The 57879-nt window shown below is 60.2% G+C and overlaps 6 protein-coding genes across 13 annotated transcripts; 4 read left to right on the top strand and 2 right to left on the bottom strand.

The window, feature by feature from the left end:
- Nucleotides 1–2916: 2916 nt before the first annotated feature.
- On the top strand, nucleotides 2917–3814 carry CCDC85B (coiled-coil domain containing 85B; the record flags this gene model as incomplete). 2 transcript variants are annotated; one of them, XM_084244379.1, is made up of 2 exons in its annotated part: nucleotides 2998–3055; nucleotides 3211–3814. In XM_084244379.1, the coding sequence occupies 2 exons, from the start codon at nucleotides 2998–3000 to the stop codon at nucleotides 3600–3602; spliced, it is 450 nt and encodes a 149-aa protein (XP_084100505.1). In that variant the 3' UTR covers nucleotides 3603–3814. The 2 variants fall into 2 exon arrangements, with proteins under 2 accessions (XP_084100504.1, XP_084100505.1); XM_084244378.1 differs by having other exon boundaries at nucleotides 2917–3814.
- Nucleotides 3815–5072: 1258 nt separating this feature from the next.
- Nucleotides 5073–9679, bottom strand: FOSL1 (FOS like 1, AP-1 transcription factor subunit; the record flags this gene model as incomplete). Of its 5 annotated transcripts, XM_084236040.1 has the most annotated exons (4): nucleotides 5073–5483; nucleotides 5888–5995; nucleotides 7569–7766; nucleotides 9590–9679. In XM_084236040.1, the coding sequence occupies 4 exons, from the start codon at nucleotides 9677–9679 to the stop codon at nucleotides 5073–5075; spliced, it is 807 nt and encodes a 268-aa protein (XP_084092166.1). The 5 variants fall into 5 exon arrangements, with proteins under 5 accessions (XP_084092166.1, XP_084092167.1, XP_084092168.1 ...); XM_084236041.1 differs by lacking the exon at nucleotides 5888–5995; XM_084236042.1 differs by lacking the exon at nucleotides 7569–7766.
- A 12782-nt stretch (nucleotides 9680–22461) lies between these two features.
- LOC311181119 (UPF0696 protein C11orf68 homolog) lies at nucleotides 22462–24434 on the bottom strand (the record flags this gene model as incomplete). Of its 2 annotated transcripts, none has more annotated exons than XM_084249362.1 (2): nucleotides 22462–23734; nucleotides 24319–24434. In XM_084249362.1, 2 exons carry the CDS (start codon nucleotides 24432–24434, stop codon nucleotides 22978–22980), a joined length of 873 nt encoding a protein of 290 aa, XP_084105488.1. The 2 variants fall into 2 exon arrangements, with proteins under 2 accessions (XP_084105488.1, XP_084105489.1); XM_084249363.1 differs by having other exon boundaries at nucleotides 23343–23748.
- Nucleotides 24435–24846: 412 nt separating this feature from the next.
- On the top strand, nucleotides 24847–26798 carry DRAP1 (DR1 associated protein 1; the record flags this gene model as incomplete). Of its 2 annotated transcripts, none has more annotated exons than XM_084229415.1 (7): nucleotides 24847–24888; nucleotides 25120–25192; nucleotides 25291–25384; nucleotides 25660–25779; nucleotides 25901–25994; nucleotides 26166–26254; nucleotides 26574–26798. In XM_084229415.1, 7 exons carry the CDS (start codon nucleotides 24847–24849, stop codon nucleotides 26677–26679), a joined length of 618 nt encoding a protein of 205 aa, XP_084085541.1. In that variant the 3' UTR covers nucleotides 26680–26798. The 2 variants fall into 2 exon arrangements, with proteins under 2 accessions (XP_084085541.1, XP_084085540.1); XM_084229414.1 differs by having other exon boundaries at nucleotides 25880–25994.
- An 11208-nt stretch (nucleotides 26799–38006) lies between these two features.
- On the top strand, nucleotides 38007–43956 carry TSGA10IP (testis specific 10 interacting protein; the record flags this gene model as incomplete). The annotated part of the gene is made up of 7 exons (XM_084252355.1): nucleotides 38007–38135; nucleotides 39160–39293; nucleotides 39394–40085; nucleotides 40248–40395; nucleotides 41695–41865; nucleotides 43073–43172; nucleotides 43828–43956. 7 exons carry the CDS (start codon nucleotides 38007–38009, stop codon nucleotides 43954–43956), a joined length of 1503 nt encoding a protein of 500 aa, XP_084108481.1.
- Nucleotides 43957–45714: 1758 nt separating this feature from the next.
- SART1 (spliceosome associated factor 1, recruiter of U4/U6.U5 tri-snRNP) lies at nucleotides 45715–56326 on the top strand (the record flags this gene model as incomplete). The annotated part of the gene is made up of 20 exons (XM_084237041.1): nucleotides 45715–46027; nucleotides 47679–47736; nucleotides 48090–48145; nucleotides 48608–48734; nucleotides 48835–48940; nucleotides 49575–49652; nucleotides 49732–49831; nucleotides 49913–50055; nucleotides 50171–50377; nucleotides 51024–51148; nucleotides 51234–51370; nucleotides 51456–51595; nucleotides 53999–54172; nucleotides 54296–54406; nucleotides 54612–54699; nucleotides 55152–55242; nucleotides 55339–55474; nucleotides 55889–55978; nucleotides 56051–56172; nucleotides 56286–56326. The coding sequence occupies 20 exons, from the start codon at nucleotides 45715–45717 to the stop codon at nucleotides 56302–56304; spliced, it is 2421 nt and encodes an 806-aa protein (XP_084093167.1). The 3' UTR covers nucleotides 56305–56326.
- Between the last annotated feature and the right edge of the window lie 1553 nt (nucleotides 56327–57879).

Below are 57879 nucleotides of genomic sequence, written 5' to 3'. Positions count from 1 at the left end.
CTGTTCTACATGGGTTCTGCCATCCGCCGCATCAACACAAAACATAGGAGACTTTAAGGGGAAGGGACTTTAATAAAACTAGGAAACAATACAGGAAAGGCAAAGAGTCTAGTTTCTAAATGAAGCACCCAAAGTGACCCGTCCCCTCGTGGGTAAAACTCCATCCATATGGGATCGGCCCAGAACAAGGCCCCAAAGCCTGCCACAAGTCTAAAGCATCTTCCAGTGGGGACCCACAGAAAAGGGTCAGAAACAACCAGACAAGCCCGGAAGGAAAAGAGCAAAATCAACATCAAGATAAAAGCTGCCATGGTCACCTCCCCACGGGTCTCACCCACATCTGTGTCACCCAGTCTGTTAGGGGGAAATAGGCCTTTTGCCTTTTCCCCCTAACAAGTCCACGACCAAAAGACAAGCACAGTTTCTTCACATGTCTCTAGGCTCCATGCGCCTCCTCCAGGTCTCCTGGCTCCATCCTGCTTCCTCCCTCAGTTTCTTCTTCAGCTTCTCCTCTTCCTGCTCAGCTCCATCCTCCCTTGGGTGGGGCAGGGAACCTCCCCCTTTCCTGGGGACCACCCTGTTACAACTCTGCCCTTTTCTCTCTGACTGGACCAGTGTTCTGAGTGCGGCGGTTTCACCGCGTTCTGCCTAAATCTTTTCTCTGAAGAAAGTGCCCAGCTTGGGGCCTCCCTGGTGGCGAAAGGGGTTAAGACGCAACCAACGAAGCTGTCCGCAGCCTCTGCAGCACGAGTTTGATCCCTGGCCAGGGAGCAGCCACTGGGCGCAGCAGACCTCTCCTGCCTCCCCGCTGCTCCCCTCGGCAGTGGATTTCAGTCAGTCTGCCTGTTCTGTTCCCCGCCCTGTCTGGTGAATCCTCTCACCCATTCCCCCACGCCTCTGGCCTGTAGCCCAGTTCTTGTATGCATAAATAAATCTTAAAAAAAAAAAGTGCCCAGCTCCCCAGGGCCCTTGCAGATGGCATCAGGCCATCCTGCAGATGGCACCTCTCTGGGTTTTAAAATCTGCTCCCGTGGTGTTCCCCACTCCCCATCTCCTCACTCCCCCTACCCCGCCAGGAACTAATGACTTCTCTTAGGCAGGTCAGAGCTGGGCCTGGAGGTCTGCATTCAAAGGCTGCCCATCTGGGAGCCTTTTCTTCCCAATCTGTTTTCATTCCCGAGTTCTTAGCTCGGTGACAGCCTCTGACATTCACCCGGTTATCACAGCTGAAACCCAGCCTTTCTCCCAGACTCCTCTCTGCCCACATTCAATTTTGTGGATTTACCTCATGAATTTAAGATTTATTTTATTTATTTATGCATACAAGAGCTGGGGTGCAGGCCAGAGGTGGGGGGGGAGGTGAGAGACAGAGTGGGGAGCAGAGCTGGCGGATCTGCTGAGATACATTGCTGAGGGGAGCAGCATGGGAGTCAGGAGAGGTCTGCTGCGCCATGCGGGCAGCTCCTTGGCCTGGAATCAAACTCAGTGCCCCAGTGGCTGCTGACTGCTGAAACTTAACCCCTTGTGCACCAGGGAGGCCCTCTCATGAATATTTCTAATACCTGTTTTGTCCTTCCCCCTCCCATCGCAAGCCCCAGCCCAGTCTTCCTGCAGCGCTCTCCTTGCCCATTGACACAGTGTTCTCACCCACCTCGGGGCTGTTTCCCCAGCCTGTGGTCCATCCCACACTGAGGAGCCTGAATAATCTCTTTTTAATGTCTATTTTAAAATGCTACTTTTGGGGCCTCCCCTGGTGGCACAGCGGTTGAGCGCTGGGTTGCAAAGCTGCCCGCAGCCTCAGCAGCACCGGTTCAACCCCCGGCCACTGGAGGAGGGTCCCACATGGCGCGCAGACCTCTCCTGCCGCCCGCTGCTCCCCTCAGCAGTGTACTTTGTACTTCGTCAGACTGCTTGCTTTGCTTTCCACTCTGGCTCTGGTGAATTCTCTCACCCTCCCGCGCTTCTGACTGTACCCAGTGCTTGTATAAATAAATAAATAAATCTTTAAAAAATAAATAAAAAAATAAACAGGTATCTCTCCCAGTCTTTAAAAAAAATTAAATAAAATAAAATGCTACTTTCTTGCTTTAAATCCTTACTGGCCTGTGAAAACGCTCTCCAGCCAAGTACTGAAAGCCCGTGAGACTCTGGCTTCCGACGACGTCGCGGCCGCCCGCCCTCCTACCACCGTCCCGCACACCCGCCTCCAGAAACACCGAGCGCTTCTCCCGCTGTTCCGAAAGCGGCTGGGCTCTCGGCGGCGAGACGCCTCACCGTGTGGGTCCCACTCCCCGGAGCAGCTCTTTGTACCTGGCAAAGTCTGCATCTCTCAAGGCCCCTCTGGGTCTCGCCTCTTTTGGTAAAACTTTGGGGGGGCGCCCTCATCCAGGTGGCCCTCCCCCAAATGCTTCTAAGCTTCCCTAACGAAATCCGCGCGATTGCGACCTCTGCAAGGACACGGTTAAGATCTTAAGTTTATGTCTGCGAGGGTCTTGCACATAATAAAGGTTTCCTGAACCGGTGAACTCGCTGTCTGCTCCTTCGACGTTTGGATTCGGGATCCGGGGCGCTGGGAGCCGGGGAACTCCGCGCCCTGGGGAGCCGGGGGTAGACCCCGGAGTCTGGGATCGCGGAAGCAGCCGTCACTCCGAGCGCAGGAAGTCGCCACCTGGGAGCGCCGCGCGCGCCCCGTCTAGAGCCGGCCGGGGCCGACCCGCGGAGCGTCCAGCGCGCGGGGCCGGGGCCGGGATCCGCGCCCCGCGCGCCCCGCGGCGCCGGCGCCCAGGCCCCGCCCCGGCCCGGCGGCCCCTCCGGATTGGCCGCCCTCGCCGCGTCACGAGGCCCGCCCCGCCCCCGCCCCGCTCGGGCGGCCGCCGCAGCCCCCGCGCGCCCGCCCAGCGCCCGCGGAGCCGGAGCCCGAGCCCCAGCAGCGCCGGGCTCGCCTGGGGGCTCCCGGCCGCGGCGGCGGCAGGCGATGCCCCAGAGGCCTGGGCCGCCATGGAGGCCGAGGCGGGCGGCCTGGAGGAGCTGACGGACGAGGAGATGGCGGCGCTGGGCAAGGAGGAGCTGGTGCGGCGCCTGCGGCGCGAGGAGGCGGCGCGCCTGGCGGCCCTGGTGCAGCGCGGCCGCCTCATGCAGGAGGTGAACCGGCAGCTGCAGGGCCACCTGGGCGAGATCCGCGAGCTCAAGCAGCTCAACCGGCGCCTGCAGGCCGAGAACCGCGAGCTGCGCGACCTCTGCTGCTTCCTGGACTCCGAGCGCCAGCGCGGGCGCCGCGCCGCGCGCCAGTGGCAGCTCTTCGGGACCCAGGCGTCCCGGGCGGTGCGCGAGGACCTGGGCGGCTGCTGGCAGAAGCTGGCCGAGCTGGAGGGCCGCCAGGAGGAGCTGCTGCGGGAGAACCTGGCGCTCAAGGAGCTGTGCCTGGCGCTGGGCGAGGAGTGGGGCCCCCGCGGCGGCCCCGGCGGCCCTGGGGGCTCCGGCGCGGGCCCGGCCCCCGAGCTCGCCCTGCCCCCGTGCGGGCCGCGCGACCTGGGCGACGGGAGCTCCAGCACCGGCAGCGTGGGCAGTCCGGATCAGCTGCCCCTGGCCTGCTCCCCGGATGACTGAGGACGCAGCTTCCCTCGCGCCGGCGCACGCCCGGATTGCTCCCCAAACGCCGGGATTCGGGGGACCTGTGGACGTGGACGCCGCCCCGGCCGCGCACCAGGAACTGCTGGCGTGGACTTAGACACCCTGGCACTGAGGGGTGGCCCTCTCCCTCGCTGGGGGGGCAGCAGGGGAACTGGAGTGGAGGGACTTACGGGGGGCTGGGTGGAGGCTAATAAACTGGGAAGGAAGCAGAGCCGGTGGCCTGGGCAGCGTCTGTTGGGGACTCGCCGGGGTTGGGCGGCAGAGGAGAGGTGGGGAGCGTTGAGAACGGGACTCCATGCCCACCCAGAGGGACGGCGGAACCACGGTGGCCATTATCTCAAGCCTGGGGGTAGGCACTGACTCCCCCACTCAGGCCCCAGGACCGGGCGCGATCTGGCCCCTGAGTGGCTCCGGCTCCCTTCCCGGCTCCGGCTCCCTTCCCGGCTCCTTCCTGTGCAAGACAATGGGGCAGGAAGCAGGTGTTGGGGGCCTCGAACCCACTTGGCCGCCTCCCTTGGGACTGGAAAGGCCTAACAGCGCCCTCCTGTGGCGCGCGCAGGAGCACCCCGCACCCCACTACCACCACCGGGAAAAGACTAATAATCTTTGCTTGCACCCCACAGCACCTCTTCCTCCTCTCAGTCCTGGAGATGAGGCAGAGCAGGTGTCGCCTCATTTGCCAGCCAAAACAGTCCAGGTCCAGAAATATCAATTTTTTTTTTTTGGTCCAAAATGTGTCCAAGATCATCAGTGAGTCCGTGGAGCTGAGCTCAGCCTAGGGCTTCTGTCTCCAAATGGTCTCCCTTTAGTCTCCAGGTCTGCGGAGGCTAGGACAGAGTTTCAGGCCTTTTATTCCATATTAGCAGGTTTGTATAAAAATACTCTCTTTAGGAAAATAAATAGCAGCTGTCCTCGCTGTGGAGGCTTGGATTCCTGGGGGCTAAAGGCTTCTCAGAGCTGGGGGCTGCAGCCAGCTCATCACAGAATGCCCTGGTTCAGTCACCTGTGCTGCTGGCAGTGGGCTGGGCGAATTAGTGTTCTAGGCTAGTAGAGAATCGCCTTCTGTCGGGGTGAGGCTGGGGGGTCACACTGGAAGAGGGTGATGAGGACTATAGGAGGGGCTGGCAGGGGGTAGGGCCCCAGAGGACCCTTAAGGAGCTACAAAGTCCTTTGGGGCTGCCAGGAGTTCTCTTGCACAATTTTTTTTTTTTGTCTCTGATTTAGTGCTAACTGTGCTAGAGAGGCCAGCTCTAGAGAAACAGCTGGCAGCTTTGGTGGCCCCACACTGGCTTCATCAGGAAGCTGAAGATGCTCGGGTCTCATCTGGAAGGATGGAGCAAGACCTGTTGGGGTTGGGAGTGGGATATGGTCCAGCCAGCTGGACCCAAGGGCCTGGAGGTATTGGCCAGGGTGGCACACTCGGGGATGGGGGCTGGGGTACCTCATAAAGCGAGGAGGGTAGGGGAGCCCAGAGGGTCAGAGGACGGGTCCCCACTGCTGCTGCTACTCCTGCGATGGGCTGAGGCGCAGGGTTCAGGGGTGCTGGGGTAGGTGAAGACCAGGCTGGGGGTGAAGGGAGTCAGAGAGGGTGTGGTCATGAGCGTGGGTGTGTGCAGGGCTTCAGGTTCAAGCACAGACCCCGGGGAAAGGGAGATACAAGGCACAGGGCGGGAGGGGGGTGGCGGGCTGCTGGGGCCACTGGTGCCGCTGGCGTCATTCTCCTTGACCCCTTCCGGGATCTTGCAGATGGGGCGATGGGCTTCCAGCACCAGCTCCAGGCGTTCCTTCTGCTTCTGCAGTTCCTCAATCTCCCTCTGCAGCCCGGATTTCTCGCCCTCCAGTTTGTCAGTCTCCTGCAGAGGGTCAGGAGAGGAGTCTTGGAGATGAAGGCCAACACCGCCTGCCTCCCGCGGTGATGGTGATTTGCGGGGAGGAGGGGTTGGATTGGAGTGTCTCCAGAAAGTCTGGCCTACAACTCCCATGAGCCCGTGGGAGAAAATGGGCATGATTCCCATCAGGCTCGGGGGCATCTTGGACCAGATTGGCAGTTGAAGCTTCAGTGCTGCTCTGCTCCAAGCAACACAGTCTGCACTAACTTCCAATCGCTTTGTCAGGTCCTTTCTCAGAATGCCTGGGGGAGCTGGAGGAGGGCACTTAATCTACCCCCGGCGCCCCCCCCCCCCCATCCAGTGGCTTCAAAGCCTCTGGGGTTTGGTGGCCAGGAGTCCGGGCACCCTCGGCACAGGCCGGTGCTCACCGCCTGCAGGAAGTCAGTCAGTTCCTTCCTTCTGTTCCTGCACTTGGCCGCGGCCAGCTTGTTCCGCTCGCGCCTTACTCGACGGCGCTCCTCCTCCTCGGGGCTGATCTGGGGGGTAGAAGGAGCAGCAAGGTTGCCCACTTGCCTCCCGTGCTGGCCTCGTGGAGGGCCCTGGAGGAAGGCGCGGTGGGGCCCTGCACTGACTTGGTCAGCTTGAATAGGTCCAGTTTCCTCCTCGAATGCAACTTTTGGTGCCTGATTCCTGTCTGGGAATGCCGTCCACAAACCTCAACCACTCTCGCTTCCCAGGACTCAACTAAGATGTCCCCGCTTTGGGAAGCCTCTCTCCATTCCCAGAAACTCCAAGGGGCCTTCCCCCCAGACCCCTGGACCAGGTTGCGCTTTTTCCGAGGACCCTCATTTTTTCCCATCTCTTGATAACCAAGGGGCTGTCAGCGCTAGGAGGGGCGAATGAGTGCTGCTAGGGACTTCTTAATGAGCAGGAACCTCCTACCTGCCAGCTGAGTGCTTGACAGAGATTCTCCATCCAGCTTTCTGAGTTAGGAGCTGAAGTGCAGGGAGTATGTATAACTTACTTATGGCCCCAGAGTGGGCAAGAAATCTGTGCCGTCTATTAAACACTGAGTGACAGCCAGCTGATGGGACCGCCCCCCAAAAGGCTCCCATTCACAGCTCACAGTCCCAGTCTACGAGGACCCAGGAGCAGAAGGCCACCCTCAAGACGGGGCTGAAGGAAGGCAGTCCAGGAGTCTGCTTCTGGGGCTCACACACAGTCCCCTTCTCTAGCTGGGCCAAAGGCCAGCCAATCTGTTTCTGGAAAAGCTGCCCATAGCCTGTCACCCATTGTCCCTGGAGGTACCCTGTATCTCGCTGCCAGAGTAAGTTCTCTAGAGGCACAAATCTCACCCTGCTATGGTCTCCTATACCAAGACATCCCAGGGAGAGGGAAGAGGAGTCACCCCTTAAAGGCCCCCTCTCTCTCTATTTATTTTGGGAAGGACTTGATTGGCTGTGGGAGGCAGGAAGAGATGTCCAGCTCACTCTGCTTCGAGTCATCTGTTAACTCCTGGTGAGAGTATGTGGCTTGGAAGTTAGGGTCTGGCTTGAGAATTGGACACACCTGTCTCATTACTCACTACTTGTGTGATCTTGGGCAAGTGACCTTTTGTCTCTGTGCCTTCGTTTCCTTCACTGTCAAATGGAGAAAACCACGGTACAAGCCCCCAGAGTGTCTTTTTTTTTTTTTTTTGGTGAGGATTATATTAGAGAAACTGAGACCAGACAGTAGTTGAAGGGAACCCGCTGTTCTGTCCCCAGCTGCACAGAGTATAAGCTCCCCCTCCCCAATCCACAGCGGGAGGTGGTGATCTGCAGGCCAATCCTTTCCACACGTATACCTCACACTTTCTCACCTCCACCTCGATTCATGCTCCTGCCATGCCCTCCCCCTGGAATGTCCTTTCCTTCATCTCTATTCAAGCCCTCCCTGCCCTTTGAGGCTAGTATGCTTTACTTCCAGGAAGCTTTCCCTGATTCAGAAGTGACCTCTGCCTTCTGGGGTGCCTGATGGGTCTCCCCTGGGGCGCTTATCACTTTCTAGTAGCCCTGCCTCCCCCTCCCAAGCCTCCTTTTGGGCAAGAGCTCACCCTCTGCTCCTCACCTGTTCACAAGGCCTCCGACGCACCCCTGGAGGAGGCCCCAGGGCCCGGATAACTCCCGGTCGGGGCTGTGGGGAGCTGTACTGGGGGTAGGCCAGAGGCCTGGGATAGCTGCTGGGTCCCAGGAAGTGAGGCTGCACCATCCATTGCAGCTCCTGGTTGCCACTCACGGCGTTGATGCTTGGGACGAGGTGGAACTTCTGAGGGATAAAAAAGGGAGAGTCAGGGATGAGGTCTGTGTGGATTGAGGGTCTTCAGGTGGACAAAAGCCTCACTGCCATCCACACTTTGGCTGCTGGTTCTAAGCGGACAGGGAGAGCACAGTTGGGCGGAGAGACCATCTTGGTTACAATCCCTTCTCCTGAGCTGTGTGACTTTGGGCAGGCCACATAACCTCTCTGTGCTTCCATTTTCCCAGCAGAGCTACTACTTAGAAATCGTGAATTTTAGGCACTGTCCCAACCACTTTATAAACACTGACTCATGTGATTTGCACAACAGCGGCTTCATTTTCAGACAGGAAAACAATTGTCCACAGACACACAGCCAGTTTGTGGGAAGGGGGTTTGGGGCCCCACGGCCAGGCTCTTGGCTGCTCCTGCACCCTGGCTGAGTGCCTTCTCCACGGAGAGACACAGCTCCTGCCTTCCAGGGTTCCAGGGTGGCTGTGAGAATCAGGTGAAAGAATTTGAGAGGCAGGAGCCCCCGGCGCAGGGGGTGTGTCCAGCAGAGGCCGGGGCCACCGCTGCAGGTTCAGGCTGAGCCAGTTCTGATATTGGCCACTTACTGGCTGTGACTCTGGGAAGGTTATTTAACCTCAACGGGCCCTCATTTCCTCATTTTTAACACAGTCCTAGGTAGGACTACAGCATTTCGTTGCTGCTGAGAAGCACCCTTCAAGTCGTCGGGAAATCAGGTTTAATTGGCAATATTTCAGGACTTCAGCGGCGCTGCGAATGGGGGGCTTTTTCATCAGCTGAAGCTTAGATGCTGCAAACACGGTGAACAAGGTGGAAATGGCCTCCGGGTGCCTGGCCTCACTGTCTGAGCTCCAGGCATTGCGCGCCAAGGTATTCTTTCAGCAAGACGCCCAAGGTGGGTGCTGGGAAGGGGGCTCGGCGCGGAGGACAAAGGGTTCAAGCCCCGGGGCCGGCAAGCCCAGGCGAGTCCGGACAACGGTGTCCCCGGGCCTGGCTGCGGGGGCCCGGTGGCCCAGTGACCCCAGTTCCGGGCAGGGGCCCTGCCCGGGGCATCTCCCGTCGCGGGGTAGCCGGACCCGGGCCCCGGGGCCAGGAAGGGAGGGGCGCGGGTGAGTCAGCCGCCGTGACTCGGCCGCCGTGACTCGGCGGAACGGACGCGGCTCCTTCCCTCCCCGGCGACACGTGCTCCAGCCCCTCGACAGGAAATGGGCACCTGCAGCCTCCGGGGTCCCCCGGGCGGCCGGCGGCGCCGCGGGGTGCGGGATCGCGCGCCCCAGTTCGGTGCTGCGCGCGCGTCCCCGCACCTCGCGGTCGTCTTTGACCCCGCTCAGCGCGGGGGCCAGGACCGTCCCCGGGACCCCTGGGGTCCGGCGCCGAGCCGGGGAGGGGCCGGGCCTGCTGCCGCGCAGAGGGCGGAGGACCCGGCTCCGGCCGCGCGTCCCGCCTCCCTGCGCTGCGGGGCCGCCGGCCCCGACCCAGGCCCCGGCCCCGGTGCGCCCAGCGCCGCCGCCCCTGCCAGGGCGGGACCAACCCGGCGCCCGGGGTCCCCTTCTGGCGCAGACGGACAAGACCTGTCTGGGGGGCAGGGGGGAGAAAGCAGGGAACAGAGACGCCGCAGACCGCGACGGCGCGGACGCGAGAGGGGAGCGCGAGGTGCTCGGATCTCGGGGGCGCCGCAGCGCGCGTCCCCCTGCCCGTTGGGGGTCGGGGGCGCCCCTGGACGGCGGGGCTGTGGCCGCGGCCCCCGAGCCCCGTCCCAGCCCCGAGCGTGCGGTGCGGAGCGCGCGTCCCGGGCGCCGCCCCCGGGCCCGTCGGTGTCTCACCTGCTGGCCGGCCGCGGGGGGCTGCGCGGGGCCGCCGTACGCGCCGCCCGCCCCGGAGCTCGGCCCGGGTTCCCCGAAGTCTCGGAACATGCCCTGAGCTGGCTGCTCGTGGGGTCCGCGTCGGCGGCCTGGGTTCTGACTCACCCGCTCCCCGCCGAGTCTTTCTTTTTATGAATGAAACCTCGGGCTGAACCACTCTGACGGGGAGCGGGGGGCGGGCACCTCGGGCTCCACCTCTCCGGCCGCGCCGCCTTCACCAGCTCACCCCGAACTTTTCGACCCCTCCTCCTGTCGAGACGCCTCTCCGTGGGGAAAGGGGGGGACTTGGCGTCCCCCAGCCGCCCCGGCGGGCCGGCCCCCTCTGACGCAGCTGCCCATACATGGTGCAATGGCCCCGGCGCGCCCGGGCGCAGCGGAGGATTCCCCGCGGGTTCCCGCCCCGCCCGCCCCGCGCCGCCCCGCCCCGCGCGCCAGGTGAGCCCGCCGCCCGCCCGCGCCCCGCTTCTGCATCGCCAACGGGGGACGAAATGCTCGCAGTGCTAGTGCCACGCGTGGGAGATGGACGTGAGGAATGTGAAAGGGTCTGGGAACCGTGCGGGGTGATGAATGTGACGACGACGACCATGACGGTTTTTAGGGGCGATTATTTCGTGCCAGGAGCCGTGCGAAGAACATCATCCCAGGCTTGACGGCCGTGGCGGGGGGCCCGTCCGCTGCCGTCCACGGACGCTAAAACGTGAACAAATGACAAACCAGGGTCACAAAAATAATGGCATGTTTTAAATGCTGACAGCGAGCAAGGTAATGCTTTGAACTACCCACAAAACAATGCAATATAATTGTGCCACTCACAGGATAATTTCAGGAGCTAGAGCAAGTCTTGGTTCTGAGTCCCTGTAAGCAGCAAGAGGCAGAAGGGCACGCAGCTCTCCTGTCCTTTGACGAAGCCTTCCTCTTTAAATACCGTGAGGACCCTTCCCAGGCCGTGAGGTCACCAGCCTGGCCTGGAGACAGGTCTGTGTCAACGGCCTGTGTAAATGTGACACCATGGCCAAACATCCACAGCCAAAGGCCACACCCTGGGGGAGGCACCGTCTTCATCCTCATTTTACAGGTGGGGAAACTGAGGCCCAGAGAGGTTGAAATGAATAGCGTGACATCGCTACCCCAGTGGCTGAAGCTTGCTGCCGGGTCAGGGCCAGGCGAGATTTCTTTCTCAAAACCTTCAGGGATACCTTAACACACGGGCAAAGGGCAAAACGTCAGTGAGAGGACCACCAGCGCGCGTCTGCTCCCCCTCTTCTGCAGATGAGGGAACTGAAGCCAGAGAGAGGCTGCATTGCCAGCAAGAGCTGCATGAGCTCCCTGCTTTCCTTGGATACCATTTGAGGAACTCGGTTTAGTCCTCAGGACAGGAAGGTTCAGGGAGGCGGGGCCTGGGCTGCCTTCTTTGGGGACAGAGGCCAGGCAGGGCTCTGTGGGAACACTCAGGACTGAGGGTCAGGAGACCAGCTGGGCCCTGGGTTTCCAGCCCCAGAGCTACCACTGGGTCTCTGTGACCCTGGACAAGTCACCGTCCTTCTGGGTCCCGGTCCCTATGGGAATAATTGGGCCTCCTGCTGACCTCATGGGGCTATTATAGGATCAAATGAGATCACAAATGTGAAAGTGCTTTGTAAGCTGTAAAGTGCTGTGCGCTTAGAAGGTGGTGACCAGCCCGGTGCCTCTCCCTCACCGTTGCTCCACTCCATGCTTGTGCGTCTCTGAAACTGAAAAAGAAACCATAGTAGTTTACTAAGCTGAGAAATAAAGGGGTGTGTGTGTGTGTGTGTGTGAGAGAGAGAGAGAGAGAGAGGAGAGAGAGAGAGAGAGAGAGAGAGAGGAGGAAGGGAGAGAGAGAGGGAGGGGGAGAGAGAGAGAGATTGCGCGAGGCAGTGGTTGATGTGGCCATGGAAAACTGCTGCAGCCAGCCCACCCCAGGTTCTGGGTTTGAATTCCTGTGGGGTTGCTCACCAGCTCTGGGACCCAGGGAGCCTCACGGTCTCTCGGAGCCCGTTTCCGGCTGTGATGTGGAGACACGCTAGTAAGGACATGTCAGGTAGTTGGAGAACAGAACTAAAACAATGTCCATCTTCAGTGCTGCACGGAGCTAGCTTGTGACAAATGGCAAAAAGAAAGATGCAGGGGGCCTCCCCGGTGGCGCAAGGGGTTAAGCACCGCACTATGAAGCTGTCCGCAGCCTCTGTAGCATGAGTTGGATCCCCCCGGCCAGGGAGCTACCCACATGGCGCAGCAGACCTCTCCTGTCTTGCCCGCTGCTCCCCTCAGCAGTGTATTTCCGTCAGTCTGCCTGTTCTGTTCCCCACTCTGTCGCTGGTGAGTCCTCTCATCCCCCGGATCTCTGGATCTCTGGCCTGTACCCCAGCTCTTGTGTGCATAAATAAATAAATCTAAAAAAAATGCATGTTAATGAAAAGCCCTGAAGGTGGGGACCCTTGGGACTCTGATCACATGCAGAGACCCCTCCCCTTAAGATGTGTGCACACACGCATGCACACGCACTGATACCTGAACTCCTTGGCTGAGCTCAGGCTGGACAGGTCAGGGTGGCACAGGTGGCCAGGTGGTGGCCCATGCAAGACCTGACACAAGTCAGTCATAGCCTTATTCCAGGAACATCACCGTGCCCCCCCCCCCCCGCCCACTGAGCAGCTCCACATAGCAGCTGAACACGGGCTCAGGTCTCAGTCTCTGTGTGTGTGTGTGTGTGTGTGTGATGACTTGACCCTGAAAGTCCCTTCCTGCTCTAACTGTCGGTGGAACCACAAGGAGGTCCTTTCAGAGGCAGCACATTCCAAGCTCCTCTGTCACTAACTCCCGCCTAGTGGCTGCAGAAACATTCCTGGCCCCTGACCTCACCAGCTCCCAGGGAGGCCAGGAGACAACCCCATGGGGCCCAGTAGACGTGGGAGCCTGAGGGCAGGGGAGGTCTGAGAGACCCTGGCACTCTCCCTTGGCACCTGTGTGAGCCTGGTGCTGTCACTCTCCCTCTCTGAGCCCCAGAGAATCCCCCCTCCCTTTTGGGGCTGCAGTGAGGTTAAAAGGCTGAATGAGTGTGCTTCACATCCAGTAGAAATTATGTGCCCCCAGAACTTTGGAGGTACTGTTTATGTTTTTCAGTTTCCATTCACTTTTTCAGTGGGGGTCTGTTTTTGCAATTGAAATGAAATATGCAAGACATGCAATTAGCCTTTTCAAGCGTATCCTTCAATGGAAACTTGTGCATTCACAAGGTTGTGCAACTGTTATAGGGCAGCCCCGATACGATACGAAACGGGGTGCCTGACTGGGGGTCCTCACCCGCCCGCTTAAAAGGACTTACTAATACTCCACTGCAGGCACACGCGAAAGGTTAATAAAAGGTTTATTTACAAGGGAAGGGGTAATGAGGAAATGTACAGCTCAGGGAGAAAAGTGGGAGACAAAGTTTTAAATGCGTCCTACCCGATCCGCCGATCTGGAATCCCAAATGGCGCTCTGAGAGCTGGCCGAGGGCCAGGAGCCATGAAGCCAGGAGGAGAGCGACAGCCAGACCCCCAAGGCCCACGTGTTTGGTTTTTATACCCAACCTGGCTGCCCAACTCCACCCTCGGGTCCCAGCCACCCTCCCTTTGGTGGTGATGGGATTTGTCTTTCCCAATGTCCTGATGGCTTTAGTCTGGAGTTGGGGTGGGGTCCACAAAGCCTGTATGGGATTAGCTCAGGACGTCCTTTCCCCCTAACACAACCACTACCTCTCTGGTTTCAAAAAAAATTTTTTTTAAAGATTTATTTATTTATTTATACAAGCACTGGGTACAGTCAGAAGTGTGGGGGCCTCCCCGGGGGCGCAGCGGTTGAGCGCTGGGTTGCGAAGCTGCCCGCAGCCTCTGCAGCGCCGGTTCGATCCCCGGCTGCTCCCCGGCCACCAGGCGAGGGTCCCACATGGCGCGCAGACCTCTCCTGCCGCCCGCTGCTCCCTTCAGCAGTGGACTTCGGTCCTTCTGCCTGCTTTGCTCCCCGCTCTGGTGAATTCTCTCACCCTCCCGCGCTTCTTTTTTTTTTTTTTTTTTTAGCTCTTTTTTTTTAATAGAGGCATGTTTTATTTATTTATTTGTTTGTTTGTTTGTTTTGTTTATACATGCACTGGGTACAGTCAGAAGTGCGGGAGGGTGAGAGAATTCACCAGAGCCAGAGCGGGGAGCAGAGCAGGCAGAAGGACCGAAGTACACTGCTGAGGGGAGCAGCGGGCGGCAGGAGAGGTCTGCGCGCCATGTGGGACCCTCCTCCGGTGGCCGGGGAGTAGCCGGGGATCGAACCGGCGCTGCAGAGGCCGCAGGCAGCTTTGCAACCCAGTGCTTAACCGCTGCGCCACCGGGGAGGCCATCAAAAATTTTTTAATATAATATTGTGGTGTTGTTTTTTTAAAAAAAGATTTTAGTTATTTATACAAGAACTGGGGTACAGGAGGCTTGGGAGGGGTGAGAGAAAGGGGAGAAAGGAGAGGTCTGCTGCACCATGTGGGTTAACTCCCTGGCCGGGGATCGAACTCAGGCCTCAGTGGCTGGCCATCAGTGCTGAGACTTTAATCCCTGGGCCACCAGGGAGGCCCATGATTTGCAGACAAAACGTCTCCCATCCTGTAGGCTATCTTTTCTCATCCTCATGATGTCCTGGCATGCACAAAGATTTTTAAAATTGTTATCAAGTCCAGTTTGTCTATTCTTCTTTTGTTGGTTGTGCTTCCAGTGTCAGAGCTAAGAATTTTTGCCAAGTTGGAGGTTAGAAAGTTTCCTTGTGCCCCTCCCAGGCACTAACCCACTGTCTGGACTTCTGCTGCCATAGCTTCACTCTAGCCTGTTCCTGGAGTTCATATGGATGGAAATACACAGCATTTACCCTTTTGGTCTGGCTCTTTTATTTAACATGTCCGGGGATTTGCCTGTTCGCGAAACAGTGCCTTGGTCTCGGTAGCACAGATATAGCCATCGCAGGAGCCTCCCTGGTGCCACGAGGGGTTAAGATGCAACCTATGACGCTGTCTGCCTCTGCAGCACGAGTTCGATCCCTGGCCAGGGAGCAACCCACATGACGCAGCAGACCTCTCCTGACACACCCGCTGCTCCCCTCAGCAGTGTATTTCAGTCAATCTGCCTGTTCCGCTCCCCATTCTGTCTCTGGTGAATCCTCTCACCCACCCTCCGCCTCCGCCCCCGCCCCCGCACCTCTGGCCTGTACCCCAGCTCTTGTATGCATAAATACATCTTAAAAAAAAAAAAAAAGAGCCATTGCAGGAATGTTCCACAGTTGCCCTCTCCAGTCTCCTGCTGAGGCTAGTGGGGGGGGGGGCTCTTGGAGTTTGGGGCTATTGGGAATAAGACGGTTTGCTGTGAGTGTTCTTGGTCTGTCCTTTGGTGACTGAGCACAGTCCTGTTGCTTGAGTGTGTGCCTGGGGGTGGCCGGGTCCCAGGGAACATGGAACAACCTAAGCATGGAAGCTTAGGTTTGACTCCCTCCAACAGTTTTCAAAGCGGTTCTTCTGTTTTGCATCCCACCGGCACTGGTGGGAGTTCTGGCTGCCCAGTATTGCAGGTGACATTTAGTTGACTTCAACAAACTTTCCTTTCCCTGGTCCTGACCCCACCCTCTCTCTCCTGGACGCTCTGTGCAGCCGGCGCTCAGCTCCCACCTCTCCATTTCCCACCCAGCAGCTTGAGGGATTTTGAAAATCCTGACGCTGAATTGCCCCGTAAGCGAACCTGAGAAGTGGGCATGGGTGGGGGCGGGACGCTCACACCCGTGATCATTGCACATTGAATGGGGGGCTTGGTGGAGGACCTGGAGCCCCTCACTTGGCAAAGTGACTCTCACCGTACAGCCCCCAGTGGAGGCCAAGCCCTCTTCCTCAGGAGGACTTTCATGACTCCCCCCTTGGCTTCGAAGCCTTCAAGCAATAGCGCCCCACAGCATTGGCAGGTGCTGCTTTTATTTTTTTTAGCCTGGTGTAGATGTAGATGTAATAAATGTGTGTGATGATTTAAAACACAATTTTTATTTTTACTTTACCTTATATTTTTACTTTGCATTTCTTTTTTGACAAGGTAATGTAGAGCAACCCCGATACAAAACGGGGTGCCTGACTGTGGGTCCTCACCCGCGCGCTTAAAAGGACTTATCCATGCTCTACCGCAGGCACACGCGAGAGGTTCATAAAAGGTTTATTTACAAGGGAAGGGGAAAGGAGGAAATGTACAGCTCTGGGAGAAAAGTGGGAGACAAAGTTTTAAATGCGTCCTACCCGATCCGTGGATCAGGAATCCCAAAATGGCGCTCTCAGAGTTCGCCGCCAGCCAGGAGCGGTGAAGCCAGGAGGCGAGCGATCGCGAGCCAGAGAGAGACCAAGGCCCACGTGTTTGGTTTTTATATCCAACCTGGCTGCCCAACTCCACCCTCAGGTCCCAGCCACCCTCCCTTTGGTGGTGACTGACGGGATTTGTCTTTCCCAAAGTCTTGATGGCTTTAGTCTGGAGTGGGGGTGGGGTCCACAAAGCCTGTATGGGATTATCTCAGGACATCCTCTCCCCCTAACAGTAACACCCTTCCACAGTCCCAAATCCAGGAGCTTCCCAAGGGGATACAAGGAAAAACTCCCCCTCTCTTAGAACCAGTTTCTTGAAGAATTTTTTCTTACTGGAGAAGGTAGCCAGCGCCACATCCTGCTATGTTGCTCTTTTGGTTTTCTGGTGTCTTGAGAATCCTCCCAGCGAGTCTATAGAGATCTGCCTCATTGTATAAGCCTGGTCCGTGGAGACCTATTTGCGATTCTGTGGCATGCACCCTGCTGAAAGCGCCGCTGGCAGTGCCACCTGCTCGTGCGGGACCAAGATGCAGCAAACTACCCCCCCACCCCGTCCTCGTGGGTCTGTCCCGTCTCCCCAGGAAACCCCTTCTCTCTTGCAGAGGTCCATCTTGTCTCGTCTCCAGTCCCACAGTGCCCTGAGTCACACCGGTGTCTGGCTTCTGGCTTGTATGTCCGTGAGGCTCACCCCTGTGTGCGGTGGCCACAGTTCCCCGTGGCGTTGGACGACCCCAGGGCCCCATGGCCCCAGCTCCTCTCCGTTCTCTGAATTTAGGGAGTCACCAGTTGAATGGGTCCCCCTGTTTGGGAGGCTGGGCTGACAGACTTGGTCCCTGCCCCCCAGGCACTTACAGCCCAGAGAAGTCAGCCCAGATGGGGGAGGTGCAGGGGACAGGGGCTCCAGCAGTTCTCAGGAAGGTGTCGTTCCCCCTGGGGCAAGGGTGGGCCAGGAGCAACTTGCTGGCAGGGGAGTATAAGGTCAGGGAGGAGGGGCTGAGCACAGCTCCAGCCAGGGCCCTAATGCCAGGCAGAGGAGCTTGACTTTGGCGGGGGTGGGGGGTGGGGGGGAGAGGGGGACAAGAGGAACCCCCGCCCAGGAAAGTAACTGTGCTCAGTTTGTTATAGGGCAGGGAGAGGGGCAGCCCAAGCCCCGCAAACCTGCCCATTCTAAATGGGTTCTGCCATCCGCCGCATCAACACAAAACATAGGAGACTTTAATGGGAAGGATCTTTAATAAAACTAGGAAACAATACAGGTAAGGCAAAGAGTCCAGTTTCTAAATGAAGCATCCAGAGTTACCCGTCCCCTCGTGGGTAAAACTCCATCCATATGGGATCGGCCCAGAGCAAGGCCCCAAAGCCTGCCACAAGTCTAAAGCACCTTCCAGTGGGGACCCACAGCAAAGGGTCAGAAACAATCAGACAAGCCCAGAAGGAAAAGAGCAAAATCAACATCAAGATAAAAGCTGCCATTGTCACCTCCCCACGGGTCTCACTCACATCTGTGTCACCCCATCCACGACCAAAAGACAAGCGCAGTTTCTTCACATGTCTCTAGGCCCCATGCGCCTCCTCCAGGTCTCCTGGCTCCATCCTGCTTCTTTCCTCAGTCTCTTCTGCAGCTTCTCCTCTCCCTGCTCAGCTCCACCCTCCCTTGGGTGGGGCAGGGAACCTCCCCCTTTCCTGGGGACCACCCTGTTGCAAGTTTACAGAGGCTGAAGCCTGGGCAGGAGGGGGCTGAAGTCCCCCATGGGAAGTTCTAGTTGTCCTGGGCCCAGGGGATGGTTTTCTCCTATGGAGGGTATGGTGGTGCTGCCGGGTCAGCACCGCTGGCCCCCTAAATTTCTTGGAGCAGCTTCTGCTTCCTGCAGACCCAGGACCAGGGTAGTTGGGGCTTGTTACCCAGTTCTTGGGCTCTTCCCATCCCCCCAGACCTGAGGCTTCCGTCTACCCCCCCAGCCCCAACCCCCATCTTCTGGGTGCTGCTCCCGTGGGGGGAGGGGCAGGAGGGGGAGGAAACGCTGGTCCTGGGATTAAAGGCTGGCGGGCCTGGGCTGGACCAATAAATTGCCCCACCCTCCCTGGGAGGACCTCCAGGCACCGGTGTAAACTGAGTCATGGGGGGGCGAGGGGGTGAGTCATGCAGCCTGTGAGTGGGAGCCAGATGGGACACAGCTTGCCAGCGTGGGGCCCCTGGCCACACCCCACGGAGCTAAGACTCTCAGCTGCCCTCCAACACCTGAGGCTTCCGCCCTGGTTAGGGGGTGCAGGGCCCCCGGGGCTCCCCGAGGGCAGGAGCGGGACACTCAGATGCTCACATGTGTGCGTGCGTGTGCGTGTATGTGTGTATATGTGTGGTGTCTCAAGGGGGGAGTTGGCAGGCAGGGAAAGGATCTCTGACTGGGGGGAAAGGATTGGGTCTTGGAGTGGAGGCCAAGCCCTCCAGAGGAAGGTCTTGGCAGGAAGGCTCCGCTGCCCTCTCCTGGCCCCTGTGGGGCTCAGCCGACTCCCGGACAGGGAACAGCCTGTCCCTTTACGCCAGAGAGGAGGAGGAGCTGGGCGACTTGTGTGTATCTTCCAGGGTAGAAGTGGAACTTGAGGGCGAAAGATCCCCCGCCACCAAGGCCATTGGTTCGGACTTCACCCCTGGTCTCCAGGGGCCAGAGCTGCCCAGGGACAGGCCACTGGGGGAGATCTCTGGCCGTGGCCGGGGTACTTAACCTCTGTGCTGCTGCTCCCTTCTCCTGAGCACCCTGAGGACCCAGCGGAGAACACACATACCCTCCTTGATCCGAGGGTCCCCGGGATCCCCCTTGGCCTGGAAATAATTCATGCAGATTTTCTGAGAGCGAGAAAGAGAGGCCACACTCACCCACCTTTTACTGCAGCATGTTGTCATGTGTTATATTTCACTGTAAGGTTTTGTTGCAAATTTCTTACTGTGCCTGATTTATACACTCGCCTTGATCACAGGCACGTGTGAACAGGGAGCAGCACATGCAGGGCCCCATTCTCTCTGCTCAGCCCTGGGAGTCCAGGAGCTTATCCCCGCACTCCAGGGGGGACGCCAGGGACGCCAGGCCCGCCCAGCGCAGAGCAGGGATGCGGGCCTCTGTCGTTGCCATCTGAGCCTCAGTTTGCTCAGGTAGAAACTGGGTGAGGGAGGAAGCCGGAGATGCCCCTTGTCTGGCCTTCACTTTGGCTCCAGTCTCTGGTTTTATTCCCCAGGAAACTGCCCCTTCTGACTCTGTCCAGCCTGGGGGTTTGCATGCACCCCCACCCCCACCTCATCCCGGAGGCCAGTAATCCAGAAAAGATGGTTTGGTGGATTTCTGGGTCCGGTGCCCTTAGGTTACCTCTCAGCATTTGGGGGAGGTGCATCCGAAAAGTGGGGAGTTTCCCTCCCTGGATGAATCAGCTGTGTGACCCAAGCCTGGTCCCCGCCAGGGCCCCTCCCAGCAGGCGGGACTGGGGTGCAGTTGCCCTGCTGGGAAAATCCCCCAAGCCTGCCAAAGGGCTGCTGAAGTTTTCTCCTAGCTCAACTGTTTCCTGTCCTCCCTGATTCAGCCCCTGGTCCCGGCTGGGATGGGGATAGGTCAGAGCTGCTCCTGGCTCCCTGGTCAGCCCCTCTCGCGTTTCCTGCCTGGGGCTGGGGGCTCACCCTGTGTGTCAGGGGGAAGGTGGGGTGGGGCTTCTCTGCCCTGTGCTCATCCATCCTTCCAGTGGTTTTATCAAAGGGAGCAGAGCACAGAGGCCTGACCAAAGTGACCCAGCCCATCCCGGGCCAGTGCTGCTCCCTCACTCCTGTGTGGGAATGGACAGGCCCAAGGGGGCAGACTCCCCTGCCGGCCCAAGGTGGGGTTTTGGGGAGCCCTTGACCTGGCAGAGGAGTAGTCTCCGTCCCCCCCCCATAGACTAGGGAGCTCCCTCTGGTCTGGGTCAGCTTAGTTGCTGGACTCTCTGAGTCTCAGTTTCTTCATCTGTAAATTGGGAACCCTAGTCCTGGCCCACCTCTCTCCCAGGTGGTTCTGAGGCCCCAACCTGTGTGCTCAAGTCAGATCCCAAGTCCTGCAGCTCTTTCATCCTTGCAGCGCCCCCGGCCCCACCAGCACTTTCCTAGAGGGGCCTCAAGCCGTCTCGTGTGAGCTAGAGTTGGAAGGCCCGGGCTGCTATCCCGGCTCTGCCGTGCGCCGTGTGGTAACTGTGAACCACCGCTTGGTTTCTCTGGGTCTCGTTCCCTCTTCTCCGAAGTGAAAGGAGTAACAGAGAGGCAAGGTTTAGAGAAGATAACGCAGCGAAACACTTAACACCATGCCTGGCTCTTGTTAGGGAAAGAATGAGGAAACTGAGGCCCAGAGACAGAACGCGACCTGTCCGGCACCAGGTCAGGTCCTGTGCTGGGCGCTGAGAACACGCTGGGGGATACAGCACAGCTGCTGTCCTTGAGGTCACAGGGGTGGCGGTGCTGTGGGAGCCTGGGGTGCAGTTGGAGCAGGAGAAGCTCTGAGGATGAAACCTGCGCAGGTGGATGTGAGACATGGAGTCAGCCAGGACAGCAGGCGAGGGTCAGGCCCCCGAGCTGAGGACAGCAGTCTCTCCTGGCCCTGCCAGGAGCGTGGAAGGGAGAAAGGCCAGCCTGTGTGCAGGGAAACGCCAGGCAGCTCGGGGTTCTGGAACTGGGGGCAGGGGGCAGGGGGGAGGTGCGCTGGAGGGACTGGTGCGGGTTGGGTTTGAGTCACTGGCTTGTTCTTCCATCTGGCCCCACAGCGCTGGCTCTGCGGAGAGCGCTGAGATTCAGACGCCGTCCTGCCATCCCCGAGTGCAGTCGGGCATGCGGCTCAGGGGCCAGCAGGAGATGGATGTCAGCCAAGGGACCCCAGGTAACCTCCTGACCCGGTGGCCAGGCAGGTGTTGGAGCAGAACAGGCTGAGGCTCAGGGCTGCAGCCCAGGGGGTGAAAGGCTGAGTGGGCTCCAGTGGGGTGAACATGGGCAGAAAGGGGTGCCAGAGGGAAGCTGGGGCTGCTGGTGGGGGCGGGGGGAAGGGGCCTAGCTGGGGCCGGTTCAGGAGAGTAGACTGTGGCAGACTGTGTGTGTGTGGGGGGGCTATGGCAGGGCTTTGAGGAAAGGGGTTCAGGGAAAGGGATGTGGGGGGACAAGAGGCAGGAGGGGAAGGAGACAGGTTGTCATGGTTTGAGAGAAAGGAATGAGCCACGGAGACGAATGTCTGTGAAATGCTTAGTTATTGAGAACCAGGTGGTGTGGACACCATTTGGACATCATTGGGGCACCATGAGGACCTGTCCAGAGTCCCCCCCAAGCCTTGGCCCACTTTGGTCAAGAGCAAAGTAGTGATGGTCTGAGGGCGGCAAGGCACCCGGCTTCAATCCTGGGACCAGTCTGTTACAGGGACTTCCCAGGGCTGGGCTGAGGGGGACTCAGCCCTGGGGAGGGTTGGGAGTGGGGAGGGGGCTGAGCCAGCACCCCATGACTCACCCACTTCCACCCAGTCAGCCCAGCGGCATCTCCGCTCTCCTGCTCCAAATTCCAATTTGGTGAGGTGGCTGGAGGCTTAGTCAGCTCACGCACGGCACGAGAGCAGTGTCCCAAAGGGCTCCCTGCCAGACACCCTGGCCTCCCACCAAGGCCAGGCCCAGGGTTGGGGAGCCAAGTCAGGTACCCAGAGGCTGCAGTGGTCTCAGCAGAACGAGTGGATGGCTCAGCAAGATCCTGAGCGAACAGGCCACGGGTGGTGGCAGGGACCGGGGTGCAAGTCCTGGCTCTGCCTGACTCACTGAGTGACCCCGAAGGAATCCCCTTGACCACAGAACGGCCATCTCCACGCTACTGGCCGCCGGAACAGTGTCTTGGAAGTGCTCTGCCAAGTACAGGGTGGCCCCCGTGGGGTCAGGTGGCAGGAGAGGCGAGGATAACGGGGCTTCCAAGGCCACGCAGGGTCATGAAGGCTGCTCGCTGCACAAGGATACCCACCCTAGACTGCTGGAACCCAGCCCATCCTCTGCTCACCAGACCACACTCCTGGCCCAGAACCGCCAGGACCAAGAGGGCGCCTTTCCTGACAGGCACAGCTACATGCTGTGGACTACAGCGGCCCCTCCGATGGGGCTGGGCCAATCCCCTGGGTGTATGGGAAATCACTTACAAGCTGATTCTGATTCTTGGGATGTAGGAAAGTGGAGGTAGCTTTGCAGAGGCTTTCAGAGGCTCCCAGCCTTGGGACTGAGATGTGACTTATCACTGGGTGCAGTGACAGAGCTCCCGCCCAGGCAGAGAGGCAGTCTCTCCTGGCCTGTCTCTCTCCACAACCAAAGCAAGTAGCCACCAACATGGTATTTTACAAAACACTCAAGACACAGACCCAAGCTGGGCTTTATTGGAATGCCAGGAGCAGGCATACGACAAGGTAGCCAAGGGAGGAAGGCGGTGCAGGCTTTGAGGTGGCAGGCCCCATGCCCATGGCCCTGGCATGCCCTCTCTCTGCTAGGGGCTGAGTGGGCACAATTGCAGCCCTCCCCACCCCCTCCCAACAAAATGGCATGCTCAGGCCTACAGGGCCTCTGCCCCCTGGACTGTGAAGGCTCCAAGGAGAGAGGCTGGAAGAACTAAGTTTTCTCTCTGTGAGGGAGGAAGAAAAAGAAGGGGAGGATGTAGTAGGAGGGGATGGGGTGGCCAGGAAGGCTCTCCTCCTGGGTGTCAGCACCCAGCCTGTGGTCCTCGCTGGCAGAGGGGAGCAGCAATGAAGAGAGATGCTGAGGGTTCAGCCATCAGGGAGCCAGAGCCTCCAGCTGGCAGGGTTTTGAGTCAGCCCTGAACAGAGGGCAGAAGTTCAAGGGGATCAAAGATGCAGGCAGTTCCCGAGTGACCTTGTCCTTAGAGCTGGGGGGGCTTGGCCTCCTTGGGGCGAGGAGGAGGAAGACCAGAGGATCAATCCCTAGCAGGAGGTACAGAGGGTGGTCTCCCCAGGAACCCTCACTAGGTTAGTTCCACATTGTTGGCACGGTCCAGCACACGGGAACCACGGGCACTGCCCCCGAGCTGGAAACGGCTCTCATACAGTGTGGGGCAGAGGTGCCAGCGGTTGGCCCGGTAGATGCCCAGGTAGGTGTAGACGTCAGGCTTGTAGGTGAGCAGGCACTTAATGCCTGCTGCACGAATGGCCGCATCCGCCTCCAGTACATCCAAGCGGTCCGTGAAGTCATCTGTGTAAACACAGATGACCTGGCGCCCACCTTCCTTGGCCCGTGGGCTCACCTTAGCCACCTGAAGCCGGCCCTCAACCACAGCCCGCGCAATGCCAGCCCAGGCATGGTCCAGCTTGAAGCCAGGTGCCAGGTGCATCAGCCACTTGCCCGAGAGCACTTGGTGGGTGATGGCCAGCTGGCGCAGGGTACCTGGCGTGACGGGCCGCCCACTGGTCTGCAGAGCCTCCCAGGCTGCCTGCAGGCCCTGCACATCGCCCGAGTTGGGGACGTAGCCCTGCCCGTATGCTGCAATCCAGCCCACGGGCTCAGAGTTGGGCGAGCTGGGGTCCCCATAGCGGGTAACTTGGGACGGCGGGTACTTGGCCAACCAGGCATCCAGCTCCGTAGCAGGTGTGGTGCGGGCATCAAACACCAGCCAGGGGTCCATGTCAGCGGCCATGGCCTCTGCAGCCAGGTGCTCAGCAGTGAAGCCATCCTCTCTGCCGCCTGGAGAGTCCTCCTCGTCCTGCTCCTCACCGGGCTCCATCCTGTGGTGAGGGAACCCAGTTAGGGCCAGTCCAGATCTACAGCATGCTGGGCCCTCGCGGGTGCCAGGCACCCCACTAAAATGTGCAGCCTGGGGCAAGACGTAATGCCACCATGGCTCGGTTGCTTCATCTTTACAAGACGCCTGGGGTGGAACAGACTACATGGGAGTAAGGACTGATGTTATTACCGCCAGCCCTGACTTAGAGGAGACAACTGCGGCTCAGAGAAAGGAACTTATCCAAGGTCACGACTGGAGCGAGGGACCAACGACCGAGCCTCGTCTCCAGCCCTGCCAGGGCCCAGCAGGTATCCCGAGCGCGGGGTTTAATGGAGGGAAGCAAAGCAGCAGCCCCAAGCGGGCCTGCGGGGCCAGGCCTCCGCGGGCATCACCCCGTCCACGCAAAACCAGGGCCCAGAGGCCCAGAAACAAGGACACCGAGGCCAAAGGGGCGAGGCCCGGACTCGAACCCGGTCCCGGGCCGGCGGGAGGGCGAGCCTCCGCCCGCCGCGCCCGCCGCCATTAGCGCCCGCGGCCTTCGCTGCGCCCCCGCCGGCCGAGCCCCCTCCCGAGCCCCGCCGTCACCTCCGGCCTTCGCTGCGCTCGGCGCCGGTCCAGCCCCGAGCCCGGCCCCGCTCCTGCCGCGGCTCCGCGCCGCCGCCGCGCCCCGCCCCCGCCACGGCAGCCGCCGCCGCCGCCATCTTAGCGCCGCCGCCGCAACAACAACTTTATAGACAAGAGCAGCGCGGGGCGGGGCCCGAGCGCAGCGCCGCGGGGCGGGGCCGGTGGGCGGGGCTGACCCCGGGGCGGGGCGGGGCCGGGGCGGGGCCAACGTCCGTTCTTCTGGCCGTGGGGGCGGGCGGCGGGCGGCGGGCGGCGGTCGGGTCCGGGGCCGACGCGCAGCGCCCGGGACGCTCCGAGGGGAGGGCACTGGGGCCCGCCGAGCGGCGGCCCGACCCGCGGCGCTAGGACCCGCGGGAGCGGCGGGGCGGGGGCGGGGGCGGGGGCGGGCGGCGCCGGGACCCGGGGAACCGCGGCGGCCGGCGGCGAGCAGGCCCCGGGCCGGGAGGCTGCGGGCGGCGGCGCCGGGCCCGGCGCGGCGAGAGGCCCGAGATGCCGAGCAAGAAGAAGAAGTACAACGCGCGCTTCCCGCCGGTGAGCACGTGGCCGGCCCGCGGGCGCGCCCGGGTCTCGGGAGGCCGGGCCGGGCCGGGCCGGGCCGGGCCGGGCCGGGCCGGGGTCGGGGGCACGGGCGCCCCGCCCCCCTCCGCGGCTCCCCGCGCCCGCGCCCCGCGCCCCCTTCTCCCGGGCGCCCCCTTCGCTCCCCCGGTTCCCGCATCCCCTTCGGGCGCGGGCGGCGGGGCGAGCTCTCTGCCGCCTCCCCAGGCGCGGATCAAGAAGATCATGCAGACGGACGAGGAGATCGGGAAGGTGGCGGCCGCCGTGCCTGTCATCATCTGTATCCCCGGCGGCGCGCGGGGCGGGCGGGCAGGTGGGGCTCCGGGGGCCCTCGCGGGCCGGGACCCCGCCCCCGAGTTCTCCTTGACACCCCCCCAGCTCGGGCGCTGGAGCTCTTTCTGGAGTCGCTTCTGAAGAAGGCGTGCCAGGTGACCCAGTCCCGGAACGCCAAGACCATGACCACGTCCCACCTGTGAGTGGGCCGGAGGGGCCGGCCTGGGCCCTGCTCGCCCCGCCCCCCTTCGCGCTGGCCGGGAAGCTGCGTCCTGGTGGGGAGGGAGGGGGCCGGGTGGTGGGGGCCCCGGGAGGCCTCAAGATGGGTGGCTCGGAACCGGGGAGGAGGCTCGGTGTTCCTGCCAAGGGGGGGGCTTTCCCGGCGCCAAGCGCTTGACAGTCAGAGCCCCTCGCTGCCTGCCTGAGGGCCGGGCATCCAGCCCTCCTGAGAGCCCGCCGCCCCGCCTCTTCCAGGAAGCAGTGCATCGAGTTGGAACAACAGTTTGACTTCTTGAAGGACCTGGTAGCCTCAGTGCCTGACATGCAGGGGGACGGGGAGGACAACCACATGGACGGGGACAAGGGGGCCCGCAGGTGGGAAGCCAGGGCCAGGTGTTCAGGTGGGGAAGGCCAAGGCCGCTGGGGTTGGGGGTGGCCGGGGGGGTGGCCAAGTTGAGGGGAGACCTCTGGGCAGATGGACTGTGCCTTCCCGAAGGGGCCGGAAGCCCGGCGGCAGCGCCCGCAAGAATGGCGGCATGGGGAGCAAGGGCAAGGACAAGAAGCTGTCTGGGACGGACTCGGAGCAGGAGGTGAGTGAGCCCCAGCCCTCTGTCCTGCCCCTGCCCACCTGTATGGAGAGGGCGGCCTCGCCCGGGACCCCTGTCTGTCTTGGTTTCTTTGGAATCGGGCTCTGGGTGGGGAGCTCGGGGTCTGGCTCACCAGCGATGCTCCTCAGCCTTTCTCGTCATCCTTGCCCCCAGGATGAGTCTGAGGACACGGACACCGATGGAGAAGAGGAGACACCCCAGGCCCCGCCCCAGGCCAGCCACGCCCCTGCCCCCTTCCCAAGGTAAGCAGCTCATCGACCCCCTGGGAAGCGAGCAGATCCCTGAGGCTGAGTGGTCCCCCCAGGTCTCCCTGGCCGCTAGGTTCTGCTAGCTCTGGCAGACGTGGGTCCTGGGGGAGAAACTGAGGAGGGCAAAGGGCAGGGGCCGTCCCCCAGGCAGGGCGGTAGTTTGGCCTGCACCTTGCCTGTGTGACCGACTCTGGGCTTGGCCCTGTTGCTATAGGGGGTGGTGGGCCTGTGTGGAGGGTAGGGTGGGGCTCAGGGGGTAGGAGTGGGCTGCTGGGAATGGCCTGATCTTCCTCTCCTGCTTTCTGCCTTGCAGCCCCCCGACACCCTTCATGCCTTTCACCTCGACTCTGCCTCTGCCCCCACCACCCCCTGGTCCCTCAGCCCCAGATGCAGAGGATGAAGAGGACTATGACTCCTAGCGCCCTCTGCCCCCCAGGCCACACCCCCTTTTAGTTGGTTTTAGTTGCCCTGGGGGGAGGAGAGAAGTAGAGTTGTTCTTAAATTTATTAAAAAAAAAATAATAAAGGGAAAGCCAGTGCCTGTCCCAGCTTCCGTCCAGGGCTTTGTGGTCACTTTCCCCCATGTCCGTCTGCTGTCCCACAGGGAGCTGGCGCGGGGCTGTGGTGGCCAAACCGGGGATGCTAAGGGGAGGAGGCGGGAGACCCTGGCTGTTGAGGGACAACACTTCTGACGGTGCGGGGTGAGCCTGAGTGGTTCCTGCCCTCCTCTGAGTCACCGCTCACCGCTGATGGAGGCCCTTCTGTCCACTCTGGCTGCCGCAAAGGGACGGAGGGGACTGGCCATGGGACACTAGAGCTCAGGCCAGGTGCCGGGAGAGGCATGTGGGGAGGGGCAATGGCAGCTGAGTGGAGTGAGGTGGGAAAGGGCGTCGAAGGCCAACTGTGAGCAGGACGGTGACCGTCCGTCTGTCCACTCCTTTTCGGAGCAGCTCGCGGAGCCGCAGCGCGCAGGAGCAGCTGCTGGGCGAGGCTGCGCAGGAGGCAGTGGGTGCGCTTGGGGCCCGCAGACTCCAGTGAGGGGGTCCTTAAGGACTTCCACTTTCTGCAGTGTTTTGGGCGGGGTGGGGGGCCCTTTTCCAGCTGAGGGGCACAGGAGGAAGAGCAGGATTAGCCTGAAGAGCCCATGTTTGCTGTGATGAATTTGGTGCCTGTGAGACAGCTGAAGAGACACGTGGGTTGGCTCTTGAGTGTACGACTTAGAAACAGGTGTGTGGACCTCGAGGGTAGCCCAGAAGAGAGAGGGGAGGGCCTGGGGGACCACCAAAGGGGACTGAGGGGCAGAGAGACCAGGCGCCCAGCCCAGGGCTCCCAGGAGTCTCTGCTGGCACAAACCCAGAAATGTCTGGGAGGAGGAGCAGCCGCAGTGGAATGTACCACACCTCACAGGCTTAGGGAAGCTTCGCCAGAGCTGCCTCAGTAGCTTGGTAAGACGTGAAGGCTGAGGAGGGGACGCCAGGACTGGCGTGGCGTTGAGGACAGTGGCTGAGCAGGTGCCAAGTCTTGTTTTTAAGATGGTAGACATGCCGGCTTGTAGCGAGGGAGGGCCTGAGGGACAGGAGGGGGAAGAATCAGAGGACTGAGGAGGGGTGCCCCAGGTCAAGCCCAACCCGGAAAGAGGGTGAGTGGTGAGTGACTTTGGGTGGGGGATTGAACATTGGGTTTTTACCCGACTGCGTCCTACGTTTCTGTGGGATAGGAGGTGGGTGGCAGGTGTGGACAGGCCCGGGGTTTGTGGGTCCAGTCTGCTTCTTAACCTGCTGCTCTTCTGGATATATTACCCCTCCCTGCCACTTTCTCTTGGGGAACCACCTCTTCTCTGAATCTGGTGTGGACAGCTGACCTTGCCAGGATCAGCTCATCAGCCTGGCCGGGCATAGCTCCACACACGTTCAGGCTGCAGTGATGCTGCAGGTGGAGCTGAGCCCTGGGGCTGAGGTGGGACCCTTGGGAAAAGTTTTTGACGAGGTCACTGGCTTTCGTGTGGCGCTGGCAGCAGCCCAAAACCCTCTGGAGTCTGGGTGAGGATGGCCTTGGCCTCTCTGGGCTAGCAAAGGGGGTGGAGTGTGGGCTGGGTCCACAGCAGGCTCTTCCCATCCTGGGGGGCAGTGCTGATAGAAGCAGCACGGAGCAGACCAGGACTCGGGGCCCAGACCTCTGATGACGTCGTTTTGCCTACACCTGTCCTCCCCGGACTTCTGTTGTGAGAGCCGGTCAACCACGTCTCCCCAGACCAGTGAGGCTCCCGTCACTTGTGACCTTAAGAGCTGTGACTGACTCAGGGGCCAGGGTGGGGAGTGGTTTTTCCAGGAGCAGCCCCAGAGGAGTGGACCTCGGGTCTACAGAGCTGAGAGCAGGTGGAGCTGGTGTGAGGAGGGGTCGGGAGAGGCAGGGGCCCCTGGGCTCCTGCTGCTGCTGTGAGATTCTGACCTGAGGGCCCAGAGCAGCAGACTGGGTGACCCCGGGCCAGGCTAAGAGCCCAGGGTGCCGTGAGCAGCCTGCCTTCCTCCCGGCCAAGGCTTGAGGAGGCCCCGGTGTTGTGGGCTCAGCCTAGCAGAGTGCTGGCAGGCGGGTGCTCGGAGCCAGGCCGCGGGCCCGAGTGCTCTTCCACTCACCCCACCTTGAGCCGGTTCTGTAGCTTCTCTATGTCTCAGTTCTCGGCCTGTAAGGTGGGGCCCAGCTTAGTTGTGGGCCCCACAACGAACATGTGCTCTGCTGCATGTCCAAGTCATAGCTGGGCCCGTGTAATACATGGGCACGCACCCTGTGCACACTGGTGAACTCCAAGTCCAGTTCATTTCTTGCTCCTCTGGGCCTCATGATGGGGTGTATGAGCAGTGGGCGGCACTTCTCCAAGGCAGACTTTAGGGTCCAGGTTTATTCCAACTTGTGGCCCCACCATCTCACACACCACCTCGCCGTGAGACCAGTGTGTCTTCGGAGGCCGCAGGCCACAGTGTGGCCTTCCCTTCCTGCAAGTGGAGCGGCCCGCCCGCTGCGCTAAGGATTCACTCAGGAGCACCCCGGAGCATCTCAGCAGGGGGCCACACGGCCCCCGCCAGAAACCTGGAGTTAGTCTCGTGCCACTAAGTGCCAGAGAGGTGTGGTGACACCAGAACTCACCTGCTGGCGCGCGTCTGAGGTGCTGCAGCCGCCTTAGAGGATGTGGCGACAGTTTCTTGCTAGACGAGTGACACCCACGGGCAGCTGTCCCACTGCCAGGTCTCCTCCCAAGGGGATAAGGGCAAGCGCCCACCAACATTAAGCTCACAGTGCCAGGAGGAGCCACCCCAAGGCCCAGCTCCAAGAGCAGAGAAACTAGGAAAGCCAGACAGGGAACAACAACGAGAAAGAAAAGGCCGCAGCTCTGCGGACATCACAGGTGAAGCTTGTAGACGCTGAGCGAAAGGAGTCAACACCAGTGGATTCAGGGGTTCAGGCAGACGACAGGCAAAGCCGACTGATGGTGGTGGAGGGCAGCCTAATGCTCACCTGGATGGGGGTGTTTGGGGGGGGGGCACAGGGAGCCTCCCAGAAACGCGCGGCTTCACCTGGTAGAGCGCACGCCGCCCGCGAGCACTTCTGCGGCCCAGACGCTGTTCCTGCCAGTGGAAGCTTCTCAAACTGTTTTTCTGATGGGGGGAGACATGATGACGGCGCTTCTGAGGTGATACCTGCTCCGGGGACAGTAGGGCGTGAGGGAGGAGGGCCGAGCCCCAGGCCGGAAGAGGGTCCCCCGTCATCATACACGGAGGCCAGGGAGACTCTGCTAAGTGAGATCTGAGTAGGAAACCCCATTAATGGAGGAGTGAGAGGGCCACGCAGCACTCCTGAGGGGGCCCTGTCCCCCTGCTCCCGGGTCAGAGCCCTGGATGAGAAGCACAGACGACTCTGACTCCCCCAGCTGGCCCTTGTACTGGGGGGTGGGGGGATAGGGGGTGTGACCCTCGCCTCCCACCATCAGAGTGAGTGAGCTTCATTCTGAAGCCAGGTCCCCGTGTCTGTGTGGGCGTGTGGGCGTGCGTGCATGCGTGTGCGCGTGTGTGTGAGAAAAATGGAGTAGGGTGTGATTTCTGCACCTATCACTTGGCCAAAGCAGGAAGTCAGATAGACCCGGAGGCTGGTGGGGAGGTGGGGTGCCTTGGGGGAAGTCAGGTGCTCTGGGTAGGTGTGTAATCAGGTGGGCGCTTGAAAGGGCAGCGTGGCTGCTCTGTGCCCCCGACTGTTCCCCGCCTGGGTGGCGCCCCTTGCAGAGATACGTGTCCTGTCTCAGGAGTGGTTTGAGGTGGCGGGGAGTCAGAGCTGCCTGGGTGTCGTCCCTGGGACACGGCCTGGCGGACATTCCCGTGGACAGAGCCTGGTGCCGCCTGGAAACAGACAAGACCAGAGCGGGCCCTGCACAGCGGGGGCTGTGGAAACGGAACGTGCCTGCCCAGCCCTCCTGCCTGCTGCTGCTGCTTGCTCTGCGGCTGTGGGCAAGTGACTTGCCCGCGATCTGCTTTGGCCTCCTTTCTGGAAAGTGGGGCAGTGATCGTGCTTCCTCAGGGACGGGTGACCGCTCAGTGAGGGCAACACGGGCAGCCCCGAGCCACGTGCCTCGGCCTGGGTGGACAGAAGTGCCCGCGCCGCAGATAGGAAGGGCAAGCCTCTCACAAGGTGGGGTCAGGGCAGCGTCGGGGAGCGGGAATGGTCCGGATGGGCTGGAGGGAAGGTCCAGGGTAAAGAGAGATTTTTTCGGTGCCCCGGTAATCGTGGAGTACCCCGCAAGGAGCACAGACTGCTCCTTTATGTGCACCCCATGTTTAAAGAAAAAAGATAGTGGACGCTGTCGTCTTCCAGGACGCCTGGCTAGTGTCCCACGAGGGCAGCAAACTGTCGCCTTCATGCAGCCACGTGTCCCCGGCCGCTGGGCCTGGCGGCCTGGCACGGAAGGCGACCTGGATGTCAGGGAACTGACTTGCTGCCCCAGGGCTTCCGCTCTAGTTGGGGAGGGGGACTCGGTAGACTGGAAATAAGCCTGCACACCCCCAATGCCAGGGGTGGGGAGGGCTATGAAAGCAAAGAAAATGGGGAGTGGGCATAGGCCCTGCTTGCAGACTCAGCAGCAACCCCCCCACCCCCACCCCCCGTGCTATTTGAGGCCCACCCCTTCCTGGCTCCTGGGGTGGGGGGCTGTCAGTGTTTCCAGCCCCAGACTCACCCCCACCCCCGTCCTGGTGTGGGTTGGTTTCACTTTCCCCTCCCCCTGAGTTTTTTTCTTCCTGCCTGTGGGTTCCCTGCCCCGCTGTGTGGAGTCGTCTGAAACTCAGGTGGGGGGTCCAAGCCCTCCATTCCTTCTCGGAAGGCCCCGCTTCACCACTTCTCTGACCCAGCCTCCCTTTGGGGTCCCCCCAGGGAGTAGAGCATCCCAGTTAAGGATCTGGGCTCACCCCATCAGCCTGCGTCTTTGAGCACAGGCTGGAAGTGCCTCCATGAGCCTCCTTGTTATGAAGCGGGCCTCGCCTTTCCCCCAGCACACAGGAGTGTGGGAAGGCTTGGTTGAGATTTCCAGAGCTCTGATGACCACCTGTCTCGTGCCAGCCTCACTTCTGGGCACTGCCCTCAGCAGCGGACAAGCCCAGTGGCTGATCCCAGGCATCTGAACTTCGCCGAGGGCACAGCTCCTCACTGCACACTGGGGTCACTGGGAGTGGATGCAGGGTGCTTTTCTTGAGGTTCTGACTGGACTGGCCGGCAGGGCCACGCTTTGGTAGTTCGAGGGGCTCCACAAGTGGTCCAATATGCAGCCGGGGAGAGCCATAAGCCCACAGTAACTCATGAAATGAATGGAGCCGCACCTTGCACCAAAACCTGCAGGAAATGGTGCTGTTCTATCCCCCACGCCACTGTTGCTTCTTGCCTGAATTATCCCAACAGGCCGCTGTGCTTCCAGAGTCTCTGCTGCTGCCTCTTTCTCTACTATGGGGACAGATCTATCTCTAAGCTCAAATTTAATCTTGAGACTGCCCCTTGCCTTACTGATAGAAAACACCTCATTGCTCCCCAGACTATGATAGTTCTCTAACAGCCACCTTCTGCCAAACCCCACGTATCTCCCAGTGTGATAATGAACTCCTTTTACGCTGCTTATGCCCCATTCTTACGCACTCCAGCCCCTTTCTGACTTTGCCCCCATGGGATCTTCTGGATTTCATTGTCCCAAAACTACAAGAACCTTTAAAGTACAGCTCAAGTGTCACCTCTTCCAAGAAGTCTTCCTAGATGACTGACTGAAAGTGACCTCTCCTTACTTTTGATGTTGGGTAATGTCTGCATGATATATCTTTCTATCCTTTTTACTTTTTTAAAAAAAAGTTTTATTTATGCATGCATGCAAGAACTGGGGCGTAGGCCAGAAGTGCTGGGGGTGAGAGGATTCACCAGAGACAGAGTAGGGAGCAGAACAGGCGGATCCACTGATATACACTGCTGAGGGGAGCAGCAGGGAGACAGGAGAGGTCTGCTGTGCCATGTGGGTAGCTCCCTGGCCGGGGATTGAACTCATGCCGCAGTGGCTGGTGATAGCTTGATAGCACTGTCTTTAACTCCTGTGCCACCAGGGAGGCCCCTGTTCTTTTCTTGAAAAGTGTTCTTGTGCAGCCTTGTAGGTTTACCCCTATACCAACTACAATTTTACATTCTTGCTAGAACTCAAGGGGATCTCTCTGCAGGGTTTGGAGCTCTTTCCCTAGGGAGCTTCCTCCTCTTAGATATTCTTTTTTTTTTAATTAAAGATTTATTTATTTATACAAGCACCAGGTACAGTCAGAAGCGCAGGAGGGTGAGAGAATTCACCAGAGCCAGAGCGGGGAGCAGAGCAGGCAGAAGGACCGAAGTACACTGCTGAGGGGAGCAGCGGGCGGCAGGAGAGGTCTGTGCGCCATGTGGGACCCTCCTCGGTGGCCGGGGAACAGCCGGGGATCGAACCGGCGCCGCAGAGGCCGCGGGCAGCTTCGCAACCCAGCGCTCAACCGCTAGCGCCACCGGGGAGGCCCCCTCTTAGATATTCTTACCCTCAAACTAGCTGTCTTTTACCTCTGTCTCCAAACTCAGTGAGACCAATGGAGTCTATCTGGGTCTCCCTCCTCGCACTGTGTCAAGGGATCCGTGCAGAGAGTCTGTGTGGCTCACCCCAGGCACATTCTAACAGCCCAAGTCAGGAAGCTTGGGCCTAGGGAACAAGTAAGTTACCACATTTAGTTGTTACATTTTTCTACCTTGCCTTAACCTCTCAGTGGCTCTTGTCACCATCGGTCACTCCCTCCCCCCGGAACACTTTCTTCACTTGCCCTGGAGTCCTCTGCATTCTTTTCTTTCTCCTGGCCGGTCTCTTCTGTCCCCGTGGCCCTGTGGCCCTGACCGCTCTTGACCTCCCCATAGGGGCTCGGGCTCGGTCTGCAGACCTTTCCTCCTCTTCCCTTTCTCTGCCTCCCCTGTCCAAGCCCCCATCCCTGTTCTGGGCCACAGCCCCTCTTTGCACCCTGGCCTTCTTGTCTATCTTTCCCCAGCAGCCGAAGAGATCTCTCAACAACAGGAACCTGCTCCCCTCACACCTCCTGCCAAAGTCCTCTGCGGTGATGACCACTGGCCCAGCAGGATTCGTAGGAGAGTGTAAGATTGTTTTGCCTCCCACATCCCTGTAAATTTCCTCTGGGGGCTACTTTCTCTGTCCCCCACATGAAGTCAGACTTTCTGTGACTTCTTTCCTCATGTCCAACACGTCACCTGAAGTCACCTCCTACCTTCACTTAAAGCACCCAGTGCGGCGGGGCAGCCACATCTCTAAACTGCATGAGATAGTTTCCACTTCCCCAGACGCTCCAGCCCCTGCTGACAAGGAGAAGGGGTGTGGGGGCCCCCCTTCTCCCTCCCTCCTGCCCCTCTAGTTTGAGAACCTCTACTGTTGAGGAAGGAAGTGGGTGTAGAAATTTCTTTCTCCCTTGCTGCTGGGGGAGAAGGTGACTCCTTTCTGGGGGACAGCTGTTTAGGGGGGCAGGTCCACCTGCTACCCTCCTGCTGTGCCTGGTGGCCTTTCTGGAAGTCTCCTGTAGCGATGACCACAGGAGTTCATCTCTGCCTCTCCAGGCAGCTTCTTTAAAGCACTCACTCCAGATTTGGGATGAGAAAGCAGCCTCCCAGCCCCCCAGTTCCTGAGAGACATGTTGGGGCTGAGCATGACAGCAGCTCCCCCCAAATCAATCTCATCACACAACCCCCTTTCAGAACCTTCCTCCATCCCATTACATACTCCAGGTAGGCCAGGGCCCTGGGAGTGGCAAAAAGATCCTCCCTATTTTCTTCCAAACTGGGACCAGCAGCAGCTCTCTGCGGAGCCTCATGTCCATTCTATCCTGGATGTTCCGAGAGCTCCCAGGAACCCGTCACACTTGCCAGTGGACCCAGGACAGAGCCCGAGTCCTTTCTGGGGCCACCAGGTCCCGCGTGACCTGCCCCGGTGCCCCCACAGAAGTGTCAGATATCAAAGTGTAAAGGATAATACAATGACTGTATGTGAGTGCATAGAAAAACTTAACGTGAATGCCTTCCCAGAAAAATGAGACACCAAAAGTAGTACCAAAATACAAAAACTTCGATGGATCGATAATCAGTACAGAGAATGATAATTTGAGGCTCCAGTGCACAGGAAAAGGAAGGAGACCATTTTCCAGGGAAGTTTCACCTGTCAGAAGTCAAAGAGGCAGTGAGGGGGACGCGGGGCACGGAGAGGAAGCTGGGTTACTTGGGTCTCATAAGCCTTTGTAGGCCTTTGGACTTGAGTTTTCAAAACTACTGCAAGATTTGTTTTTGTGTTTGTTTTTGTTTTAAAGATTTATTTATTTATACGAGAACTGGAGTATAGGCCAGAGGCGCCGGAGAGTGACAGACTTCATCAGAGACAGAGTGGGGAACAGAACAGGCAGACGGACTGAAAATACTGCTGAGGGGAGCAGCGGGCGGGACAGGAGAGGTCTGCTGCGCCATGTGGGCATCTCCCTGGCCAGCCAGGAATCGAACCCGTGCTACAGAGGCTACAGACAGCTTCACAGCACTGTATACAAGAACTGGAGGTGTAGGCCAGAGGTGGGGGTGGGGAGGGTGAGAGGACTCACCAGAGACAGAGTGGGGAGCAGAACAGGCAGATCTACTGAAACCCACTGCTGAGGGGAGCAGCAGACAAGACAGGAGAGGTCTGCTGCGCCATGTGGATTGCTCCCGGGCCAGGGATTGAACTCTGGCTGCCAACAGCTTGAGAGCATGAGACTTTAACCCCTGCGCCATCAGGGGGGCCCCCACTGCAGGTTTTAACCCAAAACCCACAAGGAAGGCTGTTATCATAAACAAAACAAAACCAGAAGATAACAAATATTGGCAAGGACTGGGAAGTTGTGCATAGAATTGCCATATAGCCCAGCAGTTCCACTTCTGGGCAGTGCCCCCAAGACTGGGGCGTGGGGATGTGAACAGGTAATGCACACCTGTGCCTCCAGCAGCCCCCCAACACCCATGGAACAGACAAACCGAGCGTGCTGTCAGTGCTCACGGGATAGGCCCCGTCTTAAAACAGAAAGGACGAGCGGGTAACTCTGCCAGGGGACGCCTGAGAGAAAGGCTACTCTGCTGGCTTCTCTGTGGTCCCCAAAACCGTGAGACCCCTGGAAGGGAAGTTGGGGGGAAGCCGGTGCAGCCTCAGTGCTGGAGGAGAAGGAAGCTCTGCGGACGGTGGCGGTGGCTCCCGCCCTGCGAGTTCGCTGAGGCCACGGAATGGCGCTCAGAAATGGTTAAAGTGGTAAACCTTCCCGCTACAGAGAGATTTTACACAATTTTAAAACAACCATGGCCTGGATTAAGCAGAGGTTTGAGAAGGGCTACAAAGATACAGAGCGATGCCAGAGGAGAGATGATGAAGTTTCTGTGACAGGCGATGGCCTGAGCTGGGGGTGAGAGGGCTGGGAGCGGAAAGGGGTTCAGATTCTGGGTACACTTTGACATGAGCATTACCTGCAGGGCAGGAGGAGGCAAGTTAGGGAAGAGGTGTCTAGGCCTCATGCTAAAGGCCTACAGGGAGGCCAAACTGGGGAGGACGGTGGGGAAGATGGAGCACTCAGTCTTGGACCAGGGCACCGTGGCCCCTGGACCCCTGTGCAGGAGAGGGGCGCCCATGGGCATCTGCAGAGAGTTCCCAGTTTGAGAGAAGCCTGGAGGACTGATAAAGTTAAGATTCGTTTACAAAAAGATGGTGTTTGAAATGCGAGCCTGGGGCCTCCCTGGGACTTAGGTGTTCAGTCTCAGGCTATCACCTCCATGGCCTGAGTTCCATCCTTAGCCAGGGAGCCAACCCACACGGCACACCTCAGTTCTTCTACACAAAATTAAAAAAAACAGAACAAAAAAACATGAGCCTGGTTGACTGTCAGGGGCGTGAGTGGACAGAGAAGTGGACTTTGGCCCGAGCCGTCCCCCGAGGGGTGGACAGCCTGGCTGGAGGGGCCCCTGCAGGGGAGCGGGAGCTGACACCGAAGGGAAGTGGAGCCCTTGCTGTCACACTGGGGCGGGGAAGGTGGGGTGAAGAGAGAAACGCACGTTTATGCTGCTGGATGTGATTCCCAAAAGCAGCTGCTGCTGAGGCGGGAGAGGACTGCCGGGCCTCACCCTGAACGGCCAGGGAGCAAATGAATTTTTGACACGTTGGTAAGCAGAGTAAGAGGATGGTGCTGCCCGGATGGCTTTTGTTTTTATTTTTTTTATTTTTTTTTAATTTTATTATTTTTTTAATAGAGACATGTTTTATTTATTTGTTTGTTTGTTTGTTTGTTTTGTTTATACATGCACTGGGTACAGTCAGAAGCGCGGGAGGGTGAGAGGATTCACCAGAGCCAGAGCGGGGAGCAGAGCAGGCAGAAGGACCGAAGGACACTGCTGAGGGGAGCAGCGGGCGGCAGGAGAGGTCTGCGCGCCATGCGGGACCCTCCTCCGGTGACCGGGGAGCAGCCGGGGATCGAACCGGCGCCACAGAGGCTGCGGGCAGCTTCGCAACCCAGCACTCAACCGCTGCGCCACCGGGGAGGCCCTCAGGTGGCTTTTGGCAGGTGATACTTTAGCGGAAATGAGAGTGAGCCTCATGGATTTTCCGGAAAGGGCATGTTGGGAATAAACAGCAAGTGCAGGGGCCCTGAGGGGGGGGCCAGTAGGTAGGCTGAAGGGACCATGTGGTTGGGCCAAAGTGGCAGGGACAGTGGTGGCAACTTCGGATGGACAGGGGCCATGGAAGAGCTTTGGGGGGCCCTTTGGAGGGTTTGGAACGAAGGCACAACAGGTTCTGCTCTTCACATAACCACTCTGGCTGCTGAGTAGAGAATAGAAATGGAGCAAAAGGCGGGAGCTGGGTGAGGGGCCCAGAGGAGAGATGGGTGTGTTTGGGGGAGCGTGTTAATGGGGGTGTGAATGAAATGGATTTTGCATGTATTTTGAAGGTGGTACCAGTGGGGTTTGCTGGTGCTTGAGGTGTGGTGAGTGAGAGGCAGGGGTCAAGGGTGACACCAGGTTTTTGGCCTGAGCCATCACATACCCTGGCTGCCCCTTCCTGGCCTGCATTTTGCCAGAGCCCTTGAGACTGGCTGAGGACAGGTTGCCATAGAGATAGGCAGATAGTTCCAAGGCTGGCAGGTGGGGGGTGGGGCAGGACACCAATAATGTTAAACACCCACCAACAGTTGATCAAGACCACGTCCCGGAGACCCAGGCAGGACACGCAGCTGCAGGCCCCAGGGACCACCACGGGGCTGCTCGAGCTTCTGTCCAGCATCCCCCAGGCTGAGCAGGTATGGGAGGGGCGCCAAGGGGAATTTCCAACTGCCTGGGGGCAGGCTGGATATCTGGGGTTGGGGGTGACTGGGCTGTGGGAGACCTGGGAGGAGCCAGGAGGCTAACTAGGCTCAGGTGAGAGCCAGGGAGGCCGGTGGGGGCAGGGACATGGGCAGGTCTAAGGACAAGGGGGCGAGACGAGGATGATGTCCAGGTATGACTCCCCAGCTTCCAGTGGGTAATTAGGGAACACTGAGGACAGGCTTTTATGAAAGACGCTGAGTTCCTTACACTTTGTGGTGGTCAGAAGAGTTATTCAGACCCCAGGGGCAGGGAGTGCAGTGGTGACGAATTAGAGCTCTGGGAACAGATGTGGCTGGATTCACTAGTGAGAATTCAGTCCAGTGTTTCTCTCTGACCTCAGTGTTCTCGTCTGAGCACCTCACTGCACCTCCGCCCCGGGAAGGAGAACGCACAGAAGGCCAGAGCCCTCAGGAGGGCTCAGAAAACAGCAGCTGCTATTTTTTTTTTAAGATTTATTTTATTTATTTATGCATACAAGAGCTGGGGTACAGGCCAGAGGTGTGGAGAGTGAGAGGATTCACCAGAGACAGAGTGGGGAACAGAATAGGCAGACTGATGAAATACACTGCTGAGGGAAGCAGCGGGCGAGTCAGGAGAGGTCTGCTGCGCCATGTGGTTTGCTCCCTGGCCGGGGATTGAACTCATGCTGCTGTGGCTGCAGACAGTTTCATAGTGCTGAGACTCAAGCCCCTGTGCCACCAGGGAGACCCTGCTGCTATTTTGATATGAAGAGTTGAGGTGAGGTAAGTTGCTTTTAGTGTCAACAGAGGGTTTGCTTGACAATGAGAAAAGCATGTGTTTGTGATTTCAAAAATTCACTTGAAGTTACTGACATGGATATGTAAGAAGAAAAGGGGGGTGCAGAGGCGCTCCCAGGGCGCACAGCAGGTCCTGGGGGTGGTGTGAGGTGGTTTGGAAGCCGCTCATGGCTGAGCCTCCTCTCCCCGCTTCACCCAGGGGGGTGTCAGGCGCGGAGGTGGCGTCCTTCCTGGCCAGCAGCAGAGGGCCCAGAGCGCAGGGCAGATAGCAAAGAAGGACCGGAAGCCCAGGGGCCTGAACAAGAAAGACTGCGACTCTGCAGAGGCCGAGGAGTAAGCAGCTGGGGGACAGGCCCGGAGGGGTGCTGGGTGTCTGGCCCTGAGGGGGATGGGGGCAGCGCCCCGACCCGACCGCTGCTTTCTCCCTCCTCAGTCTCTTCTCCGCTTCCTCTCGGAGACCCTCCTTCCCCTTCCAGTGGGCCTGGGAGAGCTTCACAGCAGAAAGCCAATCTCCGCTTCAGTCCTCCTTGGCCTCCCACCACCAAGGCCTGCCCTTGCCCCCAGCAGCTCCCCAGCGCAAGCCCTGGGGCAAGTCCACGGCCCACCTCCCGGACACCTACGGCCTCTGCTGGAAGACAGACCTGCTGAGCCAGGAGAGGAGACAGCAGCTCAGGGCCTGGGGCTATGACTCTGCACTGGGGGGCAGAGCAGAGGGCCACGGACTGGAGCCCCACCATGAGGCGGACCTGCAGCTCTCCAGGAAGAGGCCAGGCTCAGGGCCCACGTCTGAGCAGGCCCATGAACTGGAGGCTGAGAGGGGCCTGAGTCCTGGAGACCAGCGCCAGCTCTCCAGGCTGGGGTTCACCTTGGAGGGGGACCGGGCTGCAGAGGTGACAGAGGAGGCCGAGATAGTGGAGCACAAGGCGAGGAGGACTCATCCTCAGAGAAAGGGGTGGAATTCTGGCGAGGAGGCCTGGGGTGAGGGTGAACCCCAGTGTCCAGGGAGAGACTCCAGCTCCAACAATCCCCAAGGGCAGCAGAGGCAAAAGGCCAGGGCCCAGGAGCTGGAGGGGCCGTGGGGCCTGGAGCAGCTGCAGCGGCAGTTCCAGCAAGACTTGCACTGTGGTGAGTGTGGGGCTTAGCCCCTCAGGTCTCCAGGAGGCCGAACCATGGGGCGAGAGGTTGGGAGCCAGGACTTCAGACAGGGCTGGGCTGGACTCCGGAGCCGGTGGGGTTGCCCGGCGGGCTGGGGGAGCAGGCACTCTCTGACTTGTCCCCCTTGGACAGGCCACGAAAAGCGGACCTGGAAGGCTCTGTGGGCGGCTGTCCAGTCCCCCAGCCGGAGCGGGAAGGCCCCTGCCGTGGGAGATGCTGAGACATGCTGGAGCGCCAACTTGCCAAACCGCACCTTCTACAAGCGACAGGAGGCCACCAGGTGGGGTGGGGGGAGGAAGAGGGTGGGATCCCAGGGCAAGGGGTCAAGAAAGAGCCAGCTCGCCCAGAAGCACGTAGTCTTTCAGCCTCACAACTAGCCCCGCATTTCTCAACTCACCCGACTTTCACGTAGTCCTTCCACCCACCCGCCCACCAGCCCGCCCCCAGCCCCCCTCTTCCCTCCCGCCCTCCCTCCCTCCCTCTGACTGGCCAGCTATTTATTGACACAAGTCATTCATGTCCCATCTTCCACCTAGCAGTTCATCTACTAACCAAGTGGCTGTTAACATATATTGCGTCTCCACTCATGGGTTTTCAGGATATAAAGATAAAATGACTTGGCCCAACCCGAGCAGCTCAAGGTCAGCTGTAGGAGCCCTACGGGGAAACATCAATGCAGGCCGCAGTTAGGGAACTGCTGTACTTGGGGCTGCAACAAGAGACACCAAGAGCAGAGTGGGCGGATGGGGGCGGGTGTCAAGTGAGGGATGATAAGGACCTGAGCTGGAAGCCCCCGGGGCTCTACAGGCTGAGAGTTGGCCACATGAATGGAGAGGGGAGGCCTATGCATGGAGAGAGGAAGAGCCATTTAACAGATTTTCTGCATATGGGCTCTAATAGATCCGCGGGTCCATCGCTGGTGAACAGGACAGACAGGAACCCTGCTCTCATGAGGCTCACGTTCTACTTGGAGGGATAATTCACAAAGAAATGAACACAATGTACAGCTGGAGATGGAAGGACCTGGGGGGCAGCCAGGGAAAATCCTGCTAATCCTGACATTTGGGCCAGGACAGAAAGGATCAGACCACAGGATCTGGGGAAATAATGTTCCAGATAAACCTCGGTGCTGTTTACTCTACCACCCACACCTCTCACGCCTCCATGCACGCACCCACGCTTCCCACCGCCATTTTGTTTCTCTTTCCCAATCATTCATCCGTCTGTCCATCTGTCTAACATTCCCTCACACCAACAGACCCTGATAGAAATGGGGACCGGAGAGAACAAGGTCTGGCCCCCCGCCCTCAAGGAGAGCTGCCTTGCAGGGGAAGTGACACAGGTGGGGTCACAGGCGGCGTAGGCTCAGAGTTGGGGCATATCCCTGGTTGAGGAGGCCAGGAGACTTCCAGATAGAGTAGGGCCTGCGGGCACAGCCTCCATCCTGTCAGACTTCTGTGACAACCCAGTTCCTGACCTTAGCTCTCTGGGCTCCTACATTCCCTCCCTTCAAGCCCCTGCTCCTCTGTGAGATTCCTGTTCCCCCAAAAATTCTCCCATTCTTGCCCCCACCTTCCAGAAGCCTGCTGCAGGAGTGGGAGCGGCAGGAGCAGGAAGAACAGCTACAGGCCGAGCTGCGGAGGGCCCGGGTGCAGCGAGTGCAGCAGCAGGTGGCCCGCTGCCTGGCGGCCTATGAGCCCAGCGGAGGCCGGGGGCCCAGGGCCACCCAGCGCAAGGTGGAGGAGCTGAGGTAGGATGCTCGTGGCCCCGAGGGCCCGGTGGGCAGAGAAGCAGCTTGAGGTGTGAGAGGAAGGACAGAGGAGTCCCACCCCTCAGCTTCCCACAGGCCTGAGCCTCCTGCCCAGGCTGCCTGCCCGGTCACGTTGCCGCTGGTACAGATGAAGACAGAGGCAGAGGGAGGAGGGGCTGGTCCAAGGTCACCCGGGTAATAACGACAGTCCCCCAGCTGTTGACTAGCTCCAGGTTCAATTGTTCTACGCCCATCAACACACTTTCAAGTTTTGCTTATACTATCAAAGCTCAAAACCAGTAGGACTAGATCAAAACAGCCCCAAACACGAGGCTAGGAGCCCTGTCTGTGGTCTCTGAGTGCGCGGCCAGACGTCCATCTCGCTGCCAGGATGCTTTGCTTGTTGAGCAAACATGTCCCCGACAAGTTATACACCGGGTTTTGTAAATGGGTTTGTGATTCCCCAGGGCACCCTCCAGCTTGCAGGATGTGTTCTTTCATTTGCAATGTATTTCTGTGCTTCCCAGCCTCATTTTCTGAGCCAGCTGCTTGTGAGCACCACAGAGCATGCTGGCAAGTGTGTCCGTTTCCTACTAAACTATCTGAGGGGGGACCAGACTCCCCCTCCCAGGCACAGGGGCATGGGCGCCAGCAACAGGAGGCTCCAGCCAGCCCAGTGGCCTCTCTTCCTGGGATAGCTGGGAGGCGGGCAAACCCTGACTGCACAACCCTGTGGCTTGGCTGTAGGGCCGCCTCCCTTCTCAGCTCTGCACCCTTGGAGCCGTCCCTCAGCCCTCCTGAGCTTCGGGCTTGGCATGGGGTTGTGGACGCAGGCTGGCCAGGCGGCAACCTCCCGGCCCCCATGGATCTTTGCGCTCTTACTCAGTCTCATGTCGCCTTGTGGCAGTCTCGTAGCCTGGCGGGGGTCCTGCCACCCTCTCACCCCTCCTAGGCCCCGGAGTGTGCATGACACGCTCACGCTGTGCTCCCTGGGGCCAGGTGTCCATCATCGTGGGAGGAGGGCGAGGCCGAGGGTGATAGCCACAGAGGCTATGGGTGGGAAGGTGCGAAAAAGCCTCCCCAGCCCACTGACCTCAGGAGGAATCTGGGGTAAGAATGGCAATGAAAGGGCTTTGTGAAGGTGAGGGTGGGAGGCCTTGAATCCTTGGTGAGTGGGGATGGGCTGTGAGCTGCGGTTTCCCTGCAGGCGCCAGGAGCGGCAGCGCCTCACAGAATACCAGGAGGAGCTGCGGGGCATCCAGCACAGGGTGCAGGCCCGGCCCTACCTGTTCCAGCAGGCCATGCAGGTGAGGGCTAGCACCTGCGCACGAAGAGTCTCTCACCAGATGAGTGGGTAGGGAAGTGAGGTGGGAGGGGTCCCCTTAGATGGGGACCCCAGGGGTAGCAGCAGGATGAGCACAGAGCAGGATCTCTATGACTCGAGCAGACGGGTGAAGGAGTCCTGGAGCCTTTGGTGGCTTTTGCAGGCTTTTATTTTTATTGAACCGTGTACCAGGTACACGGCTGGCAGGCAGGGGTGCTGGGAGGCTGGCGGGCCTCCCAGCCCCCGGCGAGTCCTCGGTCTGGGCTCTCCGGCGTTCTCTCGTGGCCTCTGCTGCTCTCCTCGTTCTCCTTCTGGTCTCTCTTTCGCTCTTGTTCTTTCCTCTCTTCTTTTCTCGCTGGCGTCCTCGTGACGCCGCCCTTCTAAGCCCAGTCTCTCAGCCCGGGTTTTCCACCTACAAATGCACGCGCCCTACTCCAGGTGCCCGCCATCAGGCATTCAGGACCTCAGGGTTCCATCATCAATCCTAATGGCGGGAGGGCAGAAAAGCCTGATACTTACCCTACACCAGGCCACTGTCCATGTGGAAGTGCTGGCACCCCATGAGTAACCAGGGTAACAGGCCCTCAGTGTGTCTTTGCGGGCCTTGGTGCACAGCGGGAACCCTTCTCTCTCCTCAGACCAATGCCCGGCTCACGGTCACGCGCCGCTTCTCCCAGGTGCTGTCGGCACTGGGACTGGAAGAGGAGCAGCTGCTGGCTGAGGCAGAAAAGGGGAACACGGAGGGTACCTCCAGGAAGCCCAGGTGAGGTCAGCTGGCTGCCAACAACTTGCTCTGCCAGGCTGCGGGGTAAGGGGGTGCCAACACTGGCCCTCTGGGCCCTGAAGGGTCATCCCAGCTGTTTCTACCCCCACCCTGCTCCTGGCCTGGGGCTGGCTGTCTGGGGACATCTCAGGGTTCTGTAGCAGCGGCCTCGGTCCACCCTATGTCCAGCTTCAGTGCTGCCCTGGTCCCCAGGCTTGGAGCTCTAGCAGTCAGGAGGGCCCCCCCCCCCATCCCCAAGGTGGGGCCAGGATTATTTTCCTCAAGGATTTGCCCCAGGACACAGGAGGGTATAACACACCAGCGCCCCCCCCCCACGGGCTGGTACTACACACATCTGACAGTCACCCCATGAACGTTCTGCCTTGTGCTTTAGAACAGCTTGGGGCAAAGTGGAGATTACAAAGTCCAATTCATAATAAGGAAACTGAGGCCGGAGGAGAGAAAGTCATTTGCCCACAGTCACATAGCACAGGAGCCGGACTTGAACCTACCTCATCAGTGGCAATGGCCTTCCCTCCACTACAAATCCCTGGTCACTGAGGTGGGGAGCGGCAGAGCCCAGGCGCCTCTCTCTTCATCTTTAAGGAGCCACAGTTCAATGAGGGTGAGAATGAACCCTCTCCTCAGAGAACCCCCCCCAAGGAGAGATCCCACTTGCAGGCAGCCTGACAGGCACTGCACCCCAATCCTAGGCCAGGAGCCTGGCCCCTGATTTAAAAATTAAATGTTTGATGGAAAATACAGTGTGGGATTTCTGATGGCAGCGGTGGGAAGAAGCTGCAGGTTGGGTTGGGTTGGGCGTAGGAGGTGGCAGGTGGGCAGGCAGCAGGCTTAGCTGTCACCCCCTTCCCCAGGAGCTCTGGTTGTTCTGGCTGCCCCCACCCCCAAGCACAGCCCTGCTCCTGCTCTTGATGGATGAGTGGGACATATGGCAGAGCAACTGCTGCGGGACCCCCACCCACCCACACACACTTTAAATGGTGGGTCCTAGAAATTCAAGAGCCAATAGTGCCCGATGGCGCACGCCATTGGCAACCCCAGTCCGAAGCGGGAGGGGGACGACCTTTAAAGGAGCAATTATATCACATCTTAGCAGATGGTGAGGTTGGCGGCGCAAGGGGCCGCCAGATTGGGCAACTGTGGGCGGGGGGGGGGGGGGGTGTCAGGAGGGATTGTGTGAACGGGGTTTCCAACTTCGAAGTTACTTCAAGTTACAGCTCCTTTCAAGGGGGGAAAAAGCCACATTTGGCTCAGCAGTTGAGTGCAGGTTTAAAGCCCCAACCCAGGGAACGTGGGGAGACGGCGCTTGCTGACAACACTGGTTCGTTCCAGGGGCTGAGCCGGGGCGATGGGGGGGGGGGGCTGTCAGGGAAGCCGACAGACCCCAGGGCGTCCCCTGGGAGGACGCCACTGGAGGTCGAGGGGCCGCGCGCGTCCCTGGCTGGGGGTGCGCGAACGGAGGGAGCCCAGGACGGGCTCCCGGGTCTGGGGCGCCGGGTACGGCGGCCTCCACGGCCTTCCAGCTCCGGGCACCCAGCCCAGGGCGGGTCGCGCACGGGGGGCGCATGCGCAGGGGCCGCCCGCCCGCCTTCCCAGGAGCCCTTGGGGCGGGCTCCGGGGAGCCGGAAGCGGCCGCTCTTGACTTCCGGCAACACCGCCGCGGCGGCCCGCGACCCGGAAGTGTTCCCATTTTGCGTCGTCGGGGGTCGGCGGCGGCCGGGCTCGGGGCGCTCGCACCGCTATGGGGTCGTCGAAGAAGCACCGCGGGGAGAAGGAGGCGGCTGGGACGACGGCGGCGGCCGGCACCGGGGGCGCCGCCGAGCAGCCGCCGCGGCACCGGGAGCACAAGAAGCACAAGCATCGCAGCGGCGGCGGCGGCAGCGGCGGGGGCGAACGGCGGAAGCGGAGCCGCGAGCGCGGGGCCGAGCGCGGGGGCGGGCGGCGCGGGGCCGAGGCCGAGACCCGCAGCGGCGCGCACGGGCGGGAGCGCGGCCAGGCGGAGCCCTCCGAGCGGCGCGTCAAGCGGGAGAAGCGCGATGACGGCTACGAGGCTGGTGAGGGGCCCGGCGGGGCGGGGGCTCCGGGAGGGGCCGGCCCCGGGCCTGGAGGCCGAGACGGGGGGCCCCGGCACCCCCAAGTGGCCAGCCTTCCTGCGGTCACTTGGGATTGGGGTTGTCTCCCTAAACTCCCTGAGATCAGACGTTTCTGTTTTACTTGGCACATCCCAGCCCTGAGTGAGTGAGTGAGTGGAGGGGCGAATGGATGGATGGATGAAGTGGTTCCAGCGTTGGCAGAGCGAGCAGAAAGCTGGTGCGGGGCGGGGCCCGTCGGGCTCCTAGTGGAGACTGTCGCTTGAGACCGACAGGTAGGCAGGGGTGGGAACGTGCAGGACCCCGGAGACCCTGTTAAGAAGTTGACACTTCGCCCTGAGGGTTGTGCAGTGTCATGGGTTTGAGTAGCTCATACTTATATTTTGCAAAGGTCACTGCTTTGAGAAGTGGGTCAAGGGTGGTGGATACTGAAGGCCAGATGAGGGCTGCTGGCCTGCACTGAGGCACCTGCAGTGGGATGGAGCAGGACAGGCTAAGGAGGTGTTACGGAAGATAAATAAACAGTTTAGCCTTCGATGAGGGTGGCAAGGAGGTGGCGTGGAGGATGATGCCTTGAATTTTCACTTGAGTAAGTAGGTATCGGTGGCGTTGGTGTCCACTGAAATGAAGGCATTTGAAAGAGAAGCTGATTGTCAGGGGAGACAAGGCATTCTGTTTGGGAGAGTGCTGCACTTGGTGAGCATGGAGAGGCCCAGTATAGAGGCTGAGCAGAGCTGTGTGGGAGTTATGAGTATTTAGGTGGCAGCTGAAATTCCTGGAGGGGAGAATGAGAAGCTAGAGGAATGTCACTAGGTAAAAACAGAACCTGAGAAACGCCAGTGTTTTAGTAACAGGCAGAGCTTGATGCCACGAGGGGGGAGGTAGAGTAGTCAAAAAGACAGGAAAACTAGACTCGAGTCCTGGCATCTGTGGGCAGAGCTTTGCTAGAAGAAAGGTGTGGTCTGCGTCGCACACTGTAGATCAGGTTAAGTCAGAGTGGAGAAGACTCCACTGGGTGCAGAAATGAGTAGGCTGAAGATGCTGGAGAGAGCCTAGAAGGATTGGGATCCAGGCTTCTGGTGGCATACAGGAGCGAAAGTTGAGGTTGTGGGCTGGGGATGCGGGCAGGGTGAGCGTGTGGTGGCAGTTGGCTGGGGGAGCTCCTTCTGATGTCTGATTTCTGTTTGTGGGGACCAGTGAATTGCATGGAGAATGCAGTTGTGCAGCCTAACTGGTTCCTGCTCTGTGTGCAGCCCAGAAAGGGATGACACTGGATTGGGGGGGGAGAGCAGTTAGTTGTGAGCAATAATTGAACAGGAAGGTGTCTGTGAAGGGGGTGGCATTTGAACTTTGCACTCAACAAGGATCTTGTCAGAGTGCGGCCAGGGCGGACACCGAACATCTGAGAGTGAGGGATGCAGAAGTTTGGGCCTTTTGAATCAAGAAAGGAAGGGTGTGGAAGAGGGACACATCTCAGAGGCCAGGACTTGGGTGAGGAAAGCTGCTGTTTCCTGACTTCTGAGGCCCCGGTGCCATGGTGGGGCCTTGCACTGGAGCTGAGGACGCTGGCTCCAGGGCCCTGCGTTCAGCTCCTGAGTCATATTTCTTGTTCCAGCTGCTGGTTCCAAAACTAGCTCAGGAGATGCCTCATCCCTCAGCATTGAGGAGACCAAGTAAGTTGTCTTCTTTGTGTTTCTACTCTTTCCCCCGAGACAGGTGGCTTCCAGGGCAGCTGCATGGAGAGGCTTTGCCATAGGGAAGTGTGCTGATTGAGTCGGAAGTGCTAACTGTGACAGGCGAGGACTCTGAGACCTAAGAGGAAGGCTGGCATCCTCTGGCGGGGCTGGCCGGGCCTGGTGCCCGCGCTCCCTGACGTGGAGCCCAGCGCCCTATCCTGCCTGGGTTGGGCTCTGCATTGGGTTCCTGAGCACCATTCACTTCTCTCTTGTTTTTACCCCATCCAAAGAAATACATATAACGCCCCATTTTTTTGATAGCCTCTAATGCTTGTATCTCTCGTCTTCAGTAAACTCCGCGCGAAGTTGGGGCTGAAGCCATTGGAGGTCAATGCTGTTAAGAAGGGTAAGTATGAGGTCGAGAGGTGGGGTGAGGGCATTTGGGTGGAGGATACAGGCCACGTGGAAGGGTCTTTGAAGAAATCGGGGTTTGCGCCCAGTTCTGCACCAGTTGGTCACCTGTGCGCGGGCCCTCCTTGCTGGCCCTGGTGGGCTCAGCTGTTCTTTGAGCTCCAGTGTAGGCCCCACGTCTTTCTCTGCAAGGCTGCATAGGTCGGGCTGGGCTGTGCAGGGGTTGGGTTTAATTTTAAGGCATGAGTTGAGGGGCTCTAGAAGGCATGGAGGGTCCCATGCTGCTGTGGGGGGTGACAAGAGTATGAGGGTAGAATGAGACTAGGGAGGTGAAGGCTTCCTCTCCCCATCCTGGCCCCTTCTGGCCCCCTGCGCTGGAAGGGGGCAGGGTGAGTGGCTCCCTCCTCTCCCCCCAGCCATGGGCAGGCATGGCCTCACGTCTGGGCCCCCCTTCCAGAGGCGGGCACCAAGGAGGAGCCCGTGGCTGCCGACGTCATCAACCCCATGGCCTTGCGACAGCGGGAAGAGCTGCGGGAGAAGCTGGCGGCCGCCAAGGAGAAGCGCCTGATGAACCAGAAGCTGGGGTGAGGGGCCAGCCAGGGAGGCAGCAGGCTGCCAAGAAGCCCTTGGGTCCAGGTCGGGGCTAGGAGCTGGGCTCCCCTGAGGTCCCTGTTCCCTCTACAGGAAGATAAAGACGCTGGGGGAGGATGATCCATGGCTGGATGACACCGCAGCCTGGATTGAGAGGAGCCGGCAGCTTCAGAAAGAGAAGGACTTGGCAGAGAAGAGGGTGAGGACCCGGGCTGCTGAGGTGGTCGCCGGGTGGCTCTGACAGCTTGAGTTCTGGCGAAGCAGGGGCTGCCCTGGGAGGTGAGGCGCAGGCGGGAGGTGGACCAGTGGCATCTGTTTTGGACTCCCCTGTGGCCTGCCTGCTGGGCCTGCCCCGTCTGTGTAAACGGGAGGCGTGGGCAGGCTGCACGATGCAGGGTGCTGCTTGAAGGGCAAGATCCTGGCCTTTTTACGCATAACCACACAGCATCGGTTGTGAGGGAAAAGGGAGGGGTGAGAGCAGAAAACATGCTGTCAGCTGTAGTGCTAGGGGTTGGGAGTCTGCTTGGTGACCGGGTATTGTCACTGAGATCAAGCCCTAGACCCCCGGCCATGATTTCCATCTTATCAACAAGACTTTCCACTGGTCAGTTTCTGGGGTCCCGTGCCATACGTCAGTCCTTGGCCTCCCGGGCATGGCCTTTCCAGAGTGATCAAGCTCTCTGCTCTTGATTGATTTGAAAGGCGCCTAGTAAGGCTTGGCTTCTTTGATTGACCGGGCAGTTCTGACCTTGAATAGGAATGCAGAACTGCAGGTAACAAAACAGTGGCCGAACAGAAGTCACAGGTCACCCCTGTTATGGTCCCATACATAGGCCAAGCTGCTGGAGGAGATGGACCAAGAGTTTGGTGTCAGCACTCTGGTGGAGGAAGAGTTTGGGCAGAGGCGACAGGTGAGGCCCTGCTATCCTTGGGGCTGGGGCCCGGGCCGGGAGGAATGGCCCTGACCTGCCAGAACTCCCCACACCGCAGGACCTGTACAGCGCCCGGGACCTGCAGGGCCTCACCGTGGAGCACGCCATCGAGTCCTTTCGAGAAGGGGAGACATTGATCCTCACCCTCAAGGACAAAGGTGAGGTGGCTGGGCTGCCCTGGGTAGGGTCACAGTACGCTGAGCCGAGGACAGGTGGGAGCTTCTGTGGCCTGTCCCCAGGCGTGCTGCAGGAGGAGGAGGATGTGCTGGTGAATGTGAACCTGGTGGATAAAGAGCGGGCAGAGAAAAACGTGGAGCTGAGGAAGAAGAAGCCCGACTACCTGCCCTATGCGGAGGATGAGAGCGTGGACGACTTGGCCCAGGCAGGCCGGGCGGCTCGGGGCCGGGCGGAGCACACGGACTGCGGGAGCCAGGTGGGGAGGCGCTGGGGCTTTTCAGCAGACTGCCGAGTCCTAACCTGTCCCTCTTGCCTCGTAGCAAAAGCCCCGCTCGATCCTGTCCAAGTACGACGAGGAGCTGGAGGGCGAGCGGCCGCACTCCTTCCGGCTGGAGCAGGGAGGCACGGCCGACGGCCTGCGGGAGCGGGAGCTGGAGGAGATCCGGGCCAAGCTGCGGCTGCAGGCTCAGTCGCTGAGCACGGTTGGGCCCCGACTCGCCTCCGAGTACCTCACGCCTGAGGAGATGGTGAGTCCCACTGCCCCCACGCCGCACCCGGTGCTGGGGTGGTGCTTCCACCCTTCCCGCCGGGGCCAGTGGCCGCCAGAATTAGCCGGATACAGGACGTATCAGATAGTAACCTGGACAGGGAGCCCGAGGGTTCCTGCTGGTCCTCCTGGGTGTGCAGCCCTGGGAGAGCTTCGGGGAGGCAGTGGGTGTGGCCAGAACAGGGATGGCTGAGCCGAGTGACCTGAGTGGGTTCAGGCCTGGCCACACAGCCGGCCCGTCCCGGGGTCGTGGAGCTGTGAGCGGCTGAGATTGGAGTGGCTCAGCTGCCTCGAGGGCTGTTAGGAGTGTTAGTGACGATGTGGGTAGCTGGTCCCTTCACAGCCGTGTGGCCGCGGGAGCACAGGCAGTCTGCTGGCTTGGAGGTGGCCGGGCTCACGGGCGAGAGCAGCCTCTGGAGCCAGGCTCCCAGACGCCCAGGCTCTCCATCCAGGAGAGGGGTGGCCTTGTACCAGTCCTCCACCACTCTGTGCTCCCGTTTTGCTGCTCTCACAGGTGGGGTGGTAACAGCATCCCTCTCAGTGGGTTCCAGGCGCGTGCAGTGGCTGTTCGCTGTCTGGACTCCCAGCCCCCGCCCCTCCCATGCTTTTCTCTCTCCTCCCCTCAGGTGACCTTTAAAAAAACCAAGCGGAGGGTGAAGAAGATCCGCAAGAAGGAGAAGGAGGTGGTGGTGCGGGCCGACGACTTGCTGCCTCTGGGGGACCAGACACAAGATGGGGACTTCGGTTCCAGGTGGGGTTTGCTCTGCCACCCGCCCTGGGAGGGTGGGCCAGGCCAATTGGGGGCTGATGCTCACTGCAGAGTCCTCTTCCCCCAGGCTGCGGGGCCGGGGTCGGCGCCGGGTACCTGAGGCAGACGAGGAGACCCCGGAAGAGGCGCCAGAGAAGGAAGCCATGCCACAGCCTCCCCAGTCAGATGACACCCGGGTGGAGAACATGGACATCAGTGATGAGGGTGAGGGCCCCAGCCAGCGCGGGGAGCGGACAGGAGCCGGGCCCCAAGGGCGTGTTCTGAGCTGCTGTCCCCTTGCTTGCACCAGAGGAGGCTGGAGCTCCGGCGGGGTCCCCGGAGGTGTTGGAGGAGGACGAGGCTGAGTTGGAGCTGCAGAAGCAGCTGGAGAAGGGGCGCCGCCTGCGGCAGCTGCAACAGCTCCAGCAGCTGCGGGACAGCGGAGAGAAGGTGAGGGGCTCCAGGGCTGGGCACGTAGGTGCCTGCATCATGGCTCTGGGGGCTGGGCCTGTGACAGACCATAGAGTACCGCATCTCACCCATGGGCCCCTCCAGATGGTCTCGCAAGACCCGGGGTACAGATTAAAGGCAAAGGAGGGTGAGAGAATTCGCCAGAGACAGAGTGGGGGGCAGAATAGGCAGATGGACCCAAGACACTGCTGAGGAGAACACCGGGCGCGGCAGGAGAGGTCTGCCAGGCCATGTGGGTATCTCCCTGGCCCGCCGGGAATCGAACCGGTGCTGCAGAGGCTGTGCTCAACCTGCTGTGCCACTGGGGAGGCCCCAAATTTCTAGATTTCGGCAGTGTGTTCACTGTAGGTTATTATGAAGGTGAATCCTCCCTCCCCTCCTCTGTCCGCGTGTTGCCTCTGCGGTCAGCTGTCACCCTGGGGCCAGGGAGCTTGCTGTCAGGAGGCTGAGCCCTGGGACTCGGCTACTGTAGTCAGCAGGGAAGGGGCGGGCAGCTGGGGCTGTGCCCAGTGTGAGTCAGTCTAGCAGAGTGGGAAGAACTAATGTGGTCTCAGTGGCTGCGTGTATGTGTTGTGGCCCAGGGCTCCCCACACCTGGTGTGACCCCAGAGAATCCCCCCACAGGTGCTGGAAACCAGAGCAGGTTGCTCACAGCAGGGTTAACACAGAAGGGCTGTCCTCAGGGCCTCGGCGCCTTCTGGTTGCAGACCAAGTGGCCACGTGGTTCTGTAGCGAAAAGCTAGCACGCTAGAGCTGCCCACGCCCAGGTTAGCCTGAGACACGGTCAAAGAAGAGTCAGCAGTGAGGTTTAGGTGATATAATGTTTAAAAAATGCACAAAGAGCTAACACCTCTCAGGGATAGGACTTCGTGTGATAAAAGTATAAAGAAAAGCTTGTGGGTTTTGACCACAAATATGGGGGAGGAGACACTTGTGGCCCAAAAGGATGTTAGTGATGCTTGTCAGCCCAAGGCTAATACATAGGTGTTGGGTTATGGCTTTCATTTATTTTTATTTATTTATTTATCTATTTTCTAAAGATTTATTTATTTATTTATTTATTTATACAAGCTTTGGGTACAATCAGAAGCACGGGAGGGTGAGAGAACTCACCAGAGCCCAGAGCTGGGAACAAAATGGGCAGACTGACGAAATACACTGCTGAGGGGAGCAGCGGGCGTGGCAGGAGAGGTCTGCGTGCCATGTGGGACCCTCGCCCACGGCCAGGGATTGAACTGGCGCTGCAGAGGCTGCAGGCAGCTTCGCAGCCCAGCGCTCAACCGCTGTGCCACCAGGGGAGGCCCTGGTTATCATTTTTAAAAACAGTTGTCTTGGGCCTCCCCGGTGGCACAGCGGATGAGCGCTGGGTTGCGAAGCTGCCCGCGGCCTCTGCGGCGCCGGTTCGATCCCCGGCTGCTCCCCGGCCACCGGAGGAGGGTCCCGCATGGTGCGCAGACCTCTCCTGCCGCCCGCTGCTCCCCTCAGCAGTGTACTTCGGTCCTTCTGCCTGCTCTGCTCTCCGCTCTGGCTCTGGTGAATTCTCTCACCCTCCCGCGCTTCTGACTGTACCCAGTGCTTGTATAAATAAGTAAATACATAAATAAATCTTTAAAAAAAAAAACAAACAGTTGTCTTGCAGTAGATAAAGCCCTCTTGGTTTTGATGGTGACCCGGAGAAGCAAGTGTCAGCAGGGTACAGAATGGCATAGCTGGAAACTTCTCTGAGGAGTTCGCTGTCAGGAGGATGAACAGTGTGGCATTTAAGAGGGGAGACCCCAGGCTTCCCGCCTGTGTTGACAGGGGTGGCATGAGAGAGGCGATCCAGGGGCAGATCCTGTCAGCAGCAGGGAAGTATTTAGAGGGGACTGTGCAGGTGGCGTGAGGCAGGGCCAGGGCCGGGCAGCCCCTGTGGGGAGGGGAGGCAGAAGTGTGGGCCCTGGCGGGGTCAGTGCTGGGAGGGTTGGGCCTTCCCCGGCGTCTCGACCTGGGGCTCCTGGAGTGCTGCTGCACAGGTTCCTGAGCAGGAGTTTGGCGGGCGCGGGTGGAGGCCGGGAGTGGGAAGAGAGGTCTGCAGGCCCTTGTCCTGCAGGCAGGTATGAGGCGGGAAGTTGAGGGTCTCTGGAGAAGGGTTGGCATGGTGGTCATAAGACCGTTGAGGCTTTGAGGTGTTGCTCAGGGACTGCAGGAGGCATTGATGGCTCTGGAGCTGAGCTGTGACCGAGGGAGTGCACAGTGGAGAGCAGGCTAGGGAGACCCATTGGAGGCCTGCTGTGGGCAGGGGGCTGACTTGTCTCACTGCCACCAGGGAGGATCTGGGTTCCTGGGTCTCAATGGCACCTCCCCAGAAACTTCTGGGTTTGCCCACAGCTGCTCCTTCCCCCAGGTGGTGGAGATCGTGAAGAAGCTGGAGTCCCGCCAGCGGGGCTGGGAGGAGGATGAGGACCCAGAGCGCAAGGGGGCCATCGTGTTCAATGCCACGTCGGAGTTCTGCCGCACTCTGGGGGAGATCCCCACCTACGGGCTGGCGGGCAACCGAGAGGAGCAGGAGGAGCTCATGGTGGGTCTGTGGCCCGCGGCCCACGCCCCACGGGCCTGCTAGGCTCAGGCTGGGCTGCAGCAGGTGCTGGGTGGGGGCGGCTGGGCCTGGGCCGCAGAGCCCACTCTGTCTCTTGTCCCCCAGGACTTTGAACGGGATGAGGAGCGCTCGGCCAAAGGTGGCTCTGAATCCGACGGGGAGGAGAACATTGGCTGGAGCACTGTCAACCTGGATGAGGAGAAGCAGCAACAGGACGTGAGGAGGCAGAGGGGCTGGCGGGGGTGGGGCAGGGTCCCAGTCTCCTCTGCTGGCGGAGTCTGTGAGCCCCAGGGTTGTGGCGAGGATGAGTGAGGCGTCTGGCACCAGGCCTGGTGTGTGGGCAAGACCTCAGCAGGGGTGGGGCAGGGAGTTAGAAGGGGGCCTCTGGCCTGCTCACTGCCTCCCCACGTCACGCCCCCAGTTCTCCGCCTCCTCCACCACCATCCTGGACGAGGAGCCCATCGTGAACAGAGGGCTGGCGGCGGCCCTGCTCCTGTGTCAGAACAAAGGTGAGGGATTGCAGGAGCCGTTGGTGGCTGTGGAGCCGAGCTGTGACCGAGGGAGGTACACAGTGGGGAGCAGACGGGGGGTCAGACCAGGGGGCCTGTGGGTAGGAAGGGCCGATGGGACATGCTGCCCTCTTCCTGAGGCCGTGGGCCGCTCTGTCCCCTGCAGCCATCCAGGAAAGATGGCTGTGCCCACGTCTTCCTCCTTCCAGTCTAGGGGCGTGGTGAGGTGCCCAGCCAGGTGCGACGCCCCAGCACAGGCCCCTGCTCCATGTTTAGTCAGTGGGTGGGCCGGGGCCCAGTGTCTTGAGTCTTCATCTCCTTTGAGGCAAAATGGGCCTGGGGTGTCCCTTGTCACAACAGCGGGGAGGGGTCCATGGCCCCTGCTTTGCAGTGGGGGGCGGGGCGGTCAGGCCTTTGGAAGGTGGGCCTCCCGCCCTCTCACTCCCGCCCAGGGCTGCTGGAGACCACGGTGCAGAAGGTGGCCCGGGTAAAGGCGCCCAACAAGTCCCTGCCGTCGGCCGTGTACTGCATCGAGGACAAGATGTGAGTGAGGCTGGGTGGTCAGGGGCCCAGCTCGGGGTCCCAGGAGCCCAGGCACGGCGTGCGTCCGCCGGCGCTGAGCTCTCGGGTCTCGGGCAGGGCCATCGACGACAAGTACAGCCGGCGGGAGGAGTACCGGGGCTTCACCCAGGACTTCAAGGAGAAGGACGGCTACAAGCCCGACGTGAAGATCGAGTACGTGGATGAGACGGGCCGGAAACTCACACCCAAGGAGGTGAGCGGAGCCCTCGGCGAGGGGCAAGGCCGGGCCCCGCCGCTGCAGGGAGGCCGCTGCTAGAGGCCGCGGGGCCTGGCCCGGTGTCCACTGGCCGGCCTGGCCAGGGGCGGCATCTCTGTGCTTCGGGGGCTGTCTGGTAGCACAGCAGTGCCTGCCGCAGGCTCGCGGGGGCACGCACGGGCCTGGTACCTTCGTCCACCGGCCCCCGCGCCTTACGCGCCCCAGCAGGCCTCCCCACACCTCCCTCCTCCCCAACCGCGACCCTCAGTGCCTGTTGCAGTGCAGCCTTCTCCGGAGCCTGGCTTCCCTCCTGGCACCCAGGGCCAGGGCCCCACCCAGTCCGGGGCCGGGGAGTCCTGCCCCCACCGCACCCGCAGGCTCGGAGGCCTGACCCCCTCCCGTGTGCCCCAGGCGTTCCGGCAGCTGTCCCACCGCTTCCACGGCAAGGGCTCGGGCAAGATGAAGACCGAGAGGCGCATGAAGAAGCTGGACGAGGAGGCGGTGGGTGCCCTCCCCGGGGGTGGGGGGGGCACGCCCCACCGCTTGCCCCGCGCTCACAGTCCTGCCCCACAGCTCCTGAAGAAGATGAGCTCCAGCGACACACCCCTGGGCACCGTGGCGCTGCTCCAGGAGAAGCAGAAGGCCCAGAAGACCCCGTACATCGTGCTCAGCGGCAGCGGCAAGAGCATGAACGCGTGAGTAGGGGCGCGGGGCGGCGAAGGGGACGTGGGAGGGCCCAGGGCTTCTGCGTGCCCATGGGGTGTGGGAGCCTGGCACCCCCCCAGCTTCACCCCTCTTCTCTTTGCAGGAACACTATCACCAAGTGAAGCTGACCTTCCTCCGACCCCCTCCCCACCTTTAATATTAAATAAAGTTCCCTCCTTATTTTTTCCTCCCTGGTCATAGTGCAGATTCCAGGGTCAGACCTGGGAGGAGGGGCCGGCGGCACTGGGAGGAGCCTCAGGCAGACCGTGTGCCCTCGGCAGCCCCTGCCCCTCTCTGAGTCTCCGTCTGCCTTCGTGCTGTCAGCACCTGCGCCACGCACTGGCTCACCTGTGAGTCCCGTTCGCCACTGGGCCCTCGGGTGACCGGGAGCCTGACCTCTGCTCCGAGACCCGTCATCAGAGCAGGTGACAAGACGCGGCTGGGTGGCAGCAGGTTCTGGCCCGGGTCACCCCTCACGCTCTGCTGGGCCAGCTTTCGGGTGACAAGTGGCAGGTGCTTGAGAGACCCTGTCACCCGGGCCCAGGACCACTAGGGTGGCCGCAAGGCGTCGTGTTGTGGAGAAGCCGTGTCCCGAGGTGGCAGAGCGGGGCTTCTCAGCGTGAACTCCAGGGGCTTCAGCCTGCCAGTGAGGGGCGCACAGGAGGCCTGGGCCAGCCCCCGGGAGAGTGCCCCCCTACACCCAAGTGTGCCCCAGGTGGCTCCCAGGGTTTTAAAAAAGTGAAACAGGATGAAGAAAAGGATGTATTTTAATCTTTGGGTGGGAAAAATCTAAGCCTGAGACCAAATGTACTGGCCTTCACTGATGGCCACCGCCAGGCGGTCACGAACCCTCCCTACTGGGCTCATCTCCCCCTTCCGATGTGACTTTCCACTGTGGCCGCTTCTTCAGGGAAGGCCTGAGGGGTGGACCTGGAGTGTGTAGGCTGTTTCTGTGTCCCTTAGATGGGGAGAGGCCTGGCAGCCCACAGCATAGGAACCTGCTCTCCCTATTCCTATCCTGGGGCTCAGGCACCCTGGACAGTTGGGGAAAGGTGCCTCCCAGTGGTGCTATCATTGCTTCTGCCAAGCCCACTGTTCTCCTGTGGCTCCTTCCACAGTGGTCCTGTCACTGTGCCCTGATGTCGGAGGGCTCGGCTGGGGTGGGTGGGTGAGGAGCTGAGCAGGGCGAGGGGCTGGTTCTGGCCCTGGCCTCTGGGGGTCAGTGCCAAGGGCTTGGTGGGCACCATTGCCCATGTGGGGACTTCACAACAAAATGAAAATTCAAGCACCTTTTTCTCCTTGGCCCCTGGGCTGAGCCTCCCCTACCTTGTCTACACAGGCCTGGCCAGACCTCCCTCAGCTCCCAGCTGGGGAGGAGCGCCCCACATATTAGGGGTGCTGGGGGGTTAACCCAGATGTGGATGGAAGGCTCTGAACAGCAGCTCCTGATGAGGAATAACCAGCCAGTATCCCTTCCTGGCCCCATCCCCCGTCGTGGAACAGCCCACCCTCCCAACCTGGGCAGCCACCAGCTCCCTGTGGACACGCAGGCTCCTTCCCTCGCCCTGGAGCTGGCCCTCTGATGGCCAGTCCCTCTCGCTGCCCTCCCTACCAGCAGACCCTGACTCCTCCCTGGTGCCTCCAGCTTCTGGCTCCTTAGCTGGGCAGGACCTGGAGACAGGAGAGATGGAGGCCAG

The sequence above is a fragment of the Talpa europaea genome (assembly GCF_964194135.1).
Source record: "Talpa europaea genome assembly, chromosome: 1".
In the NCBI taxonomy this organism is placed as follows: Eukaryota; Metazoa; Chordata; class Mammalia; order Eulipotyphla; family Talpidae; genus Talpa; species Talpa europaea.
This window is presented reverse-complemented; position numbering and strand designations above follow the sequence as displayed.